Raw genomic sequence first — 72,089 nt, 5'->3', positions numbered from 1 at the left:
TATCCGAACCACTATACATGCTTGTGTTTAGGATTGTCATTTGCGCATCTGTTTAATTATGTTGACAAGTTGGATGCTTAATTATGCATGCATGATTAGATGAATGCTTAAGTTGATAGGTTACACATCCCACACACACATGTTCACTATCCTATAAGCTAGTTGCTTTATTGGCATATCCTTTGTAGCCTATGTGATTTGACCCTCTATTGGCCTAGAAGTCTTAGAGTTAATTTTTCTTACTTAGTTTAATTGTAAATTAATTTAAGTTAAGCAATTAGGATTTTAAATTGACATAATTTTTAATAGGTCCTAATCACCCCCTCCCCCCTCCTAGGACTTAGCCTACATTATATAGCTCCACCATATTCTGCACATAAACGTATAGTGGCAAAAATCGCAATTTGAAAAAGAATGATCAATGAAGAATTGGAGATTTAGAGGATATTATTGAAGATTTCAAGTGATAAAGATCTAAGAAAATCAAGTAAAAAGGATAGAGAAAAAATCGAAAAATCACACAGTGCAATAACAAAAGTAATAGACAGTTCGGTCCTATCTGGGGTTGGTTCGGTCCGATGGAAAGTGCACAAAAGAAAGCGCATAAAATAGTCAGCAAGAAATTATGATTTTTAGAATTAATTTTGTTCGATAGTGAGATCCGACTGAAGGTGCATTTAGTATCACAAAAGGAGAGTTTAGTGTGACCTAAAGGATACGGAGACTTCAGAAGAATATTGAAGGAATTCAACTGTAACTGAGAGACCCAATTGGTGCGACCGAAGGATACAATTAGTGCGATTGAAGGATACAATCGGTGTAACTGAAGGATACAACTGGTGTGATCGAAGCATAACAAAAGTACATAATTTTGAAGTCGGTCCCAACTCGATGCGGATTTTTCATATTTAAATGGGTGTTTTAAGATGTTCTAAACATGAATTGGGGCTTGTAAGAGACCTAGGGGTGGTGCGGCTTATACAGGGCCACACTTCTTCATCAATCCTTTAGCTCTTGTTTGTCTTTTTAGTTTTTCTTTTGTCTTTGAGTTATCATGCTAGGCTAACCTCTTAGCTCGGGTTAAGAAATGAAGCTTATAGTTAATTACAATATTTACGTATTTGCTTCAATAACATTGGTTTGAATGATGATAGTAAATTGAAATAGATTTGGATTTTACTTGAATTCTTTGAGTTGTTTATTTCTGAATTTTTTGTGCATTACGGGTACAATGAATACTTTGATTTAACAATTGTTTAGACTGAATTAGAGAAGGATTCAATATATATAATTGATTGATCTACTGTCGCCTAAGGGTGCTTTAAATGTTTTTGATTCCCTACAATTGAGATCTGAGTGCTTCATGCGAGAAATGTTTAATTAAAATTATATTCATATGGGTGTTAATGACTAGTTTGGTAGAATTATCTTCTGATTGGATATGATAGAATTTTGATTCCAATTGACTTTTAAGAATTGAATTAGTAAATGAGATATTGTGATTGCTATGAGTGGATTTCTGGATCTTTAGTGTTTTATTATTTATTATTTTAAAATCCTTTTTTTTTTTACTGCGTTGGATTAAATTATAGACCAACCATTAACTTTATATTAGTTCTAAGACGCGTTCCCCATTCTCTCAGGATTCGACATTGGTCTTACTAAGTTATTGCTGCATTGCAACCCTACACTTGGGATTGTAAACCCTTGAGTTCGAACAACGTACACGCCCAGGCACTAGATGTCCTCCCTCTTACTCTCTTAATTTTGGAAAAAATATCTCCCTTACTCAGGGAGGATTTCATGGTGTAGTGTACTCTGAGGTACATCTCCAAACTATACTTATGCCATATCCAAACTGGGACCCCTACACCCAAATTTATAATCTAACTTGCCGATCTTGCATAAAGGACATAATAAGATTACGAAAAAAATATTTTCATTGACAAAGGAGTTTTGGATCAAGGGGATGATAAATATTTATGGTGAGATCCATGATTAATCATTCTTATGTTGATATATGTAAGACATGTCTGGTCTTGGGTCCACCATAATAGTTCTCATCAACATTGGACAATATGCCAGATACACATACAAATGTTCATATAAAAAGGAAATTTAATATTAATGTTCATAATCCAATTAATTTGTGATCATCAACATCCACCATATTTAACAATCTGGGTCTTTGATCATAGATTATTTTTACTATCTATAACTTTAAATTAATCAGATATATGGTCACGCCCCAAACTCGGAAACCGGGTTCATAAAATTTTCGATCGCCGAATCTGGTACCAATAGCCTCTGTAGTACCTCATTCTTGGCTCCCAGCGCTCATACGCCAAATTCCGATCCTGAGATTCTACAAGGAGGATTTTCAACATGAATTTGTCTCATAAGAAGCATAACTACAAGTATACCCAAATCACAAGAACAACATCATCATCACATATCCACTAATATAATCATTTGAGTACAATGCTGAAAGGGAAATACAATATAGAAATATCAAAGAAAACTCCAGAAGCTCAACCGCACGCTCCTACCTCAGCTCGGCTGCATCATAATGTCACCTGCACGCATCTATCGTGCATAAGCTTATAGAAAGCTTAGAGGATGGTGTAAGTGTGTGAGCAGTATATACGTGCTCAGAATGTAACATTAGAGTAACGGAGGTACTGATAAGTCGACGAACCATACAATATCAGAGTAAGCAGAAATACTGACAAATCCACGAGTCATACAATATCAGAGTAAGCAGAAATATTGACAAGTCCACAAGTCATACAATATCAGAGTGCGCAATACAGATCAACTATATAAATGAGGAGCCATAAAGAGCCAAATATCAGATGCCGATGATGCAATGCAATATACAATTCCTGATGAGTTCACGAATACCGTCAGCCGTATGTAGACCATGTAAATGCAGAAACATAGTAACCCAGAATGTCATATGCCGCGGATGTAATGCAATATGCTATGCGAATAGAATGACCATGCGGGAGTGTGAAGTCGGGATGATAGTACGTAGTATCGCAGGCTATGGGGTCCATCACAAGGGACTTCTATCCAAACCAGTCTCATACCTAATTTGGATAGTCAGACTCAATGTGGTAAACTCCTAATCTCAGGTTAGTCGTGCGCCCCAATAGAAATTCTGCCTATTGCGAAGGTACACATAACAAATAGTTGCACACCACTAGCCCGAGTGGATAGTGAATGAATAAATGAATATGCAACTCCTGCTCAATAAGTCCACATATCAGTACTATATATTTCTAGGATCATCACTAGGGTCTAGTATACTATACATACAATTACCGCCCACTGACGCGCGACCATGCAAGTGGAAGAGACCTCATTATCCGCCTGACCAGTAATCAGCCAATATCTACTCCGCACGTCGATAGCGGACCCATTCACGAGCTGGTTAAACTCAGCCTAGCTATGCCCCCTACCCTCGGGCGGGTAAGGCCACACCCCCTCCCAACCGACCACGACACAGTGAGAGACGCGACATCCGGGTATTTGGCACTCGGGCGCTCATGTATTCACTCGGTCTCGACGTTAGGGCATCTCCTGGCCTCGGAGGTTTAAGGATTTTCACCCAGGGTCATGGCAGCCCGATGTTAATAATCGATTTTCGGTGTCCCATCTAGCCATCTACGATATGCCTATAGAGGCTACGGCCCTGATGTCATTAGGGCGTATAGTAATTACAACACACAATGCAAGATGCATAAGTCATATAATCCAGTAATGCATCAATCTTACGCATGCCATGTGCTTATGTGAGATAACCTTCACCTCTCAGGGAGTCTCATAACAACTTGCCCAATGACATATGCAATGGTCAACCACATCTTATAACAAACATGTAGATGAAGCGTATGAACATGTATCATGATGCTATGCTGTCACATACTCATAAATCGGTATCAATAACCGGCATCGACAATCGACCTCGACAATGTGGACATTTAACCAACATTGCCCCCAAGAAATGACCCACATAGAGCCTAACATATAGTTGACTCATCGCCTCACACAAGGGCCAAATATACAACACCATGAGCCTCACTCAAGGGCTTAATACACATCACGATGGGCCTTTCACATGGGCCTAACATACATCACAATGGGCTCCATCGCTTGGCCCTTAAATGCATTACAATGGGCCTCATCACATAAGTCTCATATGCATCACATTGGGCCTTAAACATGGGCTGAATACACATCACAACGGGCCTCAAATACGGGCCGCATATACATCACATTGGGCATCAAAGATGAGCCGAATGCACATCACAATGGGCCTCAAATACGGGCCACATATACATCACATTGGGCCTCGACAATCGGCCTCGACAATCAGAATCAGCTTCGATAATTGACCTCGACAATCGGCCATGACAATCGAAATCGGCCTCGACAATCAGAATCGAAATCGACCTCAACAATCAGCATCGACATTCGGAATCGGAATCGGCCTCAACAATTGGCCTCGACAATCGGAATTGGCCTCGACAATTAGAATCGGAATCGACCTCAACAATCGGAATCGGTATCGACAATCGGAATCAGAATCAGCCTCAACAATCGGCCTCGACAATCGGAATCGGCCTCGATAATCGGAATCGGAATCGACAATCGGAATTGGCCTCGATAATCGAAATCGGCCTCGACAATCGGAATCGGAATCGGCTTCAACAATCGAAATCAGAATCGGCTTCAACAATCGGCCTCGACAATCGGAATCAGCATCGACAATTGGAATTGCCTCAACAATCGGCCTCGACAATCGGAATCAGAATCGACATCAACAATTGGCCTCGACAATTGAAATTGGAATCGATAATCGGCCTTGACAATCGGAATTGACCTCGATAATCGGAATCGGCCTCGACAATCGGAATCGGAATCGACCTCAACAATAGGCCTAACAAGGGGCCTAAGGGAAGGTCACAATGTGGACATTTAACCAACATCACTCTCAAGAAGTGGCCCACATAGAGCCAAAGCCAAACATATAGTGGGCCCATAGCCTCACACAAAGGCCTAATATACATCACGATGGGTCGCATCACATGGACCTAATACACGTCACAATGGGCCTCATCACATGGGCCTCGAATACATAACAATGGGCCTCTCATACATCACACAGGGCCTTGCCATCTGGGTTGGAAATACATCACAATGGGCCACAACGCATGGGCCTCAATATACAATGGGTAGACCCTGCAAGATGGGCCTCAAATTCATCAGGGTGGGCCTCATGGATGGGCCACAACTACATCCGGGTGGGCCTCATGGATGGGCCACAAATACATCCGGGTGGGCCCCACGGATGGGCCATAAATACATCAAGGTAGGGCCCACCGTATACTCTCCATCCAATCTGATTATAAGGTCACAAAGACCTGAATAAGAGTTAAAACAAATTTCATACAGATCCAAAGCTTCTGTGACCTAAAAAGGGTTTCAAGGGTAGCCGTTCAATTCACCACTGTTTCTGTTTTTTACTGTGTGGTCCACCTGATAGCTGGACGGTGTGGATCACAAATGCATCACGGTGCGCCCCACATAGCCTGCAGATGGACGGTTGATACAAAATACATACAATTAAGGCGGGACCCATGGAACTTACTGACGCCTTCGCAGTAGCAAAATGCTGCAGATGGATGGTGAGATATAACACATACATCAGATGAGGGCCCCACCGTCCAAGGTCTGGATGGTGTGGCAAAACACATATTTCACGGTGGGTCCCACCTTCTGATGGATAGCGTGAATGAAACACATCATGGTGGGCCCCACCTGCCAAATGGATGGACGTTTGAATATAACACGTACCTCAGATCAGACCCACTGACTGACGTCAGTACAGTAGCCACATTGGTGGGGTCCTCGTTCATGTCTGGGCATCTGGATAGCTTGGATAAAGCAGGTGGATGGTAAGGATATAACATATACTTCATGTGGGTCCCACACACGTGGCCCACACATGCAACAGCGTGCCTACCTGGCACCATCCAGATGGACGGTGCATATGCAAAATACATGTATTAAAGGTGGGTCCCACGTGGGGCCACCATATATAATATATAATATATAATATAATACTATATATTACATACAACATTGTCCAAGCCCTGGACGGCCTGGATACGAAACACACATCAAGGTGGGGTCTGCACGTCCCACCTGATGGACGACATGGCTACAAATACGTCACGACAGGGCCTGCACAGTAGATGAACGGTGCGGATATTGCACACGTGCAGCGAGTGGGGGCCGTAAATGGATAGATGGTTTGGATCATAACACATCTCATGATGGGACCCCTGAGTATGTTGACGTGAATGCAGCAGCAGCTGCATGCTGCATGGGACCCACAATGGGTGGATAGTCTGGATTTCATGCACGTGGCATGTGGGCCCCACTGTCGCTGACCAGCGTGGGTAAAGTACATAGATCAAACGGCCCCTCCACCGTCCAAGGTCTGGACGATGGAGATGCAAGGAATGTACATCAGGTGGGTTCCATTATGGGCAGCAAGGTGGCTACCACAATGGACAGTGTGGATCCAATTCATCAATCAAGGTGGGTCGCAAAAGGAAAAATAGAGAGAGAGAGAGACGACATGATGGAGGGAGCCCGCCACTATGGGCCCCTCTTTACAATGCATACATCAAGATGGGTCCCACCATATGTGGGCCCTCTAATCATCAAAATCATATAAAAATCACCCACTGATCGTCTTCTTGGACTTCTTCTTCCACTGATGCGTCCTAGAGCTCCATGGAATGCACTTCAATGGTCAAGATGAAGCTTGGATGGTGGAGATGGGAGGTAAGAAGGTGGGCCACACTAGCTTCTCCATGGAAGTCATGGACATTGGGTGCTTAGGCTGCTTGGGAAAATGAGAGATAAGAGAGATGAGAGAGATGAGAGATGTGAGTGATGAGAGTACTTATGTAAGAGAGAGTTGACTTTGGGGATGTGTAGTTGTACTTGGGGATGGGTGTGAGTGATGGGAGTGATGTGTACTTGATTGGTATGATTGATGGGATTGATGTGATGGATTCTCTTAGGATTAGCAACGCGCGGCGTTTTTCTTGACCTGAACGCGACCCCACATCTCCTGACCCAGGTATCGCTTCGGCGCTTAATATGTGACGTCGGAACCGCGGCAACGGCGCGGTCATAAGGATACAAATTTCGAGTCGAGCCGACTCTGATATACGAGCTGACTTAGGATTGCGCACAAATGACGATAACAGATCGCAGGTCGCCTGAATTCGACCGGGATGACCGCGAAGGCATATAGAACGGTACGGGCTAGGATACGACTCTCACAATTAATATCATATAGTCTGTTATTTTACTAAGTAAAAGGAGAAGTGTTTTTACAGTTGTGGGGCCCATCACTGATAGTGATATACATCTAATGGTCCATCCTACTCTGATATGGTAATGAGACAAATCTGTATACTCCACATCAGAGTGTTTGGCTCACTTAAACAAATTTGGGAGAGGTGTGGACGTTCACATGTACCACATGTGGATACATGGGATGTCCACATCTCTACCCTAGGGTTGAGGTACAATAGATCTCTCCCATGCAAGTGTAGGTTCCAATAATATAGTTAGAGGTGGGCATGTTGGACCCGATCCGGCGGATCCGACCTGATCCGACCCGACTCGGTACCGTTCTGAACAGAACCGACAACATAGATCGGCCTAATCAAGTTTGTCCATCTAGATCCGATCGTTTTTCGGATTAGGTTCGGATAGTTGTGTATCCGGACAGAACTGATCCGAAAATCCGGACCAAAAGGTTCCGACCTGACCCGACCCGACCCAACCCGAGGATGTAAATATCCCTATATTTTAAAAAAATATCCATATATCTTTGGCTTTTCGTTTGGCACCAAAAAAACCCGCCCAACACACACTTGAGCGCCTAACTCTCTCTCTCTCTCTTTGTATTTGTCTCTCTCTCTCTCTCTCTATATCTATCTCTCCCTTTCTGTTGAAGATGAAGGCGAGTAGAAAACTAGTTAGATATGGGGTAGATCAAATACATCTCTTTCCGCCGTTGGATTTTGGAGATTTCTCCGTTGAAAAGAAATACACTGAAATATGGTGGATAGCTGCGGACGGAAGAGAGAAAGAGAAAGAGATTGTAGAAAATGATTGAAGGTCGGCGTACCGCTGTTTACAGGCATCGTCTTGATAGCCCGACCCAAAGACGGAAGCGGATTAGCAAGTTCTGTGGCTCTAATCACGAGGTATGTGTTATATCCAAACCGTCCGTCCATTTGGCAATATCATATTGAGGGTTGGACGAAAATAAAATAGATCTAACCATTAAGTGGACCACACTACGAAAAGCAGCAGGGTATTGAACGTCTACCATTGAAACCCTTCTTGGGTTCACAGAAGTTTTGGATCAACATGAAATTTGTTTTTCCACTTCATTTAGGTCTTTGTGACCTTAAGAACAGATTGGATGGAAAAAAAACATTATGGTGGCCCTACAAATTGTTTAACGGTGAAAATCATCATCTCCGCTGCAATTTATGGTGTGGTCCAGATGATCTTTGGATCTGATTCATTTTTTTGGATAATGCTCTAAAATGATCCCTAAAACTAGATGAACGGTATAAATATAATATATACATCACTGTGGGGCCATGTAACTTTGATCTCCTTTGGACCGTTCGTACAACTCCGAGCTCAAGGAGCGTCAGTGCTCGTCTTCGCACGACACATACCTAGAGCAGGTACGTATAGCTGGCGTTAGCTATATAGCCTATATTGCAGTACTTCTTGGAGCGCACTGAGTTACTACGCTCAGTGAACTAAGTTGGGCCCACCTTGAATGCATTTAGTTCATCCACACCGTCCATTCGTTTTGCCAGATCATTTTATGGGTTTAACCCAAAATTGATGCATATACAAAGCTCAAGTGGACCATACCACTGGAAAAGGTGGAAGTATTGATTTCAATCGTTGAAAATTTTCTAAGGCCCCCAATGATGTTTATTTGTCATCCAACCTGTTCATACGATCAGAAAGACATGGATGAAGGGAAAACACAAATATCAGCTTGATCTAGAGCCTCTGTTGTCACCAAGAATTTTTCAACGGTAGATGTTCAATTCACACTGTTTCCGGTGGTGTGGTCCATTTGAGGTTCGGATATACTCCATTTTTGGGATAATGCCCTAAAATTATTTTTCAAAAGAGATGGATGGAATGGATAAAATGCATGAATGCCACTGGGGCCCACGGAGTTTACTCAATACACTTACCGTACTGAGTTACTCGGTACGCAATCCGATACAAAGCTTCTTCAAGAAGCTGATTTCGCAGGGAGATATTTTGTACATTGAGTAAACTATGTGAGGCCCGTCTTAAATTCTTTTTGGTTTATCCACACCGTCCATCAGTTTTTTCAGATCATTTGAGGGATTGATGCTAAATTTTAAGTATATCTAATGATCAAGTAGATCTCACCATAAGAAACAGTGAGAATAATGATTTCTACACCATTGGCAAAAATGGACGACCCGAACCTTGCCCAACCCGATCCGACTCGGTTTTCTTGACTGAGTCGGACTCGGATCGGTCCAGGTCAGCAAGATTTAGGATCGGATTGAGTCAAAGGACCTGAACTCGGTCCTGGATCTGACCGAGTTCGGGGCAGGACATGCAGAACTCGGATCTGGTCGAGTTGGGCCCAATCTGATTCGACTCGGTCCGATGCCCAACTCTAAATGTAGTCTTTGTAATCAATCTCTAACCTTGATCAGATGAATACTTGGGCCACAATTAGTGTTTGGTTTACTATTCTTATTAAGATTGTGATTATAATACTTACTCAAAAATCCCAAAATATACCTCTACTAGATGAAAAGGAAGTGATTGGATAGCATGGAATATTTGTAGTTAGGATGTGGGTCCACCCAAATCTAGTTTTTTTTTGTTTTTTTTTTTTTGTTTTTTTTGTTTTTTTTTTTGTGGGTTAGCTTGTTAGTACACACCCTACTATCACCCCCACTAGGGAATCAATACCATGACCTTAGTGTTGAAACGAGTTATCTTCACTCACTCTTACCACCTAAATCTAGCTTTATTTGCAAAGAGATGGTTGACGTGGCTTAAGGGAGGTGCACCCGTGACTTTTTAAATAGTTTATATGTTTTACCCTTTCATTTTAATTCGTTACCACAATCAAGAATAGAAAAAATTCCTCTTTTGGGGTGCTTTTTAGGTTGTGAATATGCACTGCCAACGTGAGCCCCACATCCCCTGATCATACAATCCATTCCATCCATTCTCTTCATATGGTAGTTTTATAGTTGTTAAAATTAATCTTTCAGTCAAGGAATAATCAAATTACATTAAATCAATCTTGGCCCTTTATAGGTCTCAAGGTGTATCTAGGTTAAGTACTCCATAATCATCCAAGATGAGAGTGCACACGTGTGTATACGTGCCATTCATGTATATCACAAATGGCTATAAAATACTAAATTATAAACATATAGAATTATAGACCATAATATACATGTATAGGGAAAAAGTGTCAATGTCCAAATATGAATGATAGATGAGATAATAGATGATCATGATGATGTCCTATACACATGCGGATGATCTAACAAGATCTAAGCATATATGATATGATCAAAGAATTTAATAAACTGTGGTTATCTATTCATTTGACCTTATATCTAATATTTTACTCATGTAAAAATTATTATACTTATACCATTATGAAGGTTATAGCATAATTGACAAGAAGACTGGCATACATTGGTGGATCACTACAAGAAATAGGATTTTTACCGACGAAACTTTTACCTACGATTTTTTTTTTTCGTAGGTAAAAAGGACTTTTACCAACGAAAATGATTTTCGTTGGTAAAAGTTTACTTTTACCTACGAAATCCTAATTTCGTAGGGAAAAGTCTACTTTTACCGATGAAAATTGTAATTTCGTAGGTAAAAGTAAACTTTTAGCAACGTAAATTTTCATTGGGAATGGTTATTTTTATTTTTTGAAAAAAAAATACCAAAATTTTTCTTTTACCAACGAAAATCTATTTTCGTAGGTAAAAGTGTTATTCCCGACGGACATAAACCGTCAGCAAAAATCTGGTATGATCTAATTACCGACTAAATATATCTTCGTTGGTCGTGTTTTTCCCGACGGACATGACACGTCGGCACAAATCTGGTACATTGTTAGTACCGATGAAATAGTTTCGTTGGCAAATGTGTTTTTACCGACAGACATCAATCGTCGGCAAAAATCCTATACAATTTTATAACCGACGCAAAGCACTAGTAGTCAGTAACAGTGTTTTCCCGACGGACTTGAAGCGTCGGAGAAAATCTGGTAGGATGTAAATACCAACGAACATAGGCATCGGTAAAAATATGTTTTCCGACGGACATCAACCGTCGGCATAAATCCCATAAATTCGTGGCCCAAAGCATGACCGTTTTGCCGACGAACTAAAACCGTCGGAAAAAGGTTCCTACCAAAGCATGTTAATTTTTCTGACGAACTAAAACCGTCGGGGAAAGGTGAGCCAGGGACCAAAGATACCGCCTTGGCCGAAAGTATGACAGTTTTGCCGGCGAACTAAAACCGTCGGAAAAAGGTTCCCGCCAGGCACCGAAGATTCCCGCCTTGGCTGAAAGTATGACAGCTTTGCCGACGAACTAAAACCGTCGGAAAAAGATTCCTACCATGGCATGATAGTTTTGCCGACGAACTTGAACCGTCGGGAAAAGGTTCCCGCCAGGGACGCCTTGGCCGAAAGTATGACAGTTTTGCCGACGAACTAAAACCGTCGAGAAAAGGTTCGCCAAAATATGTCAGTTTTTTCCAACGAACTAAAACTGTCGGGAAAAGATTCCCACGTTGGTAAAAAAATATTTAAATTTTCCCTGACGGCAGATAACTGTTGCTAATGTTTTTACCATACAGAAGCCGTTGGTAATAATCTTTTGTTTTTATTATATATATAGAAATGCTCACACACACTAGTTGGACATTGCATTTTTGTCCAACTAATTGATGAATTTAAAGAGCAATTAATGCTATTTAATACTAAGAAAAGTTTTTTCTAAGAGGAAAAGTAGCCACCAATGGTGGCCCCACTTTAGTGTTAAAGTGAAATCCACCCCAGCCATCCGGTGAGTCACCCGGTGTTAGAACCATGGGTTAAAAAATCAGCAGCATCTATGGTTCAAATGGACCACATGATTGAAAACAATGTACAAGTAAAACTCACTCTCCAAACTATTTTCATTGGTTTGGCCCACCTGAATCACGTATGCCCCTAATTTTTGGACATTAGGCATAGATTTTTAGTGTGTCATCTTAATGGTTGGAGTGGATTTATTAACATTAGTTGATATCCAAAATAGGCAATGGATTTCAAGAGAAAATGGGATGAATTAGGAAGCTGCACACATGTAATATATTTATGCATGCAGTAAATGTATATGAAATCTAGTCCATTAATTAGGTAGGAGTTCTTTTAAACGTGTGAAGGACATAAATTATTATTTTTAATGATTAATGGTATGATATCTATTTACAAAAAAAAAATGGAGCTATTAGAAATTCATTTTAGCCGTACACATTTAACTTGTATTTGTGGCTTCATTGATGATGATCATTTATTAAATTTTAATAGATAAAATATAATTAATAGGCCTTATTTAATGGACAGGCCGGATCTTTGACATATAATTTCTATCATACTTATGTAAAACTTGATATTACGGATCTCACATGTGGTATATTACTTGGGATAGAAAGTAATTTTTTGCTATTAAATACACAGCTAGTTGGACCAATTTGATTTGTCCAACTAGTTGTGTGTGAGCATTACTCATATATATAGTTTTTATATCATATGAGTGGAAATTTTTTTGTTTTTTATAATTAAAAAGTAATATTTAAATGATTTGTAATATCATATGAAAAAGAATATTGAGAAGTTTAAAATTTTAACAATGTTTGAGAAAATTTTTGAAAATAAAATGATGCTTTTGAAGAAAAGAAAATTGGCATTTTGAAATTATTGAGAAAATATTTTGAAAATTTGAAAATAAAAATTCAAAATTTGTATTAAATTTTTTTTTTTTGAAATAATTTATAATAAAAATGTTATTTTGTTAAAATGTTTTCAACAATATACATTTAATAAAAGAATGTTATTTTAAATGGAAATTAAAATTTATGTGTGAAAAAAAAAATACTAAATTATTAGGCACATCCACTAATTGTACCTTCAACCATTTTTGGAAAATCTAATCGGTCTAGATTGAAGAGTAAATAACTTCAAATGTTTAAATCAAATTTCATTAAAATTGTTGATCAATCTTGTATGCTCAATATCTTTTTCATATGTAACCTGATCGGGACGAATAACTAGTGAAATTGAGTATTGATAAGAAAAATAGAGTGAATAGACCAGACATGTAAAATGGGGCAAATATTTTGGTCAAAATTGTGACCAACTTTATTGACCTCATGAGAACCTAAGTGTTGATGTAAGTTTTGTGGGCCCCATCATAATGTGTGTCGAACATCAACACCATGAATTTAATGTGTCCCCTTCAGGTTATGAGATATATAAAAAATCATCCGTATACGAAACTCAGGTGGGCTATGCCATCTAAAACCATGTGAAGACATCCTAAAAAATATAAAAGAACTTGGTGGGGCCCATGTGAGTTTTGAATGCGGCTGAAACTTGGTCTGACCCCTCATCCAAGTGGGACACACATAATGAGTGGGTTGGATATCTGAATCACATTTAGGTTAACCCAATATATGATTATGAAAGGAAACCCCTCTCCACTCTATTTAGGTGATTTACTAATTACCCTGAGTTAACTTTGTGGGGTCTACCATTAATTATTTATTTTATCCACTCTGTTCATCCATGTTAACAGATGATTTAGGATCTAAAGAAAAAAAAGGAATCATATCCAAAGCTCAAGTGGACCACACCACAAGAAATAGTGTGATTGAACCTCTACCATTGAAAAATTCTTGGAGGCCATAGAAGTTTTGGATCAAGCTGATGTTTGTGTTTTCTCTTCATTCATATCTTTTTGATATTATGAATAGGTTGGATGACAAATAAACATTATTGTGGGCCCAAGGAAGGTATTAATGGTGGAAATCATTATTTCACATTGTTTCGTGTGGCATGGTCTACTTGAGTTTTAGATTTACCGAAAATTTGGGATCAACCCACACCATTCATCCATTTTTCGAGATCATTTTAGAGAATTATCCAAAAAATAAATCATATCCAAAGATTAAATGGACCGCACTACAAATAAGGGGAACATATTGGCTACTTCTCCTGACACTAGCCAATGGCTAGTGGTTGGTGCTATGTGGGCCCCACCATAATGTATGTGTTTAATCCACACCTTCCATCCATTTGTAGAGATCATTTTAGGGCAATATCCAAAGAACGAGTTAAATCTAAAGCTCTAGTGGACCCCAGCACACAAAAAACAGTGGGACAGTGACGCCCACCATTAAAAACTTCTAAAGGCAATAAAAGTTTTATATGAAGATGATATTTGTGTTTTCTTATATTTCATGTATTTTTAAACTTTTGAACAGGTTGGATTTCAAATAAACATTATGGTGGGCCTTAAGATAGTTTCAACAGTGGAAATCACTATCCTGCTGTTTTCTATGGTGGGGTCCATTACAGATTTTTATCTGCCTCATTCTTTGGATCGTGACTAAAAATGATATCTCAAAATGGATGGACGGTGTGGATATAACAAATATATCATAGTGGGGCTCACAAAACTTGGTGACGTCGCTGACGTAGGGCGTCCAAGAGACGCCCACTGTCAGCGACGGAAACGGATTGGCTACTCCCCCTACCACTAGCAATTGGCTGGTTGTCGGTGGTCTGTGGACGCCACCATTATTTATGTATTTCATCCATTTTGTCCATCTATTTTTATGGCATGAAAGAAAAAATGAGGTATATCTCAATCTCAAGCGGACCACGTTACAGGAAACCGTGTTGAATGAACGTTGAACATTAAAAATGTTTTGGGGGCCATAAAAGTTTTGGATCAGGCCGATTTTTATTGTTTCCCTTCATCTGGGTCTGTACGACCTAATCAACATATTGGATGTCAAATAAACAATACACTGGGCCTTAGGAGGATTTTAATGATAGATATCCAATCATTGTTTTTTTTCCTGTGGTGTGGTCCACCTAAGATTTGTATCTCTATAATTTTTTGTATAAAGCCCTAAAATGATCTGTAAAAATGGATGAACGGAATGGATGAAACACATACATCATGGTGGGTCCCACAGAGTACCGACCACCAGCAACGGGGCCGGTGCCAGCGGGAATAACCAATCCGCCTCGGGCGGATTTCCAGCGAAAGCCTTTCGCATGACGTTCCGGCGCAAGGATTCTAGGTGGGGCCCGTTGCATTGTTTGTGAGAAATCAAAGCCATCCATCTGTTTTCTGACCTCATTTTAAGCTATTCTACCAAAAATGAGTAGGATCCAAAACTCAAGTGGGCCATAAGAGATGAAACAGTGGGGAATGGAATGCCTACCGTTGAAACCTTCCTAGGCTCTACCTTGCTGTATATATGCCATATAAACCGTTTACAGCATCTAAACCGTTTATAAGGTCATTTTCACTTAGATAAACTGAAAAAATCAAAAAAATTATATCGTCAAAAACTTTTATAGACATATAAATATTTCAACGGTGGTCACTAAATATCCACTGTTTCCTCTCGTGTGGCCCATTTGAGTTTTTGATCCTCCTGGATTTTGGTCCCATGTCATAAAATGAGCTTAAAAAACGGATAGAGGGGTTAGATTTCACACAAACAACTAAGTAGGACCCACACAGAATTTTGTGCAAAACTGTCTTCCTTGGGAAATCCGCGTCCGTTCGTCTCCGTCAGCGACTCCTCGCTTATCTCTCTCTCTCTCTCTCGGTCCTTTCTCGCGCATCCTCTATCTTTCTTTGTCTCTCTCGGCCCTCTCTCTCTCACGCATCCTCTCCCTCCCTCAGTCTCTCTCGCATCCTCTCTCTCTCCTCTCAGTGATCGGGAACCCAATTTTCGGCGTGGACTCGTGATCGGGGCTCCAACTCAAACTCCTCTCGTTCTCTTCCTCAAAGCTCGAAAGGTAAAAATCCTAACCCTTCATCTAAGCTCCTCTCGTTCTCTTCCTCAAAGCCCGAAAGATATGCAAAGAAAGCAAACCAACTTTACATCAAAATGACTAATTTTTTAACATTATCAAAATGACTAATATGTACATCCTGAACTAGATCCAACTTTCAGTTGGCCCACATCACAGGAAACAGTGGTGATTAACCATTAAAAACTTCTTATGGTCACAAACGTTTTGGATGAAGCTGATACTTGTGTTTTCCCATCGTCAAAGTTGACCTCATCAACTGATTATTGGGAGGGATCAACAATCGAAAGTAGGTCACAGATGATGATCGGTTCATAAACATTATTTGACCATTCAATGTACTTTATTATATTAGTTTGGGCCATCCATTTTTTTTTTCTTTAGATTGATTGGATGGTTAGGATCATTAGATCATAGTGACTTTTAAGAGACTTAACAATCAGAGGTGAGATACACATGATGGACGATCGAGATCATTGATTGGACCTTTTGTAGTACAAATAAATGGGAGCGGATTGGATACTGAACGCTTCAGTAGCCAAAACGCTACTGAAGTGATGTGGCAAAACGCCATTGGTTAGATGCAAACGGCAAGTTCCTTGGTATAAATGCTATTCCGTCAGATCCGTTAACGGATCTTTCACCCTTTCCTCCGTGCACCACTCGGCCATGAAATGGGATGGTCATTCTGAGAAAATTCAGTTGGGCCCACTGTGAATTTATGTGATTTATCCACACCTTCCATCTGTTTTTCCATCTAATTTTAGGCGTTGAGCCCAAAATTGAAGCTTGTAAAAATATCAAGTGGACTATACCACAGGAAACTGCGGGAATAATGATTTCCACCGTTGAAACCTTTCCAGCCCCACAGTAATGTTTATTTGTCATCCAAACTGTTCAAAGGATCAAAAAACATGGATGAAGGTTAAAAACAAATATAATCTTGATCCAAAACTTTGTGGCCCCCAAAAAATTTTCAACGGTATAAATTCAATTCACACTGTTTCCTTTGGTGTGGTCGATTTTAGCTTTTTATATGCTTAGGTTTTGAGCTAAGGCCCTAAAATTATCTTATAAAATTTTTGGACAGATTAGATAAAATATATAAATCACAGTGGACCCCACAGAGTTTACTGCTTGCATTTTTTTTGTGGACGCAGATTTCTTCCTGCGCTGGGAACCCAGGCTGATGTTTGTGAGAAATCTTCCCCTTCCATCCGTTTTTTTAGTTCATTTAAGGACATGATGCAAAAAATGAACCGTATCCAGAAATTCCTATAGTTAAAATTTACCTGGGTTTGACAGTGATGTTTACAATCCATCCATACCGTTAATAACTTCATTCCTACTGGGATGAACTGAAATAAAAAATATTAGCATGACTCAAAACTTCTGTGGCCCACGAATATGTCAACTGTGAAAGTTCAAGTATCACTTTTTTGACCCACCTGAGCTCTAGAAACTGTTCATTTTTGGCTTCAAGTCTGACTTGAACTCAAAAAACAGATGGACGGGTAGGATTTCTCACAAACATCATGGTAGGCCCCACTTGGTTCCCAGCGCCAAAAACTTCTTGGAATATCTTTTGGCAGGAAATCCACGTCCGTGCTTGGCCGAGTGCGTTCACGGCCTAAACGGAAAAACATCCGCTAACGGATCTCCCTTGGAAGAGTATTTATTGAAAGGAAACAGCCGCTTGGCATCCAGCAATGGCGTTTTGCCACATCACTTCAGTAGCGTTTTGGCTACTGAAGCATTCAGTATCCAATCCGTGTTTGAATTGGATACTTTGGTCTACTATTACCATTAAAAAAAAGAAAAAAAAAAAGAAAAAACTGTCTAATGGGCCACGAGTTAGTAATATGTGGACTGTTTAGAAAACTAAAGCAAAGTTTTTATCATATGCACATTTGTTTTCTAAACTGTCGCCCATCATGAATAGTGGACAGATATAATTTTTCAGCCTGGGCCTCTGCACAGCAAGAGCCTTATGATGAATAATACCCTGGATCTCTTGCCCACTTTCCATGTTGGCACATGTAATGGTGTGCAGATGAGCTGGTGTGTACATGCACGTTGGTAACTAAAGGCTATTTAAGTTTGCTGGAACTAGTTTTGGTAAGCCCAAGCCCAACGTGTACAGAGCCACTCATTTACACACACACATCTGCATGCGTGGCCAACAGAATTGCTATGCCGTCCATCAAGTGAGTCTCTGACTCGGTAGATGTTCTTGACAAAAGAATAAATCTGGTCCATTTAGTTGGTGAACGACAGTTTTTTTCTTTTTTTTTTTTTCTTTTTTTTAATGGTAATAGTGGACCACAGTTTTCACATGGCAATATATATAGCACATTGCATGAGATCCAAGCTATCCATTTCACACGGGTTATCTGACACGTAGCAGACATGGTCCATGCATCAAGTAGCGCGTAATATGGATGTTCGTCCACCAAGATTTTATGCTAACCTGTTCACGAAGTGAACAGTATTCATGACGAATGGATCAACACAGGTAACCAGTAGTGTAAACTAAACTAAGATTTGGAATGAATCAGCGTCCCATTCATAATAAGGCCCACCTCGTGAATAGATATGATTATTCACATGTGTTACTTCCAAACGTTTGGAGTGCTTGGTTTTGTAGCAGTGTTTTCTCTTTTAAGGCAAAAGCTGTAAATTAATTAGTAGGTATAATTCGATAATGGTTCAAGAGAAAAGACAATTGTGTAGGTGGGGCCCAATTTCTAGAAATCTTAATGGTTGATTTCATAGGCAGAATGGGCCATCTCCTAATTTCTCCCCCCCATCTATATGATTGTATTCATTCAATGAGATGAAAATTTATGGCCAATAGTTGACAACAGACTTATGATCACCTAGCAGACATCCACTATGTTGGGGGACTGCGGAAGCACACATAGATATGGAAGATAGAGAGATGTCTTTTCATTTGAGAAATGATCATGTGAACTTTCACATACTGCCATTTCTCTCCCGTCAACGTTTGACATACGTGGAATATCCAGCTGCCACAAAAGGTGGACCACACCATAATGATGATAACATGGTAAGAAAATTAGGCTGATCAACTTATGAGGTGGGCCACACTAGTACAATGAATAATGCCATTAGTTGTCTAATGTCCATACTGTCGTATCATGCTAAATGAGTGGATGGGCCTAATTTAGGCGTTACATCCTTTTCAGGATTGGATATAGGAGGGTTGGTATTTGGAATGTCAATGCATCCTGATGGGGCGCATGCCATTTTTTTTTTCTTGGGGTTGTTAAGTAAATCCATTGCCTTCTGTCAATGTGCATATTGTTCCATTGCCTACTGTTGCCTAAAATGGTCCTTGCAAACTTTAATGAACTTGTATATTACATTTTTTTGTCTTAAATTATTATTGTGATTAGTTAGTTTATAGTTGTGACTTGTAATTGTGATTTGTAAGTTAGATAATTAGTTACCCATTTGAGGATTTCTATGGGGCCATACATAGATAAAGTGTGTTTTTGGTGGCATAAAAGTTGCTCAAATTGTCCCATTTTGGACAGTTCAAGATTAGATGGATAGTATGCTTTCATATAATCTATTTAAATGTTCATGCCTGATCCGCGGTCCATCTCCTTGTTTCTCTCTGGATCTGTTTCTTCCGTTCCATATCCAATGCCAAATATCTTTACATTGCTTTATATATTTGGCATCGGAATGTAACGTAAGTTCAACTTATCTGGAGAGGCATGGGGAGATGCTGCCAGATTTTCGGCGTGGACTAACAAATGGGAATATAAAAGTATTACAATCTATCCGATCTTGGATGGGTAACTAATTTAGGATTTAATTGAGCGAGGGTCTCTGAAAGGTGAGAACCGCTGTTATGACCATAATGGCCCGTGTTTATGTATAAGCTCGAAATTGTTGGAGCAGACCCGTGTTTATGTATTAGCCCAAATTCTTAAACTATAACCAAAACCTATAACATAAACCCGAACATAAACCTAAACGTAAATCTATAACATATAACCTATAACTTATAAACCTAAACCTATAACCTAAACCTAAACCGATTCCTAAACCTATAACCTAACCTAAACCAATAACCTATAATTTAAACATATTACTTAAACCTAAACCGATTCCTAAACCTATAACCTAACCTAAACCTATAACCTATAATTTAAACATATTACTTAAACCTAAACCTAAACCTATAATTTATAACTTAAACCTTAAACCTATAACCTAAACCTAAACCGATTCCTAAACCTATAACCTAACCTAAACCTATAACCTATAATTTAAACATATAACCTAAACCTAAACCTAAACCTAAACATATAACCTATAATTTAAATATATAACCTAAACCTAAACCTATAACCAATAACTTAAACCTAAAACCTAAAACCTATAACCTAAACTTAAACATATAACCTATAATTTAAGCATAAACCTAAACCTAAACCTAAACCCATAACATAAACCTAAACCAAAACCTATAACCTAAACTTAAACATATAACCTATAACCTAAACATAAACCTATAACATAAACCTATAACCTAAACCTATAACATTAACCTATAACCTAAACGTAAACCTAAACCTGAACCCGAACCCGAACCCAAACCCGAATTCCTAACCCTATAACCTAGACCTATAATCTTAAACTTATTTTCGTAAATTGACTCTAATCTTTTCATTTTAGAGATAGATAAGAGTTGGATGCGAGCAAAGAACAGGTTTGGCCCAGAGTATATACAAGGGGTAAAATAGTTCATGAAATTTGCGCGTAATCAGGCGGATTCAGGCAATAGAATTAGGTGTCCATGTCGAAAATGTATGAACATGATACATAAGACTTTAGACAAAGTAGAAGACGATTTGTTCATAGTTGGGATTGACCAAGGTTACACTTGGTAGATCCATCATGGTGAAGAGTTCCACCAAAGAGATGAGGCTACTGAAGTAATTGCTGACCCAATTGTGCCGGATGACGAGGATGAAGATGTTGACGAAATGCAAGAAATCATAGGGGATGTGTTCAGGGGAACAATTGCGGATACTGATTTTGTAGCGATAAGTAGTAGCCAAGATATTCCTCCTATGGGTAATGTCGAATTAGAAAAGTTTAGTAGGTTGTTGAGGGATGCACAACGTCCACTTTATCCGGGGTGTGAGAACTTCTCCAAGTTAAATTTTCTTACAAGGTTACTTCATTTAAAGACAATAAATCGTTGGAGTAATAAATCGTTTGACATGTTGCTTGACTTGTTGAAAGAAGCATTACCAAACGGTGAGATATTGCCTAAGTCCCATTACGAGGCAAAATCCTTGATGCGAGACTTGGGCCTTGGTTACATCCTCATTCACGCATGTATAAATGATTGTGTATTGTATTAGAAAGAGCTTGAAAATGTTGAAAAGTGTCCAGAATGCGGAGAGTTTAGGTATAACGAAGCCAAGCATAAGAAAATCCCACAGAAGGTGTTAAGGTACTTCCCATTGAAACCCAGATTGCAAAGATTGTTTATGTCTCGCAAGACCTCTGAAGATATGAGGTGGCATAAGGAGAAACGCGTTTATGATGATAGTACACTGAGGCACCCTGCGGACTCTGAAGCCTGGCAAAATTTTGACAAACAATATGACTGGTTTGTAGAGGATTCTCGCAATGTTCGACTAGGTCTTGCAAGTGATGGTTTTAATCCATTTGGTAATATGAGTAGCTCGTACAGTATGTGGCCAGTGATACTTATGCCCTACAATTTTCCTCCTTGGTTGTGTATGAAGGAGTCATTTTTCATGATGTCGTTGCTTATTCCTGGACCCAGGTCACCTGGGAATGACATTGATGTGTATTTGCGACCATTAGTAAATGAGTTAAATGAGTTGTGGAGTCAAGGTATACAGACGCATGACACATTTGCAGGACAGACATTTCGATTGCATGCAGCGGTCTTATGACAATAAATGACTTTCCCGCGTATGAAAATTTATCTGGGTGGAGCACAAAAGGAAAGTTGGCTTGTCCTACATCTGGTATTGAGACTTGTTCATTATCATTGAAGCATGGTAAGAAAATGTGTTATATGGGTCATCGTCGCTTCCTTCCGAGTGATCATAGTTGGCGCAGGAAGACGATGATCTTTGATGGCAAACAAGATCATAGGCCACCCCTGAAAGAGCTATCTGGAAAAGATGTGATACAGCAACTGAGTAACATTGGAGAAGTTAAATTTGGTAAGGCATCGTATTTGAAGAAAAGGAAACGTACAGTATTGGACTATAACTGGAGGAAGAAGAGTATTTTTTTTTAGTTGCCCTATTGGAGTGATCTGAAATTGCGACACAACTTGGATGTCATGCATATTGAGAAGAATATATGTGACAATATTTTCGAAACATTGATGAACATAGAGAAGAAAATAAAAGACAGTTTCAAGGCTCGATTGGATCTACAAGCAATGGGCTTAAAGAAAGAGTTGCACTTACAACCACATGAAAATTCATATACTATACCAGCAGCTAGCTACACATTGACAAAAATAGAAAAGAAGCGTTTATGTGAATGGTTGAGATCGGTGAAGTTTCCCGATGAGTATGCGTCAAATATATCTCGGCGCGTAAACATTACGGACTGTAAGGTATTAGGAATAAAAAATCATGATTGTCATGTCTTTCTGCAACGTCTACTACCGGTTGCGATTCGTGGATTCCTAAGCAAGGATATCAGTGCGGCGTTGATTGAGTTGGGGATATTCTTTAAGGATTTATGTTCGAAATCATTGAATATAGATGTTATTAAACGACTGGAGAGGGACATTGTCGTAATCTTTTACAAACTTGAAAGAATATTTCCACCTGCATTCTTTGATGTTATGGTACACCTAGCGATTCACTTACCGCACGAGGCGAAGCTTGCAGGCCCAGTATAATATCGTTGAATGTATCCAATCGAAAGGTGGTAGAACCTGTTAAAAATTTTATTCATTCCATAAACTACATATATCCATATTTTTTAACATATAGTTTTGTGTACAGATACCTTCACACACTAAAACGATTTGTGAGGAATAAGGCATGTCTAGAGGGATCCATTGCAGAGGCATACATTGATAATGAGTGCCTGACATTTTGCTCCATGTATCTTCGTGGCATAGAGACTCGATTCAACCGAGAAGATCGGAATGTCGATGAAGGGCAGGAGCATGAACAAGGACTCATATCTGTGTTCGCACATAACGTCCGTCCTTTAGGAACCCTGACGTTTCAGGATATAGACCTTGGGGATCTAGCAAAAGCACGGTGGTATGTGCTGCATAACTGTGAAGAAATAAAGTCATACTTAGAGTAAGTCTTTCCTCGATAATTGTATCTCTGCATACGATGATTTTAATGTTTCTTGCTGATGACGTGCTAATTATGTGCAGTGAACACATCGAGGAGATGAAGTCCCAATACCCAACAAATTATGGTCGAATGCATCAAGATCAGTTTCTAGAATGATTCGCAAAACGTGTAAGATATCACATTGTATCTCACCACACTTAGAATTTTGTTATATTGCATAATATTTAAATCTAAGAAAATCCCTAAATAATTACATTCTGTACGTGATAATAGATGAAGACGTTGCGCACTAGCAACTCTGTGGATGCGTCTGATGCACTTTACTCACTGGCGTGTGGCCCTGATAGATGTGTATCTAGATATACAGGTTGTATTGTAAACGGGATTCGGTTCCACACTAAAGAACGTGAGAAGTATAGGACCACACAAAATAGTGGGGTGGTTGTGAAGGGAATGCATGAGGAGGTAGAAATTGACTTTTATGTTTTGACAGATATTATTAAGCTGAATTATTGTATGAGAAAGCGGGTGTACTTATTTAAATGTGATTGATGGGACATTGAAAATAAGAAGTTGGGAATACAGACTGATAACTACTTTACGAGTGTAAATTTATCTCGGAAGTGGTTTAAGGATGACCCATTTATCCTCGCCAGCCAAGCTGAACAAGTATTTTACCTCGCTGACACCAAGTTAGGCGGCTCTTGGCACGTGGTACAGAAAATAAAGCCCAGGAACGTATTTGACGTTCCCGTACCAGAAGTTGAAGATAACGAGGATGGGGGAAATGAAACGTCTAGGGTTGAACAAGTATATCAAGAAGATGTGCCATATAGGGATATAGGGACTGATTCAAATGTTGATATTGATGTGGTACAATTGGATAGAGATGATGTGCCACTTGATCATGTTGATGCCTCAATAATACATGACATTGTTAGAGATGATAGCAGTTTCATTGATGACGACGTTGCAGACGATGAAGAGAAAATACTGATCAGCGATAGTGATGGTGATGAAGAAATAATCCTAAGCGATAGTGATACAGACGGTGATTATTAAATGTACACATAATTTACATGTCATTTTTCAATTCGAATAATTTGTGTATTACATGTATACGTGAAAATAACAAGTCATGATTTATTCCTTTAATTGACTTGTTTATAATTCACATTTGCAGTTGAGTCAATTTCTGATCATGTCCTCCTCAAACCGGAGCGTAGCGAAAGCACGCAACATACTTCATCAACTGTTGCGATGGACTTTTCGGCCCTATCTTCTTTTGGTAGGGCCAAAGAGATACCCAGTCTGGTCGATGAGCGTAGGGAGGAATATATCGACGCTGACTCAGATGACAAATTAAACAATCTTAGAGAAATTTCGGAGCTGACAAAGGATTATAACCATGGAAAACTTCGTATGGAAGATGTAGTTATGTCACTTGCGCATCTGAATGGAGTCTCGAGAGACCAAATTTCTCCTATTGTGACTGACATGTTGGCTGTAACAATGTCGAGTGCTTCACATAGCTTGACATATAATTCTACAGCGTACGATAACTTACCAGGGAGTACTTCGGATAGTTTACCTCAGAGTTGTTTCGTATTACAACGAAATATGTGTATTTAATATAGAATGACAATGTGTAATGGAATTTCCAAAGGTTATAGATTAATATTTACAGTTTTATTATATTTTGCGTGCATTATAGTGTAATGATCTAATCATATTTTAATCATCTCTCTAAGCATAAGCACAAATGCATTCTACCATCAACACTACTTGTATAATGTTTTAGTATATTCCACTTGTACTGACATTGTATAAATTTACAAGTTCGTACATCGCACATATCCAGTGATGGCACCAGGTGGGAGACATCGTTCGGGCACTGGATCTACCCCTTCCACCCGTGATGCAGCGGAGACAGCATCGCCGTCACATGTTGCATCACAGGCATCTGATCCCTCAATCGTTCATACACCGAGCACTGCATGTAAGTTTAGACATATATTTCTTTTAAAGACTTCTGTTGATACAATAGACTTACATATTTCTTTTGTGATAGCATCGTCGACCAGCCGACGAGGACGTGGACCCACGCGTGGGTTAGTTTTACAGAGACTTACGCGTGAGGGTAGGGTGACAGTAGAGTTCCCACAGGACTACCTTAGACCTGTTGGGGACAATACTAGGTTGTTTACATCGGAGGTCGGTGTCTTATGTCGATCTCTGATCCCTACCACCACCCTCCGTTGGGTAGACGTGACAGATGATGTGCGGCAGCACATCCGTCAGCGCCTTACGGTAAAATTTAGTAAATTAAATTTTGTTTTGTAAAATTTCATTTATGGTTAAGTTATTTTCTTAATAAGTTTATTACCTTAATCCATTATTTACAAAATTACAAGATAAATTTGTCTTGGATTTGAGTGCTTTGTACATTTCCCATGCCGTCGACGACATGATCAAGGAGCGGTTTAAGGAGTATCGCAGTGATTTACACTAGCGGTACAAGCGGTGCAGGAGCCTCGAGGAGGCCGTATTGACCGCACCGCCGCATGTGACCATTGACGATTGGCGGATACTCTGTGAGAGATTTTCATCTGAGTCTTTTCAGGTAATATTTACATATTTACGATATCTTAAGGTAACAATTAAATTCACAATTAATAATAATATATTATGAATAATGTGTTCAGAAGAGGAGCAAAATAAATTCTGCGAACAGGAGAAAGTTGGAAGTGAACCACATAGCTGGTTCAAAGTCATTTGTACAACTTCGTCGCGACATGGTAAGAAGTTACTGGTTATTATTAAGTTGATATATTTTTCCATGCATTTATATTAGCTCTATTGTCATTTTGATTGTGCAGCAGGATTCCGTCACTGGACAGGAGCCCGAACCAGTAGACTTCTACAGAGAGACTCATTGTCGGCAGGCGACAGGATTTTGGGTACATCCTACAGCCAGCGAGAATTGGGTAAAAATTGTTACATTGTAAAATTTAATTGCATTGAATTATAATAATGTTATTTGTTATGAAAATTCATGTTTTCATCACAGGCGGCGATGGACGCCATACGCAGTCAGCCCACTCCCGATGGTACTCAGCGGAGTGAGCCAGAGATCCTGAGCGAGGTGCTTGGCACACGTTCTAGATATGTGCGTGGGCTTGGCCATGGTGCCAAGATCATGGCACCCACTAGAGTTGCATCCAGCCGATCCGTCGCTGGCGAGAGCGTCATACGCCGAGCTGTATCGCAGAGAAAGAGGTTCAACATCTACGGGGCGCCGCCGACGAGATCAAAGATCAACTGGCGAGGCAGAGGGAGGAGCATGAGAGGCAGAAGGAGGAGCAGGAGAGGCAGAGGGAGGAGCAAGAGAGGAGGATGGAGGATATGCAGGTGGAGCATGAGCGACGAATGCAGGAGATATTACAGGTTCTCGCTGCACGTTTACCCATCGATGCCCCACCACCCCCGCCTTCATCTTTGTGATTTGTCATATTTTATTTATGATTTATTTTATATACGAATGTTAAACTTATATGTATTTGTGCGTGGATGAATGTAATGTGGATAAGACTATTTGTGTATATATGGATGTGATTTGTGTTTGGATGGATGTAGTTTAGGTTTGTTTGGAAAAATGGAAATATGAATATAATGAAATATATTGTAACAGGTGTATAACAAGAATTTTTGCAAAAAAAAAAAAAAAAGAGACTATTACCTACGAAAATTTTCGTAGGTAAAAGTTTCATCGACATTTTTACCTACGAATTTTTTCACAGGTAAAAGGTTCATTCACATTTTATTACCTACGAATCATATCGTAGGTAAAAGTTTCATCAACAGTTTTACCTACGTCAAATTTCATAGGTAAAAAGTCTTAGCACAGTTTGTACCTACGAAACCTTTCATAGGTAAAAGTCTTAACACCGTTTGTACCTACACAAAATTTTGTAGGTAAAACTATTAACACAGTTATTAGCTACGAAAACGTTCGTAGGTAAAAGTTTTAACACAGTTTGTACCTACGAAACATGTCATAGGTAAAAGCTTTAACAAAGTTTGTAGATACGAAAACGTTCGTAGGTAAAAGTCTTAACACCGTTTGTACCTACGAATAAATTCGTAGGTAAAAGTTTTAACTAAGTTTATAGCTATAGAAACATTCGTAGGTAAAGGTCTTAATACAGTTTGTACCTACGAAACATGTCGTAGGTAAAAGTTTTAATAAAGTTTGTAGCTACGAAAATGCTCGTAGGTAAAAGTCCTAACACCGTTTGTACCTATGAAAAAATTCGTAGGTGAAAGTTTTAACAAAGTTTTTAGCTACGAAAATGTTCGTATGTAAAAGTTTTAACAAAGTTTGTATCTACGAAAACGTTCGTAGGTAAAAGTCTTAACACTTCGTAGGTAAAAGTCTTAACAAATTTTTTAATTTCGTTGGTAAAAGTCTTACCATTGCCGACGATGACATTTTTTCGTCGGTAAAAGTCTTTAGCCACGGCGTTTTACCAACGAATTTACCGACAAAATATTTCATAGGTAAATGCCTACGAAATAATATCATTTACCTACGAAATATTTCGTAGGTAAAAGTGAAATTTCTTCCACTATCATTTACTATGATAATCAATTTGGAGGATGTATTAGACCATTTATAGCATTTGAACTACCGATTTGAATGTATGTTTACGTTTAATATGGTATGGACAAATGATCCATGGCTCAGATCATTGTTTCGTATGATGGATTGACTTATATCCACAATTAAGAGTCATATAATTTACTCAATGATCGACTTTTATCTTAATTTTTGAAGAAAGAAATTGTACCCCTAAAATTTGTTTGGAGTATTACAACTTACATTCTTGAGAAGAAATCACGTCTGCTAACTTATTTCTATTTTCTATGTATCAATGGAAATTAAATAATAACCAAAAACACATAAGAAAAAAAAAAAAATCTAATTTTTGGAATTGTGTATTATCACATAAAAATAAAATCGGACCCCACCAAACAAAACCCAATTGGGTTTGATCTTTTAAATTTTTATGCCTTAAAAAAATTAAATTAAATTAAATTACATTAAAAGAAAAAGAAATCCTAGATTGTACCATGCCAACCCCTTGGCTAGTTGCGGACAGATAACTTGGTAAGAGAGACATCATTCAGTGGCAAAATTGCTGATTATCCAAGGGTTTAGTATCTTCAGATCTCAGTGGCATCCTCCATCCAACATGCGATAGAAGAGCGGTGGGCAAGAGATAAAAAAGGAGAAACAGGCTCTTCTGGGATATTTTTCCTTCTTTCTGCATTTTAATTTTTTTTTTTTTGCTTACGCTGATATGCTGACGTCATCGCTAATGAATCAGAAAATCCTTTGTCCTTTAAGTAGAAGAGCCGCACACGTAACTCAGGTGTTGTTTTATAAGATTCGTAGCATTTTTACACATGTGGGTTACTGTGACTATTGTGTCCGTTCATTTTATTCACAGTCCATTTTTCACGTCCATTTCCCACCTCTCCAAAATATATATTTGCCCATTTCATTCTCTCGTTCTCCCTCACTCCTGCTCATACACAACCCCCATCCACCCCCCCCCCCCCCCTTCTCTCTCCATGGATAAAATGCAAGCGGTGGAGGATATTGTGATAGTGGGAGCGGGAATAGCCGGGCTCTCCACAGCGTTGGGACTTTACAGGTACTCCAAAACCACCTCTCTACTTTTACGTTGGAGCATGAGGACTTGGTTTCGGTTCAACCACAGCCCAATTGACACAATCGAGTTTGGGCTGGGATGTGAAGGTCCTCGGGTTGAAAACGCCAGCACGATTTGATTTTGGGTTCAGTTCAAGTTGAGAAAATTCTGTGAAATAATCGGGCGCGGCCTTGGTGGATTCCGAGATCTACCGAGGTGGGTGGATCCTTGACCATAAAGCCCTCCGTGATGCATATGCCTTACATCCATGCCCTTGCATCCATGCCGTCAATCCATTTTTACAGCTCATTTCAGGGCACCAACTTAAAAATGAAGCAGATCCAAATCTCAGGTCGAATACACTAAAGGAAACCATGCGATTGACTATTAAAAACTTATTGGGGGCCACTAAAGTTTTGGATCAAGCTGATATTTATGTGGTCCCTTCATCCAGGTCTTTGTGACCTTATTAACAGGTTGGATTGTAAGTAAATATTCCAGTGGCCTCCAAGAGTATTTTAATGGTGGGTCTTCAATCACCACTGTTTCCTGTGGTGTGGTCCAACCAAGATTTGGATTTGCTTCATTTTTTGGAAAATTTATTAAAATGAGCTGTAAAAAGGTATGGACGGCAGGGATTTAAGGTACATACCTCACGGTGGCCCCACAGTCAGGGGATCCACCCACCGGGTGATCCACTGAAGCCGCGTCTGGAATAATCACCATGTATTTGGGTAATGTGAGGTCAGTTTGGTGTCGAGCACAGGGCTTCGGATTGAGTTCATGCTAGGCAACTTTTGGTACTCAGGTCATGTCAGGTTGCATGCTGGGTCCTCTTGAGGTCCGGTTGGCTCAGGTTGGGGGGTCAACCTGGCCTAATCCGCCCGTGTTGTGATCCTACATGCTGGGGCGACGTGAAATTTAGGTAGGCACATCTGCTGGTCTCTTGCGTGGACGATATATATATGGTGGAGCTCATGGGAACTCCTGATGAGGTCGAGCTGTGTGGGCCCTACCATGATGTATGTCAAACATCAACACCGTGCATTTGATGGGTCCCCTTTAAATTATGGGATATACCAAAAATCAACCGTATACGGAACCAGGTGGGCCATACCATCTAAAATCATATGAAGACATGCCTAAAACATATAAAAGCACTGGGTAGGGCCCACCCGAAATTTGGATGCATCTGAAACTTGGTCTGACCCCTTATGCAAGTGGGACACACATAATGGATGGGCTGGATTTGTGAACCACATCTCGGTGGGCCCAAAAAATGATTATGAATGTTTTAATGGAGGATAACCCCTCTTAACTCTTGTATATGGTGTGGCCCACACAAGTCATGGATTGACTTGATTTTAAACCCTACGCCCATATGGAATGGTGCATCTAACTGATGGGGTAGATGCTCGACATACATCATGTTGGGTCCCACAAAGCTCGACCTCATGGGGTGTTCCCATGAGCTCAACTGTATAGAACCTTTTCCCATATATATATATATATATATAGAGAGAGAGAGAGAGAGAGAGAGAGAGAGAGAGAGTTGACTTGATCCGACTTGGTACTTGTGACTGGGTCGGGCAAACTCGGATTTGACTTGATCCGACTTGGTACTTGTGATTGGGTTGGGCTTAGTCTGGATTAGTCCAGGGCAGACCCGGACTCGGATCGGGTCAAGTATGCCGGACTCGGCACCTAGTTTGGTCAAGTTCAGGTGAGGTCTATTTCAAAACCAGATCGAGTCAGGTCAGCCCTAGCTCAGCCCGACTCGACTCGATCCCCTCGCTCTAGTCACTTGGCTGGTTCAGGATAGCAGCTAAGTCACACGTTCTGTATTAATCAGCCTCTTCAGGACGATCCATGCCTTCATGGAAGTAACGTTTTCATTTCAACTCATCATGATGGATGAGAGTTCTGATACCATACATGGGAGCATATTTTTTAGGATACGTCAGATGTTTTCGTAGTATCTTGGATAATATATGGTAGCCCAAACGTTGATATCACAAGATAAAGGCGTCCAGAAATCAGGTTGGCTCAGTCATCAGGCGAACCACATGCTTAATAAATTATGAAGGCAGACATTGGCGTTTTATGCCACCCTGTTTCTTTTGTGCACGACTGATATACCTGAGCATAAGACAAGCCTAATGTTTATGCCACAATCAGTTCACTGTGTGGGCCAGCTGATGAGCAGCCTTGATTTCTCATTTGCATGGACAACAGCTTACATTTCGGTTTAGTAGTGCACCTGATTTTGATAACCATGTTTGTAGAATGGGATTGAGAAGCTTGATTTTGGAATCAGCAGACCGGCTGAGGGTGAGCGGATTCTCTTTTCTGGCATGGATGAACGCATGGAAGGCCTTGGATACTCTTGGAGTTGGTGATAAGCTTAGAAAGCAACATATCCTACTCGACAAGTGAGTGTCATAATCAACAGCGTGCAAATTGCAGATAAGAATTATCCATAAAGCACCCGTGCACTTTATCCCTACTGATTGGGGTCAGTAGCATGAATCACGTTCATGTCGGTTGCCAACTTGACAACTGATGGGGTCGGCTGCGTGAATCGCGTTCATACTAGCTGCCAAGTTGAGGTGATCACGCAACCCTCGTCCTTTATTGGAGTTGGGGACCAGCAATGTAATGGATTATTAAATATAAGTTAATAAGAATCAATCACTATCTAAGAATATATTATATCAGTCTATTACATGTAGATGAGATATTGTATTCTAATACGCAAAATATCAATTTGGTACATGATGGATGTATTGGGTGATCACGTTGTTGTACCCTATTTTTAGCAATTTTAGCAATTTTGGAAAAGTTAATAGGAGAGTGACACGTGTCAATGTATGAGGAATAGGGAGTGGATAAAAATATCTTCTAGTATTTTGGAATGCTTTGTGTAGTCTTACAACTAACATAAGTTTACTTCAACATGCTACTGGATGGTTGACGGAGTATTGTGGTTGATATACAAGAATCATATTTGAACAGTATAAGATATAAAAGGCGACCGAAGGCAACTAAAACAAAACCTTTGCTGACAAAAGTGAAGTGTTTGAGAGGTGTTCAGGAGTAGAACCAGTATAAATAAAATCATACTAAAAAAGAATATAGAAAAGAGAAGGATCGAGAAAGGTTTCGAACTGTTATAACCATTATAGTAATGAAAGAACGATATAAAGTAATAAGCTTTGACAAAACCTTGTAAGTAGCAGATGAAATCTTTTATATAAAAGCTTCCTGAGTTACTGAGTAGGTCACAAAAATTAGGTTAAGTCTTGACCCAAAAAAATAACACATACAAAGATCAAGTGGACCACACTGCACAAAACAGTGGGGTATTGAATGTCTACCATTGAAATCCTTTTTGGGGTCACAGAAGCTTTGGATTAGTATAGTAATTTTTACCCTCTTCATCCAGTTTTGTCTGACCTTATGACTAGATTGGATCGAAAATAAATGTTATAGCAAGCCTAACAAATGTTTTAATGGTGATAATTACTACTGGGTTGCTATTTGTAGTGTGGTCCACTTGAGCTTTGGATATAACTCATTTTTGGACTCATGATCTAAAACAACATTTCCAAATAAATGAATGGGATGGATATAATAAATACTTCAATGTGGGCCCATGTAACTTTGATATCCTTTCAACGGTTTGTACAACTGGAGCTCGAGGATCGTCAGCGCTCATATTGGAACCACACGTACCCACACCATCCAGGTCGGTGGTGTTTGGTACACCAGCCAATTCGCTTCCAGCCAAAATGGCCGACAGTGGACTGGGCCGAGCAGTATCCATCTTACTTTTGTCTCGATTTGCACGTGAACACTGAGTTTCACGATTCATTGAGTGCTGGCCCAGGGTGAAAGCTGATTAGGCGAGACCCTGGCCTCACCCAAGACTCCGCGGCCCTGGGGTTACCGTAGGGCCCACCTTGATGTATGTATCATGTATCCACGCTGTCCATCTATTTTTTTCATATCAATTTAGGGCATTATCTAAAAAGCTGAAACATATCTGATTATTAGGTGGAACATATCACAAGAAACGTGTGGTGATTGACCATTAATAGGCCACAAAAGTTTTGGATCACTTGATATTTGTTTTTTTTTTTTTTTTTTCCGGCTTAATTGGCCTTGTTAACAGATAAAACGGTAAATAAACACTACCGAAACATTAAGGTGTACCCTAAGAAGTTTTTAATGGTAGAATGGTCGATTACCATTGTTTCTTATGATATGGTCCACCTGCTAATTATATCTGCTTTATTTTAGGAATAATGTCCTAAAATAATCTGAAAAACTGAATAGATGGCATGGATATATAATACATACATCAAAGTGGGCCACAGTAACTCCGTAGTAATGGTCGCACCGTCACCGAGATCCACCAAGATGGGTGGAAGCACAGTTATTTATGTGATTCCATCCGCATTGAAGGCTCATTTGAGGACATGATATATCTCAGGTGTACACCATAATACAAGAATCAATGGTAATCGTTTGCTGGCCACAAAAGTTTTAGATCAAGCTGATATTTTCCTGGTCTCTTTATCCAGATCTTTGTGAATTTATCAATAAATTGGATGGCAAATAAAGATTCCGGTGCCCCCATTAAGTTTTTAATTTTTTAATGGTGGGGATTCAATCACTACTCTTTCATTTGGTAGGGTCACAAAAGATTTGTATCTGCTTCATTTTTGGGATCTTGCCCTAAAATGAGCTTTCAAAACGGTTGAACAGTGTGTATTTAAGGAACATACATCACTCTGATCCCCACAGTCAGGGGTCCCAACCACCTTGGTGGATCCGTCACGTAATCGATCCGCTCCCCAACTAAAGATATTATCCGAGTAAATCAGCTCCCTTGAACCCGTGCCCAGGTAAGAAAAAGGCCTCGGTCTGGTCGATGCAGACCACTTAAACTGGCAAGTGTCAGTCAATGTGTGGTGCTTACGCGGAGTGAAACCAGAACTTCGAAACTGGTCCAATCTGACCAGTTGAAAGTCCGAACGGAATAAATTAAAAACCAACGCATCTATGATAAGCTGTACCAGGCATCCTTTATCCAACTTATGGGTCCTGTCTGTCTAATGTGAACCTAAATCATGTACACATGTATAGTCCACACGTGTGCCGCTTGTTTAAGATCTATACTTCTCATGAGATAATAAAGCAATTGGTTGTGCAGGACATTTGCTTACACCACCGTCAATGGAGTTAGTCCTATCGCACAACTTTCGTTCAGGACTCCCGGAAAACAGTGAGTATTACTATTTTATTAGAAGAGAAATGATAGCCTAAAACCCGTCCTTCCTACCAATGTGTCCCTTTACAGATGGACGGTGGGCTTGGACTCCTGATGGATCCGCCATTTTGTAACGTCTAGGCTCTAGCGCACTTGGTGCATGGCCCGTTGAAGATGGACGGCTGCAAGAAGCAGGGCTTTGTTTTAATTTCCTGTTGTTGATGTAATTGAAATTGGGAATGATGTGCCGTATTTTGTTTCAAAATAAACATTAAAATTTGATTTTCAAAATTTTCAATTTCCCTCCACATTCAAAATTTTAGAGTTTTTGGGTTGTGGGTTTTGTCCTACGTTGGATTTTCCAAAGAAAATTTTCTTGTATATATAATAGGCGTTTTACCTTGAGCCTTGAGCTCCATTAAGGGGGCATGTGAATTTGGTTATGTAGGAGGACTATGCCAATAGCTATAATCAATGCCATGACCACACGGGCGGGTGCAAGTGCGAGTGTACTTGCGTGGGTCTATGTGTATGGGTACTCATATGACTTTATTTGCGAGTGTGTACTCGCACTTGTGCCTTTTCATTTTCAACTAGCTTTCAAAAGGCTGTTTAATGCATCACTTCAGAATTTATATAAGGACTTCCGTTCCAGTTTCAACCATACGAAAAATCATTTCTCATCTGGTTTACAGGTTTATAAGTTTTTGTTATTACTGAGTTCATTGTTAAGTCAACTCAGTACTTTTGAGTTAAACTACAAGTGATTCGAGCCCGCGTACAGTGAGTGCACCGTTGAGACCGGGTCATAGTCGTTGTATCCTAGAGGTCGATTGCTCTGGAAACTTATTGCACTTGGGACGCTGTCCAAGGGGAGCAAATTCGATTTCAAGCCGAGTGACTCACGTGGACTCAATTTAATAAGTCTTCTTTATCAGATTTTATTTTCTTTTTTAGTTCTTGATTTTTTATATAGTCTATTTAATTCAACATTTATTTCAACATGATGCATGCAGTGGGACCCATGAAGCCCGGTGTGTGAGAAGAAAGCTCGTGGTCGAAGCACTTGCAGATGAGCTGCCACGCGGCAGCATTAGGTACAACTCAGGGTTGGTGTCCATCGAACAGAAAGGTCATGCGAAACTGCTCCATTTAGCGGATGGGAGTGTCATCAAGACCAAGGTAACTGCTTTTATAACTGAAACTAAGGAACCCATGCTAATCATATTATCCACACTCGCCTTTGTGCGTGAGATCCACGATGCGTAAGATCCAAGCCGTTCATAATGAGGTTGTCTAGAGAATCAAGATGGTCCAATACTGGATCGGGCAATACATGCACTGTGAATTTAGATCCTTAATCAATTTATCTTAACTGTCAATTTTTATGTGCATGTGTGGGTAATCTGATTACGACGATAGGAGCCATCTGATGAGCAGCTTGGACCTTGTAACAAAAAACCAAAAGCAATATGGATCCGATATGTGTGTTATTGTTGACAGGTGTGAATGACGATTTCCAAAAGAGTGCATTCAGTCAAGTTGACTTGCAATTTCTCACACCAAACGTATTTGGTTAGGCACTGCAGGCAAGATTAATGGGATAGTTTGTACAACAATTGTTGAGGAGACTAGATTTATTTTTGGAAAACATGCATAATATGGTGTACCACATTCTTCTAACCTCATTCTGTAACCGACGTAAATGAATGCAGAAAATAATTTCTTGAATAATAATAGATGTAGATCTTAAAACAGTTCTTCTAACCTCTTCTAACCTCCTTCTCTGCTACTCTTCCTCAATCTCAAGCTCCAGTTTCCTTTTTAGCAGTTTATGCAAGCTGCTCCAATATTCAGCGAAGGGCTCTTTGGGAGGATATGGTCAGCACGTCTAGGTCAGTGCAGGGCCCTTGGGCCATGGGAGGTGACTTTAATGTAACAATGGAAGACTCGTAAAGAAGAAGTTGTAGGAGCCAAGTCGGCATTAGCTCTAGGGAATTCGTTGATGCTATTAACAGGGCAGGGCTGTTAGATGCCGGCTTCATTGGAAACATCTTCCCTTGGTGCAATAACCAGTTAGGAGCGGGTCGAGTGTGGGCCAGACTTGACAGAGTCTTAATCAACACTATTTGGAATACTACATTCTATAGTTTCCAAGTGGAGCTCCTCCCCCGAGCTAACTCGGATCATGCCCCTTTCCGTCTGGTTTTTCCTAGGAGTACAATGATATGCCCCAGACCTTTTCGCCTCCAAAGAATGTGGTTCCATCATGATACCTTTCTGCCAGTTGTGAAGGCCGCATGGGAGTCAGTTAGCGGGCAGGATCCCATGCACAATTTGCTGGTGAAGATGCATGTGGTCAAGATTGCTCTGAAGGGCTAGAATAAGAATATATTTGGGAATATCTTTGGGCAGATAAAAATAGCAGAACAATCCATTATTCAGCTTGAGAAACAACTTCAGACTCTCGGTTCCTCCGGGGAAGCCGATAACAGGGTCCATCAAGACCTCATTAATGCCAAAGCCAATTTGTGTCGCCTTGAACTTCTCGAGGAGATTTTTTGGAAACAAAAAGCTTACAACCATTGGCTGACGGAAGGAGATCGGAACTCTCATTTCTTTCTTGCATCGGTGGGGGCAAGGCATAGGAGATCTTTTATCAGGGCAATCACACTAGATTCAGGTCTAGTGGTGGAATCTCCAACAACGATCAAGGAAGAGACGGTGAGGCATTTCCACAAGCTTTTCTCAGTTGGAGCTCCTGAGGTTGGAGAGGATTTTCTTGCAAATATTCCTGGTCTTGTCTCAGCCAAAGATAATGATTTCCTCATGGCCCCTTCGTCTCTGCTTGAAGTCAAAGAAACGGTGTTAGCCCTACCCACCGACGGCGTGCCAAGCCCCGATGGTTTTTCGGGAGCCTTTTTCTCAGGATGCTAGGACATTGTGGGGCAGGATCTGCTTATGGCTGCCAAAGCACTTTTTCTCGGTAGCCTCTTTCCCAGGGCTTTCATAACCTCGCTGATTTCTCTTATCCCCAAAGGAGAATCTCCTTCGACGTTTGCTGACTACCGCCCTATCAGTTTTTGCAACCGTGTCTACAAAATCCTGGCTAAAATCATATCTACGAGACTTGCTAGGATTCTCCCAAATCTGATTTCACCTGAGCAAGGAGCCTTCGTGCAAGACAGATCCATTACAGAGAATATTGCGTTAACTCAGGAGTTGGTCAGAGACATTAATAGGAAAGTTCGAGGTGGCAACATTATTGTGAAGATAGATTTGGAGAAGGCTTACGATAGGATCGATTGGTTCTTCCTCCGAAACATCTTGATTCGATTCGGCTTCTCAGGCCATTGGGTGCAGATGGTAGAGAGATGCTGCAGCAACTCTTGGTTCTCGGTGTTAATCAACGATGAAACAGGGAGTTTCTTTAAATCGACCCGTGGAATTCGGCAAGGTGATCCGCTCTCCCCTAGCCTCTTCATTATAGCTACGGAGGACCTTAGTAGAGGTTTTAAAAATTTGATGGACAGGGGAAGTTGTCTCGCTTTTCAGTCAGGTAGGAACAGCCCGAGGGTCTCCCATTTACTTTATGCTGACTTTACTATTTATTAACGGAGGCCTTTCTTTAGTTCACGCAGCGAAGAATTTCCTTGATCGTTTCCACTAAGTTTCAGGTTTGAAAATTAATTTTCACAAGAGCAAATTTATGTCTTCAGATGCTCTTCCTACTTCCAGGGCTGACGCTATTCAGGGAGTGCTGAGGATGCTCAGAACCTCAGCCAAGATGGTCTATCTTGGTGTTCCGATCGTCACGGGGAGAAGGAAAGTAGCAGAGTTCCAACCTTTTTTCGACAAAGTGGACAACAAGATAACTGGCTGGCAGGCAAAGTGCTTAACCCAAGCAGGAAGAGCCATGCTAGTGAAGTACGTCCTCAGCAGTGTTCCCATGCATACCCTTGCTGTTACGGCTGTCCCTTCCTCGATCTTGAAGGCTTTAGAAAGACATTTTGCAAATTTTTTCTGGGGTTGGGCTGATGGCAAAAGGAAATATCATTGGAAGAATTGGGCAGAAATCTCGTTCTTTATAGCAGAAGGTGGTTTGGGGATCAGGAGTTTAACGGAGGTTATGATTGCGCTCCGCCTTAAAATGGCCTGGGCTGTTAAATACAAGGAGTCTAATAGTTGTTGGGCCGAGCACATGCATGCTAAATACTCTCATGATCTGCTCTCTCTAGATCAAGTTTAGCCTGTGGTTATAGCTTCGTCATTGTGGAAGTGGATCCGGGAACTTTTTCCTCTATTGGAATCTAAGATGCAATGGCATATCAGGAGGGTCGAGCGCAACTTTTGGAGGGATAATTGGTGAGGATTTCCCCCCCTCCTTCATAGAGTGGAGCATACAATTCCTATAGGGATGATGGAGCTCAGAATCATGGACTATTTGGGTCAAGTGGGGCCTCTTCCCCCCTCGTCAGTCTTCTCTTTCTTGCCGCAGGAGTTGATCGATGCTATCTTCCATAGAGGTTTCTGCACCTCAAATGGCCTGGACGCTCCCTTCTGGCCCCTCATCCTGCTGGCGTCTTCTCAGTTAAGTTGGCTTGGAAACACAGTCGATGGCCTAAGCCGCAGGTAGACTGGCATGACAAAATTTGGCTTCCGCAGCTGCCGCTGAAGATATCCATGTTGCTCTGGAAATCGATTAAGGGTACCGTCCCGGTGGAATCAGCGGTCTAAGCCAAAGTTATCCACCTTGCTTCGCGATGTGTCTGCTGTAATGGGTTGGCAAACCAAGGGTTAACGATTGAGACAGTCAATCATGTTTTCCTTCTCAGCGCCCGGGCGAAAGCTGTGTGGTTCCATTTCGCTTCCATCTTCGGCTTTTCTATTGCAGGGGTGTCTTCCGTGCAAGCTAGGCTCGATCAATGGTGGCAGGGTCCTCTTCCTAGGGGCTGGGCGAGAACGTTGTTTAAATTGGTCCCAGGATTCATCATTTGGGAACTATGGAGGGGTAGGAACTAGGCTAAGTTCGAAGGCAACCACTCCACATTTCAGGTGCAAGTGTCTTGGGTGTTAGGTTGACTCCACACGATCTCCAACAGATGGTTACCAGAGCACTCCCATCTCCGCTCCGACAACCAGCTCCTGTCTCGTTTGGGTTTATGTCATCAAGTGTCCCACCCGCCCAAGCCCAAAGTCATTCTTTTTAGATGGATGAAGCCCCCTGACGGTTGGGTTAAAATGAACGTGGATGGCTCCGCCATGGGAAACCTAGGTCTCATAGGAGGGGGCGGGATTTGCAGAGGGCAGGATAGCTTCTTTATTTTCGGTTTTGCAGAGGGGTATGGCAGGGCCTCTAACACCCGAGCCGAAATCAGGGCCATTCATGACGGGTTGTTCCTATGTCTTAAGAAGGGCTTCAAAAGGATCATCACCGAGTCTGATTCTCTGATGGTGATCAATTTCCTTACTGGAGCGACCAGCCTGGGGTGGAAATGGAGGTATTGGCTGAGCAGGATTAACGCTCTCCAGAAGGATGGGGTAGTCGAATTCCGCCATATTCTTAGGGAGGGGAATGGGCCGGCAGATAAGTTGGCTAGATTGGGCAACGGCTCCCAGTCCTCCACCCATTTTCTCTCTATCGCCGAGGTCCCTCTGGAGGTTAGGGGCCTCATCTTCCTAGACAGGGTGGGCCTGGGTGCACTTAGAAGTTAGCTCTGTCGGGTCCTCATGGCTTGGTTTTTTTGCATTATGCAGTGGATAGTCATATGATAGGTTCTGGCAGGCTGTTTTGGAACTGCGGAACCTGAATTGTATACAATATTTTGTAACCACTTTTCATGGAATGAAAAATCTTAATTTAAAAAAAAAAAAAAAGATCTTAAAACTGATGATGACTCCAGCATCCATAAGAAGGAGAGTCTATGTCAAATGTGTACATGTATTCAGAGAAAACAAGCATGAAGAAATTACCTATTGTTCAAAAAGTAATTTATTTTGTGTATTTATTTGCATCTATTTTGAGAGGAAAGAGGGGAGAGATTCCATCCATTATAAAATGAGGCCAAATGGACATACATTCCACCATTTCCACTTAATTATTGTGGCTGATATATATTGTTTGCATAAAAATTCTTCTCATTAATCAGTGATTTAAGTTGTCCATTAATTTATTTAGATGATATAAGATATTTATGTACCTGAAGTAAGAATTAATTACCCTGAATCAGTAGGGCCCAATACACAATAGGAATATTTCTCTACTATCTACATTTGTAGTTGCTACTTTGTTGATTTATCTTACCTAAAAAGTATCATTTCTCAATCATCTGTGCTGTAATGTTTTCACTCATTAACACTCTTTTTAAGACCCATGGTAAATTTTTTTTTCCCTCTAATTACTAATTTCTGCGATCTTCAGGTACAAGTTCGGACTAACCATACGAATGGATTGAATTTCACACCTATCTGCCATGCTGGCACATGTGTGGCATATATATGAGCTTTATTGCACATGCATGTGCCATTAGCAAAGCTCTTTTTTTATAAATTGATAAATAATTTTAAAATTTAGAAAATACAGGTGTAAAAAAAATGACTTATTTTAACTTTCAAATAAATTTTGTATTAAGATTGTGATAAGATTGTTAAAAATTAAACCTGGTGAGAGTTTAAAAATCTCACAATAACAACCAAATAATATCATCGTATCAAAATTTTGTGATAATTTCATGAGATTTACAAAATCTCTGCTTAATTTGTTAAAGTAGATGACAGTCTACCTAGTAGGCCCATTCTTGATGGAGCATCACATCAACATAACTAGATAATCACAGCTCGTTCAAGCCATATTTGGATGAGTTCTGCTACAGTTGGAGAACCCAGGAGCTTGAGATGGCCATCCTGTCGACCGCAAGAATCCAAACACCCAACCATTTCTGATTCAAAAATCATTTTGATATGAAGAGCGATTTGATACTCAGGGACCCCACGAAATATACATATGGCATATGTAAACTTAAATTAAATGTCCTAAATTGTTGAGCTCATTGTCACTTAATTCATAGTCCCTAAATCAGATTTGCTTGAACAATCATGATGTTAGATTCACTTATTTGCTGAAATAGCACAAATGCATATTTTTTAGTTCCAACTGTCCAATCAATGTCCACCAATCTCATAGTCAGATGATCAAATAATCTTAATATCTAGTTCACGATACATGTAACTGGGACTTATAATTTACACCAAATAATTTAAAATACTCGCATGCCACAGTTGCAAAATTATAAAATCTGTAAGTGCTTGCGTGTAATAGTCTAGCTTTTGGTAACAGAGTCCTCAATATTTTTTGCATTAAGCCCATGATGGCTAGATCTATTTACAGGGCACCTGTTGCTGTGCTTCAGTCGTAGACTATCTGGAGTCATGGGTTTGACCATTCCTTGTGGTAGGAGTGCACGAAAGTGTGGGGGGTTGTCAGTTTGCTGGTGTGAGTGTGTAATTAAAATAATTTTTTTTTTAAAAAAAAAAAAAAAGAAAAAGAAAAAAAAAAAAAAGAAAAGAAGAAGAAGAAGATCTGTTTGGCGGGAGGACACAACATACATTGTAGTTGGAACATTTGACACACATGTATTCATTACAGCTTTTCATTGGCTTTGTTGTTGTTTTCGATTACTAGGCATGCATTTTGTCGTAGCTAATATTGTGAAACTTCCTGTTTAATCAGTCTAATTTGGTGCAAAATTTCAAGACATTTCAGGAACTTTGCTGCAACCAAACACACCATTAAAAAAGAAAAAAGAAATCTTAATTTTCTTTTAATCAGATGTTATTGCTACAATGTATTTCGGATATATTCTACTGCCAAATTAACCTCATTCTGAAAATTGTGTAATATGCAGAAATATTACGGAATTCGTTGTGGTCCTTAACAATACCTAATACTCTCTCTCTCTCTCTCTCTCTCTCTCTCTCTCTCTCTCTCAACTTTCAGATCTTGATAGGATGTGATGGAGTGAACTCTGTGGTGGCAAAGTGGTTGGATATTCCAGAACCCGTCTTGACAGGGAGGGTGGCTACGAGGGGCTTAGCAGAGTACCCAGATAGGCATGATTTCAAGGCCGAGTTTCTGCAGTACTTTGGGGATGGCTTCCGCTGCGGTTTCTTGCCGGTCGATGAAAAATCAATATATTGGTTTTTCACTTGCTCTCCCTCCCTTGATGGTAAGGATAATGGCACACTTATATTACAGTGTTAACATCTTATTATATGTGTATCGGTATTATATATGTGTAGATGGTGTACCTCACATCTTAGGTGGACCATTTATTAAACCCAACCAGCTCTACAGTGTCCACTGCGCCTAAATTAATGCAGCGATTGGATATCTTAATAATTAGATGATTAGGGCATCCATTGAACCGCCTTCTATCCAACCAAGTACAATCAAATGTGCACCACAAAAATAGACTAACAATATAGATAATTAAGTCTACTATTCCAAACGGTGATTAGGATCATCCAGTTAATGATATTTTGGCAAGTTGGGCCATAAAAATATTATGGTTTTAACTGTACACTTTAGATCTATGATTGGACTAGCCTTCTTCCCTCAGTCGATATCAGTTTCATCGTAAAATAATTCAAATGAGGTGCACGGTGTCACTTCACTTGTTTAAACAAGCGCATGCGCATATTCATTCAGGTGTGGATGCAAATGCATGGCATGATATCTTAACCTTTTGCTTGTTTCGCAGTGGAAAAAGGAATACGTTCAAGTGCATCAAAGGCAAAGCAATTTGTGATGAGCAAGCTTGCAAATTTGCCAGAAGAAGTGCGAGGAATAATTGAAAGGACCGAAACTGATATTGTCTTCTCCTCTCCCTTGAGATTGAGGTTACCATGGGATGTGGTAGGACGAAGCATATGCAAGGGGAATGTCTGCGTTGCCGGCGATGCACTTCATCCCATGACGCCAGACCTTGCCCAAGGTGGGTGCTCAGCGCTCGAGGACGGCATCACATTGGCTAGGTTCCTTGGAGAGGCACTATTAAAAAAACCCAAAGGAGGAGCAGAAGAAGGAGAAGAAGAAGAGCATAAGAGGATCGAGAAGGGTTTAGAGAAATATGCCAAGGAGAGGAAATGGAGACTCTTTAACCTCACCACTACATCTTATTTGTTGGGTGCTATACAACAAAGTAGCGGGATGGTCTTGAACTTCGTAAGGGATAGGTGTTTTCCCAGAATGTTGCTTCAGTTGTATTTGAAGTGGAGTGACTTTGATTGTGGTAAACTCTATATCCCTTGATGGTGGTTTCTTAGGACAAAAATAATGAAACTCTATGCATGTATGTAGGAGGACGACTCATTTATGAATTGGGTATTTTCTGATTTAATTAATCTTGATTGTGTAGACTCATTAAATGCAGGCTTCATCGAATGGTCCACGTCTGTCATTTGGCATTTTCTAATATAATGGATCTTGAACATCCGTTTTATCGACCATTTATCGGACTGGCGATCCGATGTCAAGTGCACGAGATGCTGATCCATATTGACCCATTCTTTTACCAGGTGTCATTTTTGTTGTTTGATATTTTCAATTTCTACATGGAACCGGGGTTCGATCAATTGATAAGTTGAGAGCACCCTGAATTATATATATTGTTCTCTGGATAGTTTTGACCAGTCTTGATCAATTGAATTGTCGGGTCGATCGATCGACAAAATTCAAAAATACTTGTATTCTCTTTGGATACTTTTGAGTATGTTCTAGCGATCGAATATGTGGTGTGCAATTGATTGATGGTTAGATTGATGACTCATGCAATTTTACATAATTGCACGATTAGTTTTTTATTCCAGATATTATGCTCTATATATATGAGTGTAATTGCAGGATTAAGGAATTCTAATTGGGGCTTAAACATTTTGAGAGTTTGGAGAGAAGAAAACAAGATTATTATTATTATTATGATAATTTCATCCATATATTATACTTTTCGTTTTCATAGTGATCATTGTCGCTTGATGTAGTGGTATTTTCCCATGAAGATTTCACGTAAAATTCATGTATACCTGTTCATGCTTTGTTTGTGTTTGCTTATTGTCATGTGATCCAAATTCCATGTTTGCTTCCGTGGTCCCCTAATAAGTGGCATCAAATATAATGTTGGGGATTCAAATTTAGATCTGAGACATGACAATTAAGGGATCAAACATGAAGTATGAAATAGAGGAGTTTATCAGGAAAACCAACTTCAAATTATGAAAGGTAAAGATGAGAGACATTTTAGTTTAACAATGGCCGCAACACGCACTCGTTAGTGTAGAGAAGTGTCCAATGTTTATGAGCGATTAAGAGTGGGAAGAATTTGATAAGAAGGTGAAAACGTTGATCTAACTATGTTTGGTGAGCAACATCCTTTACAATGTCCTTGATCAAAACATCACTGCGTGACTTTGAAAGGAGTTGTTTTTTTGTTTTTTTTTTCAGAGGCTTGCTTGTTATTAGTCACCCCACTATCAGTACACACTCCGCACTCCACTATTAGCCATCCCCACTAGGGAATTGATACCAACACCTCAGTGTTAAAACAAGGTATCTTCACTCAATCTACCACTTGAGCTATTGGATCCTTACTCTTGCTCGGGTGGTAGACTCTCAAGAGTTTCAACACCCGGTCAAGGGTTCGAGCATCCATAGGTGGTGAAATCCTACTAAGGCGTGAGTGTGTGGGGGAATGTGTGCGTGCGTGTAAAGAAAAAAATAAATCTACCACTTGAGCTATTGATCAGGGTGTTATTATGAAAGGAGTTAGATAGCTTGTATATGATGAAATCGTTGTCGAATCATTATTTGTATTAAAAAAAGAAATTGCAAATTTGAAGATGACAAAAGGGTCAGATCTTAATGATCACATCAATTTGTTTAATCAGATACTTTACAAATTAACTAGTGTAGAAATGAAGATTGGAAAGGAAGATCAAGCCCTAATTTTGTTGAAATATCTTCTAGAGTTTTACGATAGTTTCATAGATACTATGTGCCATGGTAGAGAGACCATTAATGTCGAGATTGTCATCTTAGCCCTTCAGTTGAAGCTATTGAGAAAGAAGGACATCGGCGCGAGGTCATCTATAGATGCATTGGTAATTAGGGGAATAAAATTTTGAGTGGGAGAATGAAAACTAGCAATCACGGTTAAAGTCTAAGGGCAAGGGAAAGATGGAGTGATGGAACTATGAGAGACAGGGGCATATGAAGAAGGATTGTCAAAATCCTAAAGGCCAGAGCGGGGGGGGGGGATATGAAGAACTTAAGGACACCAACATAGTAGAATCTACTAAAGAGGTAGATGGTGGTGACGTCTTGACCACATTTAAATCAGGCTATCTTAATGATGAGTAGATTTTAGATTTGGGGGCCCCATACCACATGACTTTTCAGCGAGATTGATTCACTGTTATAGTCAATGTGGTAGTGAACATGTGTTTATGGGCAATGACATTGCCTATAAAGTTGTTAGAATTAGAATTGTACACATCAAGATGTTTGATAGAATAAAAAGTATCATAATAGATATTAGACACGTTCTTGAGGTGATAAAAATCTAATATCCCTGTGAGCTCTCGATACACTTGGGTGTAAGTTCACCGGGTTTGATTGTGTCCTAAAAGTTTTAAAAGGAGCACTTATAGTGATGAAATGACAGTGGAATAGTAACCTTTATAAGTTGATATGGAATATCGTATCAGGTGGAGTTGCAATATCTGTAGTGCAGTCCATGTCAGCACGTTTATATTATGCATGTGTATGCTACATGAGCGAGCACGGTATGAAGCTACTTTCTAATCGATGCTTAATCTCTACTTTTAAATGTGTTGATTTAAATATATGTGAATTTTATACATGGTAAACAATCATAATTATCTTTTAAATCAGGAAAATATGTTAGTAAAGGGGTGCTTGATTATGTGTATTTTTATATATGGGGAAAATTGATAGTAGTTTTTAGAAAGGGTCATCGTTCTTTGTATCATTCATAAATGACTACTCTCGAAAGGTGCGGATATACATCATAAAGTATAACTCAATCATTTCACCACCTTCACAGTATGGAAGACGATGGTAGAAAAATAGTTAGGAAGATAATTGAAACTGTTAAGGATAGACGATGGTAGAAAATTCACTTTAAATAAATTTAACCAGTTTTATAAAGATGAGCGGATCGTAAAGCATAACACAGGTAGACACACACTAGAAAATAATGGTGTGGCATAATGAATGAATCAATACTCTCTTAGAGAGAGTCCAAAGCATGTTGAGTAGTGCTGCATTATGCAAAGAGCTATGTTCTGACGCCACTAACATTACTTGTTACTTAGTGAATCGGTCTTCGTATATGTTAATTTGTTATAAAATTTCAGAGGAAGTGTGGAGTAGTCATAGTGCAGACTACTTAGGGTTATGAGTATTTAGTTGTAACAGTTAATCTCATGTACTGTCAATTGAGAGAGATAAGGTATACCAAATAGTAAAAAAGTACACATTTGTTAGATATGGTGATGGTATGAAGGGATCGAGGATGTATGATTGGTCACATAAAAAATCACAATTAGCTGTTACATAAAGTTTAATGATGATTCTTTGTTCTGTAAGGGAGAAAACAAGGAACCAAAAAAGTCAAAAGTGATTGATGTTGAAATCGATAAGCGTGAAACACAGGAATAAGTCAAACAGTAGGAAGATGTATAGGTGTAGGTGGAGTAGTGCTGAGTGTGAAATATTGCATACTTTCCCCATTAATATTTTGATTTTATAAACATGATAGTACTTAATCGATTTAATTATATATGTTTTCATGTGTAAGGTGATTTCGAGAGCTTAAAGGTGAAATTGATGCCAAAAGGAAGATTTATACTCAAAAAATTACGAAATGAAGATTTGGAGATTTGGAAGTCATTAATAAGAACTCACATGCTAAAGATCTAAGAAAACCAAGTAAGGAATAACGAAAATCAAAGATTTGAAGTGAAGAAAATGAATCCTGAAATTATCTTGAAAAAACATATTATGAAACTCTGAATGTATTTTTGGAAACTATGCAGAGTGCGTAAATTTGAGGTGCTTTAAACTCCGAGCATATTTTGAAAAACTACACAGAATGCATAAATTTGAGGCGGTTTCTAGATTTTTCCAACTTGGTGCGAAAGTTGGAGTTCAACAATTATAAATAGGACTCCCTTGGATGCTCCAAAGCATCTTTTAGGGTTTGGAAAGGTCTTAAGGAATATACACAAGGGTGGAGTAACCGCCAAAGAGTTTTTCTTCTTCACTAGTTTATTTTTCATGCTTTATTGAAGAGATTTGGTTTCCATCATATTTATAGTTGGCTAAACCTCTTAACTAGGGCTAAGAGGTGAAGCTTGTAACGTGTTTTGGTGTTTATTTTGCTTTGATTCTTGTTCTTATTGAGCTTCATTGATTTCTAGTTTGATATTAAGGGAATATTTTTAGTTTTCTATGATTTATTATGACTCAAATTACAATGGATGTTGTGATAGCTTTGGATATCTTCTTTTCTTGTTTTTAGATAGTGAGATTGGTAAATCTTGTTATTCACCATCGTTTCCTGGGCATGGTAGGGTGATGGAATCCCTTCCAGTCATCACAATTCTCCTTCATTGAGAATTAGGTCAATGAAAAGTTTAGATTTGATTTAAACTTCTTTATCTTTCAATTGGATAGGATAGGACTCCAATTCCAATTGTGTTCCTTGAATCAAGTAAGGTAGCATCTTGATAGCTATAAGTGGATCCTTGGCACCGTAGTTCCCACCTTTAATTGATAATTTAAATGTTATTCATAATTACCCTCTTTTATTCCAGAATTCAAATTTAGATATTCTTCTAGTTCTAATTTTAATTCTTTTCAGAATACATACAAGTTTAGTCCCTGTGGATTCGACCTCGTTCTCACAAGTTATTACTACATCATGACTCTACACTTCGGGTTGTGAACAAGTATTTAGCGCCGTTGTTGGAGATTATGACTACATTTTTTTTGGAATTAATTAGTATTAGAATTAGGTTAAGATTAGGGTTTATTTTTCTACTATGTTTTAGGCTAGGATTTTTTTTTGAAATTATGTTTATAAACTAATATTGTTTTCTGTTTTGTATGATCCTAACATAGTAACACTTATTCGGTAATTTTGATCCAACCCTCTCTCTTATCCTTTTTTTAGATCTCTTATTTGTTTTAGTTTTTCTAGTTTTCTTTTTAGGTTTAATTGTGTAGTTACTTGAGGGTTGAGAGTATTTCATGCCCAAGTGGGTTCGTGACAACACCCTCCGTCTTTTGAGTGAAGGAGGATTAGTTAAAGGGTTGCCTATCCATTACAGGATTAAACACCACTTGAGATTTTCTCAGTTAATTGAAGTGATGGCTGCAAATCGACCTTAACCTCAACCTCAACCACCAGTTGAGGAAGTTCAAGATGAAAATGAGGTGCATAATGCACCCCCGCATCGTACTCTACAAGATTCACTACCAAAAAGGGGCAAAGGATGCAAACCACATTCTTTTTTTTTTCTACGGATATAAACCGTAGCTAAAATACTATAGATTTAATCCGTAGCTGAAGCCTACTTAATCTATAGCTAAAACCTACCTTCCACCAGCAGCTTATTAGAGATTGATGGTGCTCAAGGGGCTCCATGGGGCCCATTGGAATATATGTGTTTTATCTAAGCTGCCCATAAATTCTGATATATAATTTCAGTAGATGAGCCTAAAAAGTAAGTAGATTGAAGGTCTAAGTGGACCACACCATAAAAAATAATAAAAAATAAATTTCTATCGTTAATATTTTATGTGGTCCATTTACAGCTTCGATATGACTCCTTTTTTGGATCAACCCTTAAAAAGATCTTTTAAAATGAATGGACAGAGTAGATAAATAACATACATCACGGTGGGCCCCACAAAACCTAAAACTAAGCACTTAAAAGTGTCGTCCGTCAACCCCACCCCAAAACATTATCCTGTGCGCGCTCCTCTCCTAAATCCCTCAATCTCTCTCGTGCACCCGCCCCTCTCCCAAAACCTAAATCCTCTCTCATGCGCCCGCCCCTCTACCAAAACCCAAACCCTCTCTCTCTTTCGCGCACCCGCCTCTCTATTTCCCAACCTCTCTCTCTCTCTCTTGCTAGGGTTTTGAAAACCCCCTTTCACCGCAAACACACCTTAAATATGTGAGAGAGATTTGGAGAGCACTCGAAAGAAGGAGGAGAAGAAAAAGAAGAAGAAGAAGGAGAGGAAATCCAGACATCTCAGACATCTATCCTGCGAACCATCTACGATCTCTAGCTCCTCAAAACAACGGTTAGTCTCTCTTTCTCTCTCCATTTCTGAAATCTATGGAGTGGGTTTTGAATATTGAAAGGAGCTGTTCTTTCTTGTGGTATGGCCAACACAAGTTTTGGAATACTCCAATTTTCAGGAGGCAGATGAACAAATTGGCTACTCCCCTTGCCACCAGTCCGGTGGCTGATGGTCGGTGCTCTGTGAGCCCCACCATGATGTATGTGTTTCATCCATTCCGTTCATCTATTTTTACAGATAATTTTAGGGCTTGATTCCAAAAATGTGAGGGATTTAAATCTCAGGTGGACCACACCACAAGAAAACAATAGTGATTGGATATCCACCATTAAAATCCTCTTAAGGCCCTCCATACTATTTATTTGACATGCAATCCATTGATTAAGTCATACAGACCCAGATGAAAGGAAAAAAACAAAGATCATCTTGATCTAATACTTTTATGCCCCCTAAAAAGTTTTTAATGATAGACGTTCATTCAAAAATATTTCCTGTAATGTGGTCTACTTGAGATTGGGATATACCTCATTATTGGTCTCATGAATATTGAAAGATGAGGCAGTGGACTGATCGACCGTTGGATCTCATGAAAGTTTCACACATAAGATGCTTGTCTAGCTGTACTTAGTTCATTTCACAAATAGTTTATTGAAATTTTACTTGGATAATATGATAGTGCAACTTGTACTGATTTATGAATTATATGGGAGAAGCATGCCTAACAGGGTGGGTGTAATTTTAATTATTTATTTTGAAAATGATTTACTTGTATATGAAAAAAAGGTTCGATGGTGTGTATTAGTGATGATCATTATTGTTTATTCTCTTTGAGCCAAATGTCGACTTGAGTACTCTTTTAAACCAGCACTTATAGGTCTTTCTCATGCTTTTCAATGTTAGTGCTGAAACAGTATATGGCCTATATTAGGTCCGTTTATTTAATCATGTTTGATGGGTGGTTGCTCTTCTATATTTGAATTCTTTATATGGGGAGTTGGGAGTTCTCCCAAGGTTCTACCTGTGAAGGTATTTTTGGGTGTTGGTTGTTTTTTTTTGTCAATTGATTGGGTTTGCATGTATTCTCTATTTTACCATGAAAGCACTAGTGAGGTAATGAAGATTCAGGTATACAGATGGAAATTTAATAAGGGAAAGTTTGTGGTTGGTCTTTGGTTCATGTCTCTGTCACTTACTACATCACTTACTTATTTTCCAATTTGTCATAACTATGGCATAGATGATGGGATTTAACCATGACATGATTGTAATGATTCTCATTATTTTCATCTTTGATCGTGACTGGAAGAAAATCGAGGCATTTGTCAGCTCAAAGACAGCTATTCAGGTAATTCAATGCATCTTTATTTCTTGCTAAAGAATTAAGTTGCAACCAAACTGTAATTTACAACTCATGAACTGCAACAAAATCATCATTGTACTAATAATGTGAAGGCTGTAGGTTCAAAACTGCCATGGGTCAAACTTATAGTTACCTCTTCTTTGGTAAATATACAGGTATTGTAAGTTGTACCTGTTAATTGCTGGTTCTCGTATTTTCTTTTACTGACTGGTCTTTGCATTTTGTAGAAATCTTTGAAGAAGTTGTTGTCACATGGGACTATTTAGTAGGCCACAGTTTACATAATGATCTACAAGGTATGCAAAGGACCTTGTCACTCTTGAAGAAGCTCTATTTAATCAATTTGTTGAAAATTCTGATTAGTAGTTCTTTTTATTTATTTATTATTTATTTTTATTAGTAGTTCTATTTCACCCATCCTAGTTAACATTCCTTCGTTGTTGTGCGAGTGTTCTTTTCTAATGCTTCATGCTTGTGGTTTGTTCTCCTCTTTTACTTATTTTAATTTGTTTTTAATAATTTCTACAGCTGCATGTACTACAGAATTCAGAACTATTAGTGATCCTTCAAAGTATGATAGTTGAGGAGTAACTTTTATTTCCTAATTTGATACTTAAAGAAAAGAAATCTTAGCATTTGATGATTGTTTACCGTGCATGCATTTGTTGGTATCAGATCCATTGCTCATAGAAACATCTCAAGTAGTTAGGGTGGCCTGGGCCATGCAAAATCAATATCTCGTGTAGACCCACCCAACCCAACAAGCCCAGCCAATTAGTTCTACCCAAATATTCAAGGGTGTGTCGTTTGGAAAATGCAACAATCACATTTTGCATTGGGTGGAATGGACTTCCTCTGCTGAACTAGCCTGTAATGGCAGAGTGAGCTAGTTTCTCTATTCAAAGGATCAGGAACAATGGTAATTGAGGTAAGTGGGCATTCTACTCAATGGGAATTTATTTACATCTAAATTCATCTCTACTGAGCATTTGGGGTTGCACGGAATTCAATATACAACTAGCAGGCTATCATTTTCTGCTTTAAAGAATTTTGCCTTTGATTGGCTTTGTGAGGTAATTTTAAGACCTGTGAGCATTGGAAACTGTGACAACAATCTAGATTAGCTGGTTATACTACCACCACCACTAGGATCATGGTTCAATTTAATTTGTTTATGGACTTATTTGCTAATGCAAATTGTAGAGATGTGGAGGAATCGTTTATTTGAAACCTTGGGATCTTGCTAGCTTGTGGTTTTGGTTTCTTTAATAAATTTCTCCTGTTGAATTAATTTTATAGGAAATTTCTTTTCTTTCTCTTTCTTTTTTCTTCCTTTAAAAAAAAAAAAAAAAAACTAAGTATGGAAAGCTGGTATTAAGTGCTTCCTTTAAAGGTGAAGGCTTTAGCTTGGTTAGCTGTTGCAGGAAAATTCTGACCATGGATAACTTTCAGAGGTGTGGTTTAAGCGCTTCAGACAGGTGTGTTTTATGCTATAAAGCTGAAGAATCCATTAATCACATTCTTTTGCATTGTCTGGTGACTGGGAAAGTGTAGACAGATGTGATTGTGAGATTTGAGCTCATGTTTGGACTCTTTGTTTAATCTCATTACTTCTTGGTTTGCCTAGGTTTGGGGCCCGATAGGTAGCATGCTTGGTCCAAACTGGTCCTCTCTAATTTCTTTTAATGAGAACTCCCCATGATTGTGTCTATAAAAGTCGAGCCCAGGTTAACTCTCTATTGTTCTGTTTCTCGATCCGTGAGCATTTATAGCACATAGTGCTGTGATAGTGTGTTTTGGAAGTACACTCCTTTCATATAGGAATCAATAGCGCATTTTTAGCCTAATTTCTTCTCTAAACATAGAACATGCATATGTAAGTCTGCACTCACTTTGTGAATGAGCCAGCCTCCTCTTTAAGCAATAACTAAGCTATTGAGTAGAAGATGAGAGACTTCCCAAAGAACCTTTCTAGCTATATGTGGGATTAGAGAACCTACTCCTGCACACTCCTCTCATTGGCTCGATGGGCTGGTTTCGGTTAATCCACCTTTCATTAAAGAGACATGCTCCAGTGCTCCAAGAGCATTGTAAATTATAGTGCTCTTAGTGGTATTAATTGGGACACTTAGACAATCCAATCCATTGATCTAGACTATTCATTGGCTCCATCAAAAATTTCATAGGCTATCGTATGAACATCACACCAATAAGATAAATACTAACCATTCGATGAATGTCTTTTAAATATGGACAGTCAGGATCGTTTGTACAAACATATGTCCAACCAATAGTTTGATCCATCTATTTCTTAGGAACCATCACGGATTGATTATTATTCTAAAGAATCACCTCTTTAAGGCAATTGTAACCATTCCATTCATGGCTTAGAAAAAGGATGGCTTTAAAAAATAATACAAAATGTAGGATTGATTAGATCATATAATCAGATCTATTTTTCAATCATAGCCCATGAAATATTTTCAGGACTAAATGGACAGTTCAGATTGATCGATTGGAATGTCCAAATGAACCGATGTAACTAGGAGCACTATGACTGGATAGTTGGCCTCTCTTTGAAGTAGTAGCTAAGGAAGAAGAGCCCTCTTCCATTTTTTTATTCTCCAAACATGGAAAAGCAATCACTGGATAGCTGGCCTCTCTTTGAAGTAGTAGCTAAGGAAGAAGAGCCCTGATGATCCAATTTTCTTAAACCAGCCATTTTTCTTCTGAACAGTCGGAAGTCAGTTCTGTTGAATCTTGAATTACTAGGGTTGGCTCATTCTTCATGCTTACCAGCTGGAAATCATCCAGGATTTGAAGAATTTAATGCCTTTTTGTGATTCATAGGGCTTTCAAGGGAGGGACACATGATAAGGTTCCCTGAGTGCAATGGGTGGTTTATAATTTGTTCTTCTGAAAATCACAACCATCTGCTTTTTCTTTTCCTTTTGTTTTTTATGATGGCATTTTTATTTGTTTCTTTAAGAACCGTTTTCACGATGTTATTGTAATCAGGAAAGGAACCGGTGCTGGAATTTTCCTCTCTTTGTTTGAGCTTGTTTTTGTCTACATCAGTTCATTTTGGCCAAATAATTTTGTACCAGTGAAGGTACATGTTCTGTCCTATTTTGGCCCTCTCTTTCCATTGCGGTTGAGCTAGAAGGTTTTGGTGGAAAATTGTGGAGAATTTTGTGATTAGGCAAACCGACCATTTTAGCTTGCATGTCTTATGACTTAACATGCCATTTTAAGTAATAAAAAAGACATTCAAATTGAGGTGGGGGCATATGAAACCCACTGTTGTTAAAATTATTTTTTGGCTCATTTTTGTTATCTTCTACTCTAGTAGGAAGAACAAGTGTCCCTTTGAATGGAATTAGTAATTATGTTCTCAACAATCTCTTCATCCTAGAAAATATTGAAGAATGTAGTTTTATATGAATTTGTCTGACTTATATGCATATATTTTTTTAGGATTGTTCCTTGTTCCTTGTTCCTTGGGACAATTGTTCTGTCATATACATATTATGCTACATTCTGCATTTTTCTTTAATCTGCACAGTTTGATGGCCTATACTCCCACAATTCCATTGCTATCTCTTGGAGGGAATTTCTTGAATCGATGAACTGTGCAGGCCCTGAAACTGAATGGGTTGATATGGCGACCTGTTGAATTTCTCGATGACTTGACTGCAAAGCTCATCCATATGTGCCATGACCAGGTTAGTTGAGGATATGACTGTAGATTTGGCCCGTCTTATGTCGGGGTTTCCGTGATGATTGTGGGTTTCTTATTGTGATAAACACAACATGTTGTTAGTTTTTTAAGAGTTTGAACCCCTGATATGTAAACTCTAATAACTGTTTATCTCTAAAATTAGTTTTATCACGACTAAAATTCAGTTCTCATGCATCAATCACAATGAGCTATTTGATCTCATGTTGCTTTATTTCTCGTCACATGTTTTTCCATTCTGTGAGATGAAATTTTAGTGAAGCATGTATGCTTTAGAATTATGGCTAACCCTGCTCTCATGCAAGGATGGATGCCTTTTCATCGGTGTTTTTTTTTTTTTTTTTTTTTTTTTTTTTTTTTTTTTTAAAAAAAAAAAAAAAACTTTGAAATGGGACTGTTATGTGTCCGGACCCTATAAGTGATTGTTATATAAGTGACAATTTATGTAAACTATGATCTTTAAGGGCGTTTTTGTTTTTTGTTTTGTTTTTTTTTTTTTGTTTTTGTTTTTATTTTTTTGTTTTTTTTTTTTCATTTTTCATTTTCTAGTGTAATTCAAGGTAAATGAGTTACAAATGTATTTACAGTAGCAACCCCAATAGTTTTTTGGCTTCTTCTATTATCATTTGAGGACCTCAAAGGCCCAACTAACTTGAGATTCTTATATGCAGGCTGATGTATTTTTAGCCCCATAGATCAATGTTGCCACTACAAGGTTCAATATTGAAATGGTAAAGTTTTTAACTATTTATTTTATCTTTGAAATGGTTATTTTTTCACTCAGATATACTCAAATTTTAGCTCTTTATTTATATTTTCAGATACATAATTTTCTAGTTGTTGCTTCTGTGTTGCAAATTGGCATTCAGCTTTTACATCCAAGTAAATTTCTGTTTTATTGGTGTTTTCTATTAATCTGTCCTGCTAGTGCAGATAAAACCTTTGGTGAAGCCAACCAAAGACATAATGAAAGTTCGTCGCATTAAATATGCTTGGCATGAGTTTTTTCTTGAGGGTACTCATCTTCCTTCCGGTCCATGATATCCTGGGTTTTTGTCATTTCATTCGTATAATTTTTTGTTCTGTCAATGCAACTATGTACAACATTGGTGCAGTTATCTTGCTCTGAGCACCTGTAGTCGTAGTATGTCTCATTGTCCTTCAATAATTTAATATATTGAGATTTCTTTCCCATCATCATTTACATTTTTTTCTTAATCGATACTTAGAAGTTAATATAATCATTTATTCTATTTTACAATCTTTAAAATGTTTATATGTAAATCTGTGCCCATATGCATTGTTGGAGAAACTAAAAAATTTACTCATTCTCAGATTGCATTGTGGAATATGCATCCATTATTTAAAGAAATGGCGACATTTCAAGCACTCACACTTTCTCTCCTTGCTAGATAAATTGGTGAGTCTTCTTTCCTTCATACTATATGATTCATTGATGAAGTGGCCTAGCCATTTGAAGAGGCCCATGTTTATATATTATCTCGAAATTAATGAAGTAGATCCGGATGTGCATTGGAGCTATCCGGATGTTGAGCGGGGGTCCATAGAAGGTGGGAACTGCTATTATGACCATGATGAAGCTGTCCACTTCCTATGGAAAACAATATGAGTGGCCTGGCCATTTGGACAGGCCCATGTTTATATATTATCTCGAAATTGATAAAGCAGATTCGGATGTACGTCGGAGCTATCCAAATGTTGAGCGGGGGTCCTTGGAAAGGGGAACTGTTGTTATGACCATGATGAAGCTGTCCATTTTCTATGGACAGCATTGAAAGGGCCTGACCAAGTGGAGCAGGCCGTGTTTATATCTGTATTTGCAGGGACCACACTTTAAACCTATAACCTAAACCTAAACCTTAACCTATAACCTATAATCTATACCTATACCTTAACCTACAACCTATAACTTATAACCTAAACCTAAACCTAACCTAAACCTATAACCTATAACCTATAACCTACACCTAAACCTAGCATAAACCTATAACCTTAACCTAAACCTAAAACCTAAACCTAAAACCTAAATGTATTCTCAAATCCTTAAACCTAAACCTACACCTAATCCTAATCTCAACTACTTAACCTAAACCTAAACTTGAAACCCCAAACCTAAACCTAATCCCGAACCCGAACCCAATTTCCTAAACCTAAACCTTAACCTATTCTCAATTCTCTAAAACTATAACCTATAACCTAAACCTAAACCTAACCTAAACTTATAACCTAAACCTAAACCTTAACCTAAACCTAAATCCATAACCTTAACCTAAACCAAAACCTATAACCTAAACCTTAACCTATAACACCTATAACCTTAATCTAAACCTAAAACCTAAACCTAAACCTAAACCAAAACCTATAACCTTAACCTATAACCTAAAACCTAAACCTAAACTTAAAACCTAAATGTATTCTCAAATCCCTAAACCTAAACCTAGACCTAATCCTAATCTCAACTACTTAACCTAAACCTAAACCTAAACTTGAAAACCCAAACCTAAACCCGATCCCGAACCCGAACCCGATTTCCTAAACCTAAACCTTAACCTATTCTCAATTCCCTAAAGCTATAACCTATAACCTAAACTTAAACCTAACCTAAACCTATAACCTAAACCTACACCCTTGACCTAAACCTAAAACCTAAACCTAAACCTAAACTAAAACCTATAACCTTAACCTATAACCTAAAACCTAAACCTAAACCTTAAACCTAAATGTATTCTCGAATCCCTAAACCTAAACCTACACCTAATCCTAATCTCAACTCCCTAACCTAAACTTAAACCTAAACTTGAAAACCCAAACGTAAACCCGATCCCGAACCTGAACCTGATTTCCTAAACCTTAATCTATTCTCAATTCCCTAAAGCTATAACTTATAACCTATAACCTATAACCGACACCTAAACTTAACCTAAACCTATAATCTTAACCTAAACCTAAAACCTAAACCTAAACCTAAAACCTAAATGTATTCTCTAATCCTTAAACCTAAACCTACACCTAATCCTAATCTTAACTACTTAACCTAAACCTAAACTTGAAAATCCATACCTAAACCCAATCCTAAACCCGAACACGATTTCCTAAACCTAAACCTTAACCTATGCTCAATTCCCTAAAACTATAACCTATAACGTATAACCTATAACCTAAACCTAAACCTAACCTAAACCTATAACCTAAACCTAACCTAAACCTAAACCTAAACCTAAACCTTAACCTAAACCTAAACCTATAACCTTAACCTAAACTAGAACCTATAACCTAAACCTAAACCTTAACCTATAACCTATAACCTATAACCTAAACTTATAACCGATAATCTAACCTTAACTTAAACCTAAAACCTAAACCTAAACCTAAAACCTAAAACCTAAACTTAAACCTAAAACCTAAATGTATTCTCAAATCTCTAAACCTAAACCTACACCTAATCCTAATCTCAACTCCCTAACCTAAACCTAAACTTGAAAACCCAAAACTAAACTCGATCCCGAACAGGAACTTGATTTCCTAAATCTAAACCTTAACCTAATCTAAATTTCCTAAAGCTATAACCTATAACCTATAACCTAAACCTAACCTAAAACTATAATCTAAACTTATAACCTTAACCTAAACCTAAAACCCAAACCTAAACCTAAACCAAAACCTACAACCTTAACCTATAACCTAAAACTTAAACCTAAACCTAAAACCTAAATGTATTCTCAAATCCCTAAACCTAAACCTACACCTAATCCTAATCTCAACTCCCTAACCTAAACCTAAATATACACTTGAAAACCCAAACCTAAACCCAATCCCGAACCCGAACCTGATTTCCTAAACCGAAACCTTAACCTATTCTCAATTCCCTAAAGCTTATAACCTATAACCTATAACCTACACCTAAACCTAACCTAAACCTAAAACCGTAACCTAAACCTAAAACCTAAACCTAAACCTAAAACCTAAATGTATTCTCAAATCCTTAAACCTAAACCTACACCTAATCCTAATCTCAACTACTTAACCTAAACCTGATCCCGAACCCGAACCCGATTTTCTAAACCTATACCTTAACCTATTCTCAATTCCCTAAAACTATAACCTATAACCTATAACCTATAACCTAAACCTAAACCTAACCTAAACCTATAACCTAAACCTAACCTAAACCTAACCTAAACCTAAACCTATAACCTTAACCTAAACCAAAACCTAAACCTATAACCTAAACCTTAACCTATAACCTATAACCTAAACCTAAACTTATAACCGATAACCTAACCTTAACCTAAACCTAAAACCTAAATCTAAACCTAAAACCTAAATGTATTCTCAAATCCCTAAACCTAAACCTACACCTAATCCTAATCTCAACTCCCTAACCTAAACCTAAACTTGAAAACCCAAACCTAAACCCGATCCTGAACCCGAACCTGATTTCCTAAACCTAAACCTTAACCTATTCTCAATTCCCTAAAGCTATAACCTATAACCTATAACCTATAACCTACACCTAAACCTAACCTAAACCTATAACTTTAACCTAAACCTAAAACCTAAACGTAAACCTAAAACCTAGATGTATTCTCAAATCCTTAAACCTAAACCTACACCTAATCCTAATCTCAACTCCTTAACCTAAACCTAAACTTGAAAACCCAAACTAAACCCGATCTCAAACCCCGAACCCGATTTCCTAAACCTAAACCTTAACCTATTGTCAATTCCCTAAAGATTTAACCTATAACCTATAACCTATAACCTAAACCTAAACCTAAACCTTAACCTAAACCTAAACCAAAACCTATAACCTAAACCTTAACCTATAACCTATAACCTATAACCTAAACTTATAACCTATAACCTAACCTTAACCTAAACCTAAACCTAAAACCTAAACCTAAACCTATAACCTAAACCTATAATCTCAAAACCTAAACCTAAACCTAAAACCTAAATGTATTCTCAAATCTATAAACCTAAACCTACACCTAATCCTAATCACAACTCCCTAACCTAAACCTAAACCTACACCTAATTCTAATCTCAACTCCCTAACCTAAACCTAAAACTAAACTTGAAAACCCAAACCTAAACCCGATCCCGAACCCGAACCCGATTTCCTAAACCTAAACCTTAACCTATTCTCAATTCCCTAAAGCTATAACTTATAACTTATAACCTAAACCTAAACCTAACCTAAACCTAAAACCTAAACCTAAACCTAAACCTAAACCTAAACCTATAACCTTAACCTAAACCTAACTTTTGAGTTTAAAAGTCCATCCTAGGTTTGAACACATTACTCATGTTGGATTTTCCTATAGTTTAGAAGATTTGTAGGTACATTTTTGATTTCTTCATATATAAGTATTTTTTTTGTCTTTCTTCCTTTTGAGATGTGTATAAAGGCATGCTTGTTTGATTGTGTCTATAAATGCTGTTTTATACAGGCTGACAAACTAAAGAAGTCAGTGGAGGATGAAATTCATTTTCTCAAGGGAAGGGTTGTGGAACTTGAAAGTGATCTTGTGTCGAAGTCCACAGAAGTTACATCTGCAATTTTAAGGAAAGAAGAAGCTCTATCTTCTACATTTGTTGAAATTGACCGTCTGAAAGAAGAAAATTCTATAAAAATGTGAGCATTATTGAATGCATATGGAGGGTGTTTACTATGTTGGAGTGTATTTGTTTATTGCACATGAGGGCATGCCTTAGTTGTAATTCTTATGATAGGTTGAGCAAAGTGAAGTATTGTTTATTTAGAAATGTGAATGTAGGATGCATTGTATGATTTGATTGTTATTTGTAATAAATGCATCGTTTCATTTTTTTCTGATTGCATTTTTGTACTATTTCTATCAGCATTAAGCTCAGATGAGTTATCAATCACAACAGGTTCTTACAATGGAAACAGGTCATATTATTACAATTTTTTTTAAAAAAAGCTACAAATATAATCCGTTCCTATAGCTACAGCTTTTGTCCGTAGCTATTGGTATCTATTGCTACGGATATTATTGGTGCAATTGGTATCTATTGCTACGGATAAAATCCTGTTTGCTACAGATATGATCCGTAGTACATCCGTTGCTATTGGTGGGGTAGCTAAAGGTATTGTTATGGATATAATCCGTAGCTATTGGTATCTATTGCTACGGATATAATCCGTAGCAATTGGTATCTATTGCTACGGATTATATCCATAGCGATTGGTATCTACTACTACGGATATAGTTCGTAGCTAGACCTTTAGCTACCCCACTAATAGAGGCGGACATGCTACGGATCATATCTGTAGCAAAAGGGCTTTTTCTATGATTTTTGGCCATAGCCTTTGCCCATTTTTCTTGCAGTGATTATTTACAACTAACGGGGGTGAGTACACCTTCCTGGATGATATTTCCATTGAATGCAGGAACTATGGATATTAAACTAGGGGTAATTCAACTCTTTCCTAAGTTTTATGGACTAGAATATGAAAGTCCATACTTGCATATGAAAGAGCTCGATGAAATCATATTTACATTACAGTTCCCAAACGTGTCTGAGGACACAGTTAGATTGAAATTATTTCCTTTCTCTTTAAAAGAAAAGGCTAAGTCGTGGTTACATTCCTTAAGATCAAGGTCCATTGGCACATGGGTTGAGATGACAAGGGAGTTCCTTAAAAAGTTCTTCCCCTATCATAAAATAAATACCTTAAGGAAAACAATCATGAATTTGTGGAAAAGGAGGATGATACCTTCTTCCAATGTTGGGAGCGATTTAAGGATCTCATAAATTCATGTCCACTACATGGCTATGAAACATGATGTATAACAAGCTTTTCTATGAGGGATTGACCTCACCCATATGCCAATTTGTGAAGATGATGTGTAATGGGGAATTCATGAATAAGGAAGCCCCTACTGCTCGGGCGACTGATGCCCACTAGTGCTCAGCCTCACCCTGGAGAAGAAATATATCTAATGGAACCCGCTATTGGGTCATACATCTCATCATATCAAAGATCTTCTCCACCTTGGAGCACCACCTCTTGGTTACAGTTGGGTCTGGCTCGCCTTGGATGCGTGGGGGATCGAGCTGAAGGAAATCTCTCAATGGGGTGCTCGCATGCTCCTGCTTTGCCTGCTCCGGGATCTCAGCGAGGCATCTACCCTACCCATGGAGGGTGGTTGTCACAGCTTGGAGCATCTGTTGTAACTGGGTGACACTCATGGGTACGATCAGATCCGCACCGATCTTGGGTAGAGGAGTGACATCCTTAAGTGGGAGAAAAGGAATCTCCGGTGGTGGAGTGGGAGTCACATGTGGTAGAGTGAGAGTCGCTCGGGTCACTCTCTTGGGCAGCATGTCTTACAGGAAAGAACAAGGGTCTATTATCCTTAAACACTCTCGAATATACACATGATGGGGAGCTCTATCAAAAAGTCACTAAGTTATTCAAACTTGGGGACCTAATCATTCTAAGTTCTTAACAATCATTGAGTGTAGGGTAGCTATCGACAGATATGTGATGTTATCCTCAGGTATTCCCAAGTTATGCTCAAATACCAACTTCTGTCAAGCCCTAAACTTGAAAAATGGGCTCACAGAATTCCCGATTACTGAATCCGGTGCCGTCAGCCTCTGTAGTACCCCATTCTTGGTTCTTAGTGCCCACACGCTAGGTTTCGATCCTGGGAACCTACAAGGAGGATTTTCAGTGTGATTCTTTTATAGATAAAGGAGCATAACAATAAGTATACCCAAATCACAAAGGCAACATCATCATCACATATCCACTAATATCAAAAACTTTAGTACAATACATAAATGCAAATATAAGATAGATGCCAAAAGCTCCAGAAGCTTTACCTCACGCTCCTGCCTCAACTCGACTGCATCCTATCATCACCTGCATGCATCTATCTTGCATAAGCTTATAGAAAGCTTAGAGGGTGGTGTACGTGTGTGCATAAGATAACTGCCAAGCACACAAATATCAGCGTAAGTGGAATACTGGTAAGGTTATAAGTCATTCAATATTAGAGTATGCAATGCAGATTGGCTATGCAATGCGAGTCATAATGAGCCAAATATTATATACTGAGGATACAATACAATATGCAATTCTAGAGAGCCACGAATACCATCAGCCTCTTCTAGGCCATATAAATGAAGAAATATAGCAACAAATGTAATGCAATATGCTGCAAATGTAATGCAATATGCAGATTCTGGTGAGTCCATAATACCATCAACCTTATTCAGACTATGCAAAATAGAAGTATAGTAAACCAAATGCTATGTATTGAGGATGCAATATAATATGCGGTGTGAATGAAATGACCAAGTTGGAGTGTGAAGTCGGGATAATAGTATGTAGTATCGTAGGGTATGGGGTCCATCACAAGGGACTTCTATCCAAACTAGTCCCATACCTAAATTTGGATAGTCAGACTCAATGTGGTAAACTCCTGATCTCAGGTTGGTCGTGCACCTCAATTGAAATTCTAGCCATTGTGAAGGTACACATAATAAATTAGTTGCATACCACCAGCCCGAGTGGATAGTGAATAAATGAATGAATGAGTAAAATATTGAGTATGTAACTCTTACTCAATAAGTCCACATATCAGTATCGTACATCTCTAGGATGATCACCGGGGTTTAGTACACTCTAGCCAACTTGCCCCTTCATCAAGCACACAACTAAGTAAGTGGAAGAGACCTCACTATTCACTTACCAATATCGACCCGACCCATTGATAGCGGACCTATTTATGAGCTGGTCAGACTCAGCCTAACATTGCCTACTCCCTCATACGGGTAAGGTCACACCCCCTCCCAATCGAGCATGACACAGTAGGAGATGTGGCCTACTGGTACATGGCCCTCATGCGCTCATATATATATATTTACTCTGTCTTGATGTTGGGGCATCTTCTGGCCTCGGAGGTTTAGGAATTTCTACCCATGTACATCTATCGCTCTCATATGCTAGAACCAAATATTTTCAGTGTCCCATCTGACCCTCCACGACATGCTTGTGGAGGTCATGGCCCTAGTGTCACTAGGGTGTACATGGTTATATCATAAAATGCAAGATGCATAAGTCATACCATCAAGTCATGTATTAAACCTGTGCATGTCGTGCGCTCATGTGGGGCAACTCCGCCTCTTAAGGACTCCCATAATCAATCAGCCCAACAGCACATGCGATGATCAATCACTCCTCATAATAAGTATGCAGATGATGCGTATAGGCATGTATCATGAAGTATACTAAGCATGATTATAATCACATACATCATAGTGGGCTGGTATAAGATGGCCCATAGCTCGTATAGGTGAATAGGTGATGTGCAACAATCACCTACACATGGTGGGCCTCACACATAATGGTTCTCATACATTTGATGGGTCTCTTAAATCACAATTGGGTCGCATACAATCATAATGAGCCTTATACAATCACAATGGGCCTCATACAATCACAACAGGCCTCGTGCAATCACACAATGGGCCTCTTACAATCACAACGGGCCTCATATAATCACAATAGGCTCTTGCAATCACATAATGAGCCTCATATAATTACAATGGGTTCATACAATCAAAATTAACCTTACAATGACTTTATACAATCATAATGCTATACTAACACATACTCAGTGCGTATACTAATATAGTCATAATTAATAATCGGCTTATATATGGCGGGGTCCATAGAAGGACGCAGTTCTAATCCACAACATGAGGATCAGTACTCAACAATGGATATACCAAATATAATACCACAGATTCTTCTACCTATGACCAAAGGTAATGATGCATCCTCCTCATAATAAGGATGGGTCTAGATGGCCTACTCATGGGCCTAAGAGTGGGCTTCCAGGTTTGGGTACTTCTACTGGCATAAAAAAGGACCCAAAGAATTTAGATGGCCCAATAAGGCGAGGTGAATCATACTAATAATAATAGGGGCCCATCAATTTGGGTTAGCTCGCTAAGGGAAAATGAAAATGAGCCTAATACAATCACAATGGGCCCCATACCATCTCAATGGTTTGTATCATGATGTTATACTAGCACGTACTCATAGTCGGCATCGATAACAGGCTTATACACAAGGCGGGGTCCATAGATGGATAACAGACCCATAACATGAGGGTCAATCCTCAACTGTGGGTATATTAAATCTGATAACATGGATTTTTCCATCTACGATGATGATGAACTCTCCTTATATCAAGGTTGGGCATAAGTGGCCTACCTATACCTAAGGATCTGGAACGTGCTCCCCTTACAATACTATCATATAGCCCGCTAGATGCCCTAGGGGGTCTAAATAAGTCCTAGATGGACTCCAATATTAAAAAGAAATAATCCTACAAGCAACCAATGTGGGCTCCATATTATGGGTTAGCCCAATGTGAATTGATAGGTCATGCAAACATTAATTGGGCCCAATGATTTGGGTTAACCCACTTAGAGAATGATGAGAATGGGCCTAATAAAGGCCTAAGGGAAGGCCACAATGTGGACATTTAACCATCATTACCCATCAAAGTGGACATTTAACCAACATTGCTCTCAAGGAGTGGCCCATATAGAGCCAAACATATAGTGGATCCATGGGCTCACATAAGGAGCTAATAGACATCATAATGGGCCTCATACAATCACAACGGGCCTCATACAATCACAATGGGCCACTTACAATCTCAATGGGCCTCATGCAATCATAATGGGCCTTATACAATCACAACGGGCCTTACACAAGGGTCTCATACATCACATGGGCCTCATCACATGGGCTTCGTATACATCATATTGGGCCTCATTATAGGGGCTAATATACATCACATCGGGCCTTATCAAGTGGTCCTCATATACAACATAATGGGCCTCATTACCAGGGTAATACATACTTCAAGGTGGGCCTCAAATACATCATAATGGACCACACAGCAGGTGGGCCTTTCACAGCCAGCAGGTGGGCCCTACTTTTAGGCCTCCCACAAATGTCATAGTGGGGCCTAGGAGGTTTCAACAGTGGTGTCATTCTACTGTTGTCCACAACGTCCAGGCCTAAACCATTACTTTTGAGATTCTTTCCTGTTATTCAACATACCTAAACCATCACTTTTGAATCGTTATTTCGGCGATTCTAAGTTCATTCTTAGGTAAGTTAATCAAACCCTAGTCTGTTTTAGAACTTAGACTTGTCTAAATGTTGATGTAGCTCTTTTCTATTCATGCCTTAGGTTTTCTAGTCGCCGTTGACGAAGACTTATCGTCTGAATCAGATCTATTGTGCTTTTTGGGTTTAAGGTGCGGACTATATTTGTATAGGTTATGGTTTTCAAGGCTTTCAATGTTGAGTAATGGTTTATTATTGTTATGGATGAAATTTCACATGCCAACTATGATGTTTATTTTGCATTCCTGATATGTATGTGTTATATTGAGATTTGTGTATTCTATGTATATGTAGGAAGTATCATATACGTATAAACTATGAACATGTGTTTGCCATGATTAATTGTCGTGTACTTGTGCTAGTTGTATGTGTGTCAACTCCTTGGCAAAAGGAATTGTCCAAATGTGTGTTATCACCAACATACATCATGTATGTTGGCCTATGTAGTCTAAGTGTTTGTAGAAATGTTTGAATGATCTAGTGTGTATTATATTAACCTATTATGGGCATTGAGAAGAGATTCTCAACTACCCTATGGATGTGTATGATTTCCTACATGCAATTCACATTCTTTGTTGTTTAACTTCAAGCACTACTTATGTGTAATTCATGCTAAGTTGATATTCATCACATGCTTCCATATTGTATGATTTGAATTGTTGTTCCATTACTGTTCTAAATTGTTATTATGAATCTCTGTTATAATTGAACATGTTTGGGACTATGGAATAGTCCAGGAGATCGGTAACAATCCTTGAGTTCGTGGCCGAGGTTGATTTTGCCACGTAAGATGTGTTTGACAAAACCGAGTTGTATTAGGGTTTTCGACAATGGTTTGGCCACACGGAGTGTTAGCGCACTCTATGTCATTCAACTCAACGTGCGCTCGTGCTAGTCGAGTTCGTCAAGTAACCCGATTGTCTCGGTGGATGTACACTATGTATGGACGCTATTGTTTGAATCTAGGTACTAAACTTACCATTGCAATTCCGTTAACCATTGTACCTTGATCCACTAAGACTCATGAGCCGGGCATGGTGGTATGGGACACCGTGGTCGAGTTGTCTGCCTACGCTGGGGTGACGAGCCTCCCCGTAGTAACCAGTGAGCACACCAGACTCGTGAGCTGATTATGGTGGTATGGGACACTATATTCATGCTGTCGGCCTACATTGATTGGTGACGAGCCCTTTGTAGTGACCTCGAGCATACCTTGCTATTGCATTGAGGCGACGAGCCTTAGGGTGGTTACTAAGATATGAAAGGCATGCATTGATTGGTGACGAGCCCTTTGCAACGACCTAAAACCATATGATCGTATGAGATTGTCTAGGACTGACAACCCTTGAATGGATCACTGTTTGGAAAGTGATATGAGGAAGGTACCTTAGCTTTCCAATCGTGCTGTATGAAAAGGACTAATAACAACTTGGTAATCATGTTCATGCACCGCATTGCATGTGCGTAGGAGTCATTGGCACTGTGGGAGGTTGTCATGCGTACCGTAAGATGAAGATGCTGAGGGAGTGCAGGCGAGAGCATGCATCATTCCTACATACATCCTTGCATTAACAAGAGTAATTAGGACATGATTGATTGTATTGCCTTATCATTACTGCTTGATTGATTTGATAGCATGTTAACTTTTACTGTATGGTTCCACTAAGTTGATCACTCACTCCCACATTCTGGGATGGTGTTTCAACACCAACGAGACTTTGTCTTAGTTGCAGATGATGACGTGACCCCTGAGGCAGAGCAGGAGTATGAGGATGATGAGGACATGTTTTCTTTTATGCAGTTCTCAGGTGGGTTCATGTGAGCCATGTCCTGATATGCGGGGATTCTAGGTTTTCTTTGTAATTGTAATAGATGATGTCATTTTGATACTTATATTTTGAAATCAACACTTGTAATTATGACCTGGCAGAGTATACGTATTTCTGGGACTTGCACATGTACACATATGTTTCTTTAAGTCTCCGCTTGCGTCTTTCACTTATCCCTGAATTATGTTTGCAGTTTGGCTTAATCTATTTCATGTTTTATGCACTCATATAGACAACATACATCCTTCATTAAATATGTTGCATAAGTGATGTTTTGAAACTCGGGAGCTGAGTTATGCTCGATCCCCGAATTTCATGGTGTTACAAGTTGGTATCAGAGCATAATTTAGATTAAACCGGACCTGGGTTATGGTTACACAATGCACACTATTGCCACCTTAGTGTAGGAGGGTGCGAGCTTATTGTAGAATTTATGTACGTTATCCCGTTGCTCCTATCGGCGAAAGTTTACTGAAAATAATCACCGAGATCGTGTCTGTGCTCCCTCCTGATCACACACAGCGACCCAAAATCTCTTCTAGACTGTCTATTGATGAGTTTGGATGGTGTATCATCCCATCCCAGCCTTTAAAATGTCCGTAAACCTGAATTGTATTAGATTTTATTCCTAGTGGCCCGATATGCGTCGAATCATACTAAGGGCCCAATTGGGGCAATTCCAGGGGGACCCACATCATTTTCAAGCTTAGGGGCCAGGAGGACCTCACCCAAATGGTGAGTTATCACTGGACTGTCTAGAGACCGGCGATGACCTCACCAGTTCGGCGAGCCCTCGCCGCCCAGCGGGCCCAGGCGGGCTGGGCCGGTCGGGCTGATGCATGTGAGGTCTAGTGTGGCCCACTTATCCATGGTTGCTTGATGTTAACCCCTCCCAAACCCTCTTTCCTTCACAAACTCACCCTCCAAGCTTCCCTTTTCTTGAAATTTCTCTCAAAACCCCACAAAAATCCTTCCCCAAACTCCTTCCATTTTCGTGCACACCCATCCTACCCATCTTAAAACCCATCTTCATTGCTATTTTCTCCCTCTTTCCTTTCCATTTGAGCACCCAAATCTTTCCTTTGGGTCTCAAAATCATGGGAGCCTCACCATTCTTCCCATTTCCCTCTTTTCTCTCATTTTTCATGGCCCTATTTGAGTTTGTTACGGCCATATTTTCCATCTCCACCTTTCTCTCTTTCATGGGGAAGAAGAGAGCGTCTGTTGATGAAGCCAGGCCTAATCGCCCAACCTGTGCACGGAGGCTGAGAGGTGCCGCTGCAAGCACGACCGCCACCCGAGAGTTTCAGACGAAGAGGGACCTTGATCCTCAAGCTCCCATTGGAAGAACTCGGTTGGCGGAGCTATCTCATGGAGTTTATGAAGGCTGTAGGGTCCTTTTTGAAGCTCATGTAGATCTGCGGCTATTTGGCGAGTTTCTCTTATTGGAGCGCCTGGAAGGGGTCGGTTGGTGTCCCCTGTTCGAGGGTGAATACTGCGCTAATGTGGGTACTGTCCAAGGTTCTATGCCCACATATAGGAACCTTCGCTGGAGCCTTTGCAGTTTAAGATCCCTTGCGAAAGAGATTGGGAGGCCACAGTAAATGTCGCTTTGATATCCCAACTTTTGAACGTGCCGCTTGGCAAGGTTCATGCGAGTGAGAAGAATTTGAGTAGTGTGCGCGAGAGGGATCACCGTAAGTGGTTCCTGTGTGGTCATCTAGTTGAGTGGCAGCCGAACAGAAACCTCTTAGCTACCAACATGACGGACGACTTTCGTTTGCTTCACCACATGTGCACCTTCAATGTTTATCCAAGGTGGAGCAATTGCAGTGAGTGTACGCGCCTGATGGTAAATTTCCTGTATCAGGTGGGGCAGGGAGAGAAGCCATGTGTGCCAACGTACATCTTACGTCAGATTAACCTTATCGCTCGTTCGAATAGGAGGACCGAATCACTCCCATTTGGCCGACTTATCTCTACGCTTGCACATGAGTTTGGCTATAGGCTTGGGGCGAAAAAGCCGGTACCTTTTCGATACATTAATGAGACAACCCTTAATCGGATGGACATTGGGCCTCGTCGACAATAAGCCTCACCTGAAGAAAGTGATGATGAGACAGAGAGTGATGAGGAAGAGAGTTATGGCGAGGGTGGAGCAGAATAGAAGAAGAAGAAGAGCAGGACGAGGAAGAGGTAGAGGGCCAGGATACGAGTGAGAGTTCTCCTCTTGTGGCACCAAAGCAGAGCGCAGATCATGCTGCCAGGGATGCCCGTATCGCTCGGCTTGAGGAGGGTTAGGTGTTCTATGCCAGGATATTATGGATCTTCGAGGCCTAGTGAAGCATAAGTTTAAGAAGATGTCTCGAACTCTGAAATCTATCCTTTGTTGTCTGCAGGATAAGGGTGCCCCTCCTATATCTCTTGATTCTAACGAGTAGTTGCTGATGTAGTCGTCCCTTGCTCTGTTTGTTATTTGTTTATGTGTATAGCCTTTATAGGCATAGTAGTTTGGAAGTTGTTTGTTGTTTGAAGCTGTAGATGTTTTAACTCACATGCTTTCTGTGTCGCGATCCATGTAATGCTGCACTTCTTGTATTGCGACAATTTTGTTAATGAAATGCATGTTGGTTTTTTCTTGTGTTGTGATGTAAATGTTGTATGGGTGGATTATGTGGATGTTGAATCTCACAGGTTGCATCCTCTGTTGAATGTAGGGTATGCCTCCTAAGGGTTCGAAGACTTCGGCCCATCTCTCTTTGGGCGAGTCGCTTGCCGGGGTTTCTCCTCTAGGCGATAGCCAGACGGATCCACAGTCGAGCCCATCTCTTTTTAGTGCTGGGCTGGATTCTCATCCAGCTACTGGCCCCGCTGTTGGGCCGACTCTTATGATACCACCCATGGCTACACTAGTCATGCCTTCAGTTCCTGAGCCGAACCGTGCATCTGCATCGACGCCTTATGCATCTTCATCTGCTCTACCTCCTAATAGGTTTGAGCAGATGATGCTGTTGGTGCAGCAGTAGCAGATTCAGCAGCAGTAGCTTCTATCTTCCATGCTGACATCTTTGCTCAGTCGATGAGGGCGACTCCACCTACTTCACCTATGCACCCATCTAGGAGGGCTAGTGCTAGCGGCACATTTGAGCGATTCTAGCGCTTATGACCTCCCACATTTGCGGGTTCTCATAGACCTGAGGAGGCTGAGTACTGGATTGATCGCATCTCTAAATGCTGAGGCCGCTGTACTGTTCTGAGGCTGAGCAGGTCGAGCTTGCCTCCTTCATGTTTGAGAAGGAGGCCAGTTTATGGTGGGACAGTGTTCACCGCACAGTTGCGAAAGGTTTTGAGTGGACGTAGCAGGCATTTGAGGCACGCTTTCACGAGAAGTATTTTTCTGTTACGTACCGACACGAGAAGGAGAGTGAGTTCGTTCACCTCTGTTAGGGAGGGATGTTGGTGACTGAGTATGAGAACCGATTTACTGAGCTGGGTCGCTATGCTCCATTGCTCCTGGGTGATTAGCCGATGCGGATGCAGCATTTTTCTGAGGGGTTGAGGCCTGAGATCCAAACGAAGATGTGCTGTGCTAGCATATCTTTTTATGCGGAGTTGGTGAGCATCTCTCTGCGAGCTGAGCAGGATAGGGACAAGTCGTCCCGTATGCGAGCACCTATGGTTCTCAGATCGTGACCCGACTTTTCGGCGCACCATTTCTCGGCAAGAGGCCGCGGGCAGATTCTCCTCCAAGGCGTGCAGCGCCGCCTGCTCAGTCGATGCGTTCTGACTTACGCTATTCGTACTGTGGGAAGATGGGGCATTCAAATCATAATTGCTTTATACGAATGCGAGACAATGGATTTACTCCACCACAGAGGATCAGCTGTCCGATGCCGCAGGTTATATCTCCTCCACCCTTTCGTTCAGCGCTAGCTCACCTATCCTT

The 72,089-nt window shown here is 39.5% G+C and overlaps 2 protein-coding genes and 1 non-coding gene across 5 annotated transcripts; 2 read left to right on the top strand and 1 right to left on the bottom strand.

Annotated features, from left to right (window-relative positions):
• Positions 1-25,084: 25,084 nt before the first annotated feature.
• On the top strand, positions 25,085-26,132 carry LOC131225792 (uncharacterized). Its single transcript, XM_058221389.1, has 3 exons — positions 25,085-25,619; positions 25,692-25,916; positions 26,035-26,132. Exons 1-3 carry the CDS (start codon positions 25,484-25,486, stop codon positions 26,130-26,132), a joined length of 459 nt encoding a protein of 152 aa, XP_058077372.1. The 5' UTR covers positions 25,085-25,483.
• Positions 26,133-29,254: 3,122 nt separating this feature from the next.
• LOC131229237 (monooxygenase 2-like) lies at positions 29,255-44,040 on the top strand. 3 transcript variants are annotated; one of them, XM_058225138.1, is made up of 6 exons: positions 29,255-29,340; positions 31,623-31,769; positions 34,556-34,627; positions 35,629-35,794; positions 42,609-42,837; positions 43,372-44,040. In XM_058225138.1, exons 1-6 carry the CDS (start codon positions 29,258-29,260, stop codon positions 43,920-43,922), a joined length of 1,248 nt encoding a protein of 415 aa, XP_058081121.1. In that variant the 5' UTR covers positions 29,255-29,257; the 3' UTR covers positions 43,923-44,040. The 3 variants fall into 3 exon arrangements, with proteins under 3 accessions (XP_058081121.1, XP_058081135.1, XP_058081127.1); XM_058225152.1 differs by lacking the exon at positions 31,623-31,769; XM_058225144.1 differs by lacking the exon at positions 34,556-34,627.
• A 17,781-nt stretch (positions 44,041-61,821) lies between these two features.
• On the bottom strand, positions 61,822-61,928 carry LOC131238404 (small nucleolar RNA R71). The gene has a single exon (XR_009167812.1). It is a non-coding gene; the product is annotated as a small nucleolar RNA R71 (small nucleolar RNA).
• Positions 61,929-72,089: the final 10,161 nt, after the last annotated feature.

This window comes from Magnolia sinica, chromosome 2 (genome assembly GCF_029962835.1).
Source record: "Magnolia sinica isolate HGM2019 chromosome 2, MsV1, whole genome shotgun sequence".
Taxonomy (NCBI): Eukaryota; Viridiplantae; Streptophyta; class Magnoliopsida; order Magnoliales; family Magnoliaceae; genus Magnolia; species Magnolia sinica.
This window is presented reverse-complemented; position numbering and strand designations above follow the sequence as displayed.

What these genes read in the sequence shown, in the direction of transcription:
- LOC131225792 (XM_058221389.1), top strand. Translation starts at nt 25,484, where the DNA reads ATGGCACCAGGTGGGAGACATCGTTCGGGCACTGGATCTACCCCTTCC. An exon ending in TCATACACCGAGCACTGCAT is followed by an intron (nt 25,620 to 25,691) that starts GTAAGTTTAGAC and finishes CTTTTGTGATAG; the next exon opens with CATCGTCGACCAGCCGACGA. An exon ending in TGATGTGCGGCAGCACATCC is followed by an intron (nt 25,917 to 26,034) that starts GTCAGCGCCTTA and finishes CAAAATTACAAG; the next exon opens with ATAAATTTGTCTTGGATTTG.
- LOC131229237 (XM_058225138.1), top strand. Translation starts at nt 29,258, where the DNA reads ATGGATAAAATGCAAGCGGTGGAGGATATTGTGATAGTGGGAGCGGGA. An exon ending in TTCAGGACTCCCGGAAAACA is followed by an intron (nt 34,628 to 35,628) that starts GTGAGTATTACT and finishes TGATGCATGCAG; the next exon opens with TGGGACCCATGAAGCCCGGT. An exon ending in GGAGTGTCATCAAGACCAAG is followed by an intron (nt 35,795 to 42,608) that starts GTAACTGCTTTT and finishes CTCAACTTTCAG; the next exon opens with ATCTTGATAGGATGTGATGG.